Source organism: Trichosurus vulpecula, chromosome 2, assembly GCF_011100635.1.
Source record: "Trichosurus vulpecula isolate mTriVul1 chromosome 2, mTriVul1.pri, whole genome shotgun sequence".
NCBI lineage: Eukaryota > Metazoa > Chordata > Mammalia > Diprotodontia > Phalangeridae > Trichosurus > Trichosurus vulpecula.
In genome coordinates, this window is record NC_050574.1 from 289,947,699 (window position 1) to 290,019,787 (window position 72,089).

Genomic DNA, 72,089 nt, shown 5'->3' on the forward strand with positions numbered 1-72,089 from the left:
GATCGGCTGAGTATTGTGGTCCTGCCTGAGACTAGATGGATGTGGTTGTGGTTGAGTGCACGGACACACCTGCTGTTTCTGTGGGAAATATGAGGAATGGGTCTGGGGGCAGTGGCTAGCTGGTGGCAGTGTCTGGGATCCCATCACATGGACACACCTATTGTTCTAGTGAGCGATGAAGCATATATGAAAAAGTTAGGATATTGGTGGGGAGGCTTAGGTGGGGCAGTGGGCCTGCTCTTCAATGGGGCCTATAAGGAAGTTAGAATATTGGGGCTGGGGGCAGCTTTATTAGGATCAGTTCTCTCTTATATTGATAACCAATTATTAATTGAGATTAAGTTTTTCCTTTCTATTTCCTCATTCAGAAATAAACTCCTGTAGGTTATTCAGCCAGTCTCTGAAGAACACTGCTGATAGATGAAATTGACCAAATCCTCGAGATACATGCTTTTTGAACTTGGATGGGATTCCACCCAAGTAGGAGATCTCACAAACAGAATCCAGTCTAACAGAGATCTTGCCCTTAGGAAATAAGTCCATCTGTCCTTGGAACCTTCCATTAGAATTTAGGGTGGCCCAGTTTATGAAGGGTAAAACCAGTGATTGCGGTCTGGGTAGAGATGGATTTTTTTTGCCCAGATTGCTGGAGGCAGCTGAGTGTCATCATTAGATCATATTCTCTACAGGAGGAGCTAAAGAGTTTTTGCCCACCTCCTCATTAACATGTCCACCCTCTCCTTGATTGTTAACCAATCAGAGTTGATTTCCTTCCTCAGGGACACACTTCTTCAGGAAGGGTCTTCAGTTTATGGGAAGAAGCAACCATGATTAGCAGCCATCACGTGAATTCATTTACCCTGGACAGCTGTTTACTAGTCCTTGTGACTGATACTATCAAAGTGAATACAATAGAATAAATCCAGGTCCAGTAGGTTGATCTATTAAACATTAAACAGGTTTGCTCTATTCCTTGTCATGGCCATCATTTTATTAATTATCTGCTAGTTATAATTAATAAAACTGATTATTAATTGCCCAGAAATTATGCCTCTTGAACTTTTCGTATGTCACACTAGGCCTTAGTTTTCTCATGTATAAAAAAGCAGTTTGGACTCGATGACCTGTGAGATCTCTACATCCATGATTGACTAGATGACATCTAAGGTTCTTTCTTTAAATCTATGATCCTGTGATCCTCCTTCACAAACCTTAGGCCATTTGCTCTTGGTAGAATTTAAAAAGGCAATTCTATCTTCACTAGGAGAAAACAGGAGAGACAAGTAGTCAGTGAAACTGGGTTTCAGCTAATATACTGCCTGATGTGTTTGAGTTGATGGGAATAGAGGAGACCTGGCCTTCCACTGCCCCCAAAATAGTAACACTGGAGGCCATTCCATTCTTTGGGTCCTAGCTGAAGAACCACAGCAATCAAAGTGAACTGCTAGAAAGGGAGGAAAAAAAACTGTCTCATCCCTTCTTGCCTTTAGAATTGAGGAAAAACAGACTGGGAAAAAGAGTAGAGGGCCAAGTCATTTGGAAGAGGCATAATCAAAGATCCTGCCTGCCCCATCCTCAACAGATTCAATGTGTCTGAAGAGGACTTTGGTTTTTTTTATCAGTGGGGGATTTTCTGGGGGCTTAGTTTGTTTTTGTTTTGTTTGGGTGGGAAGGGAGAATGGATCCTTATTCTGGTAAATTGACAACAAGAAGAAAAACTTTACACTGCTACAAACAGGGTAGAATTAAAGCTAGAAGGAAAAATCCCCTTGGAAAAGTAAACCCACAGGCAGAACCCTAAACCTGAAGTGATAATTTGCTTGGCAGAGAATAAAATCCTATTTATATTCTGTCTTGATGAGCCTGATCTGAATCAGTTTAGGAAGAAAATTTAAAATGCTTGTTGGAATGCACTCCCATTTATCATCAAAGATTAAAAAAAAAACCCAACACCCTCCAGCTCTCTGGGTGTGTAAATGGAGACATGTTTATTGAAAGGATTAAACCAAGTTGTTCCAACTGTGTCTTTGGAGTCATATACTCTGCCCCCCAAAGAAGCAATAAACTATCCACAGGAAAGTAGATTTCTGAACCATAAACACAGACAAAGAAAGAAGACACTGGACCATTTATGTTCTTGAGCCCCTGGAGTAGAAAAGTAGGACTAGTTCTTAGAGGCTTTGACAAGCAGGTCCACTATGGGAAATTTGTTTGGCAAAGCAGACCACAGTAAACACAACCCAGGGATTACCCTCCAAACATCTCAAACACAGCATCAAATTAATGGATGTTCAAAACAAAGCCTGATCCCCAAACATCTCATGCTCTGTTTTTTTTTTAAATAATGCTCTTTATTTTCACTTGAATAAAAATGTGCAAACCCAAGACCATGCCTAAGGTACAAAAACCTGGGTCTATCATCCTGTAGCCCCCTAAAATCTGTTTAAAGTTTTTCACAATAGTATTGTATGTAATTGTGAGAAACTGGAAACAACCTAAAATATCCAACAATAGAATGCCATCAGGGAACTATGCGGACCACATATGAAGAAGGCCAGAGATATGGAAAGACTATTATGAAATCATACAAAGCAGAACCAGGAGAATGGAGCATTCACTAGCTAGGACCATATAAGAGGGAAAGGGAGTGAAGGTGGACAAAGGATCTTTAAGGAAATTTAAAATACTTTAGGTATTTAAGTTTTAAAAATACAAGTGTAAACAGTTACCATGAAAGTTTAGTTGGTTTGCTGACTGCATATTTTTTTAATGAAATAATCTTAAAAGAGTGTCCTAAAACCTTGGAGAGGGGAAAAGGGAAATGAGAGGGAGGACAACTGGGCCCTATTTTGACCTAGTGGCTAGACAGTGAAACAGAAGGCAGTAACAAAAAGAACTATATGTGTGTGTATCACATATATACATGCATATGTACATGTAATTTTAACCTCATTTCTCTTGTGTCAATAATTTGGCGGGAGGAGTAGATTCCTGATCTAGAGATAGATCTAGTTTCCTAAAACCCTGCTTGTACATAATGCCTAAAAGCATCAGGTTTATCCAATAATGGCATCCGAGTTGTAGTGAAACTGCATTAGACCTGGGGGAGGGGGAGTCTTGAACACTTAGGTGGTAATCCTGACAGAGGCACTTAATTATGTAAGCAAGTCCCTTAATCTCTTCCTGCCTCAGTTTCCTCATCTGTAAAATGGAAAGGAAGGCATCAACTCTATCTGCTTCACAGGGTTGTGAGTACAACCCATGGAAAACCCTAAAGTGTAAAAAGTGCCAGTCTTTAACCTCCCATCAGAAGGTGGCCCGAATTGGCTCCTGGGTTGTGATTAGGTAATGTTTTTCCTTATTTTGCTGCAGACCATACCACTTTCTGCTGTCTCCTTATCTTGCCATTCAGGGCATATGCTCCCTCACCCCTCCTCCATCACTTCTTAGCACCCCTTAATCTATTCCCAATAGAATATAACCTCCTTGCTGGCAGAGATTCTTGCGTGCTTGTATTTGCCTCTACACTGTTAAACACAGTGTTGTCTGTCTGGTACATAGTCAGTGCTTTACCTCTACTATCTATTTTTCTATCTATCTATCTACCATACCTAATTGCCAAGGATCCTTCATCTTCCCAGTTTTTCACCTTCCCAAAATCTGTTTTTCAAGGACCTACTTCCCAAAGGATAAGCACATCTAAAAAGATGATTCAGTTTAGTTCCTAGATCTTCCTCTCTGGGGATACTATACTTTCCTCTGGGGTTGGAAGAGCTCCTAACTAGAGTTAAGTGTAGTGGGAAAAATATTTAGAGTCAGAGGATAAGGTTTTGAAACCTGGCTCTCATACTTACAACCTACATGACTTAGGGCAAGTAACAATTTCTGTGGGTCTGTTTCCTCATCTATACATTGAGGTGATTGGACTAGATAAACTTCACTTATGGATTTGATTTACTTTAGGACCTGACACCTCTAAGGCTCTAGATCTATGTCCTGCTATGATTCTTTGATCCAATGAGACAAGCTTTCTTTGTACACTTAAGGAGCCCTGTGTTACTTTTCCTCTGGTACATACAATCTTTTACTGGTACAAGGAAAGAGGAATGCCCTCTCAGTCCTACCATAATGTTACTATCTGTTGCCTGTGTCTTCTCTGTGTGAAGTTTCTTTTCCCTTGCTTCAGGGGAATAAGAACCCTTAGCTGAGTAAGTTCTCTGCCACAAGCAAAGGGCTAAGCTCCCTTCCTTCGGGAAGGGAACAAACACCCCTGAGTCCATTAGTCATCCACAGACATGACTGGGAGCTGGGGGAAGGGGAGAGGGAAACTAGGGAAGTACAAGGGGGAGGGCGGATGGGAACAAAGCACAGCAGCAGGTAGGCCAATAATCCTCTTTGGGGATCCAAACACTGACCTGACAAGTAGTATGAGACTGACTAGAAGCATCCGCTACAGGAGCCTACATTTGCAAGACTAATCTCTCTCCATCGAGGGACAGGCAAACTATGCAATGAATGCCCCTGAGCATCACAGGAGGCAAATGTCGTTGACACTCCACCATTGCCCTGACATATGGTCCCTTTTCTTTTTCTTTTCCCTTTCTTCCATTCCAGGCAGCCAGTACCTAGGGCCTGCCAGTGACCCCCAGGGGCATCGCCTCTCTCCGAGTTGCCCGCCAGCCCTCCCGTAGAGCCTCAAGCCTGAAGGGGCAGGGAGGGGGAGGGGACAGCATCGTAGCAGATTGCAAGCGGCTGAAAGCATCCTCCTTTGTTCCTCGGGATAATGCTGAACCGTGGCTAGTGAGCCAGAGCAGATTTCAGAACATATTTGTTTGTCCTCTTGCTGCAGCGGGTTTCTGAACCTAATGCAATGTGTTTCTGCTCGGGATGCTCTGTTCTCTTCAGAAAGCAGCTATGTATCCACCGGAGAGTACTTGTTATATAGTTTACTGAGGTCAGTGCTAATAAATTACAGGCATAGGGAAAACAATGACAAGCGTTTTCCATGGAGAACAGGATTTTTTCACTTGATTGTTTCCTAAAGTCATGCCCTTCTCCCAGCAAGATATTCTGATTTTAGACAACACCAATAGCAGCTCCGTGCATTTCACATGGTAAAGCTGGGAACACCTGTCACGTTAGCAGAGCAAACTTTCAGTGCAATTCATCCTCCTAGCAATGGAATTAGTCAAGTAATGATGATTATATTGTTAATTAAGTGGCTGCTTTGTTACTGTGGCTCAACAGGGAACACTAAATTAACTACAGTTGTTTGCTAATCCAGTTCTCCCCACCCCCACCCCCCCACCCCACACACACCCTTCTCTGTATTTGTTGGAACTTTTTGGAGCAGTTTTCTTGATTTCTGTTTTAGGTTTTACTTTTGAAATTTGTATAGGCTCAACATAGTAAGAGCCAGAATTTTATAGGGCTTTAAAGTTTGCTTCTTACAACAGCTCAGTAAGGTAGGTGTTATGATTATACCCATTATTTTCAAAGAAGGAACCAGCGCGAGAGAGATTATGTGACTTTCCTAGAGTAGAACTACCTAGTAAGTGTCTGGGACAGGACTTGAACTCAGATCATCCTGGCTCCACTTCTGATGCTCTATGCACTATGCCACTTGGCTGTTTCATTATCATATCTATATTACGTTGAAAAATTCTTGAACATAACATAACATTGCAAGAGAAGTAGTTTGCTACTGTTATTCCCATTTCATAAGGAAACTAAGGTTGTGATTTGTCCAGGATCCTATAACTAGTGAATGTTAAAGCCTGAACATTCGTGTAATTTTAACAAACTAGGACATGTTAGCAACAGGACGCGATCCAGAGATTTAGGGGTCCTCATAAGACCTGGATCTTTTGGGAGTTTTTACATGGCTGGCTAAAGAAAGGGCATAGGTCTATTTTCCAAAGTCATTTTGTTGGAGGGGAATGGGTTGACATTTCACCCCCATCACACCCATTTGGAAATGGTTGTCATTCGATAGCATTGTCTCTTTAAGATTTGTAGCCCTCTCCTAGAATTACATGCTTCTACGGAAACAGCCTCTCTTTTTTATCACTTGGAAAAACATTAACTTTGTCCCTTTGAGTACCCACTATTCCAACCAAGGAAGTTTTGATTTTTCTTCTTTGAGGGACAAAAGTGGCCATTTTTCTTTTAAAGAACAGGAGAGGGCCGAGAGAATACTGTGCCCTCCATCCCTTTCACACCAGACATTTCACTCCACCAGGGAGCCTCTTCTAAAACTTTCCCCAAGTCTGACTTCCAAGCCAACAATGCTAGGGTGGGAGAAGGGAGGGGGACGGGAAATGTTGGAAAGGAGTACAGCTTTCTATCATCCTCACACATATACACACAAATCACCCAGCTGCAGAAGGAGCAACAGGAGGTGGCAGGATGCTTGCCACCATGTCTCTGAATTTTTAAGCATCCTCTCCATGCTGTGACCAAAACCCAGCCATTCTCTGGGTTAGAGACAGCTTGAGAATTTAGAAACCCGGCCAAAGCAGCATTAACTCTAGATCTGTTACAAGAACCACACAGGATATTCATTCAATCTACCAACAAATATTTATTGAATGCCTGCCATTTGCTCAGCAATGAATTAGGTTTGGGTAGAGAATGGCTAGCCCCCCCCCCCCCGAAAAAATTTACAATCTTTGAGGAGATAAAATATACACAGAGAAAAAGTTAATAATAGAAAAGCTCTTGAAAGGAAGCATATTATCAAATGCCAAATGAGTAGTACAGTTAGTCCAGAGAAGAGATGATTTCTAAGGTCTCTTTCAATTCTAAAGCTTATGATGCTTTGAGTGGACAGATAGATAGACAGACAGACAGAGAAAAGCATTTATTAAGTGTTTACTATGTGTCAGGCACTGAGGAATACTATGAGCTTGAATAGTCAAGTAGGGCTTCTTGCAGAAGCCATGACCCAAGTTGGAACTTGAGTATGGACAAAAGGGTAAAATGCTGGGTGAGTATGGCATAAAGGTGAACAGCTAAAGCATCTATATTCTGTATTGACAGTACTTGTTCAGAGCTGCCTAAAAGGACTGCATAGACTCAAAGGTAAAGCTAAAAAAGACCTTTAGAAATCACCTAATCTAGCCATCATAGTTTATAAAGGACCTTGAAACCCAAAAAGATGAAGTGACTCATCATATGTTGAATAGAGAGTTAATAGGGAAAGTCCAAGTTTTGCCACTTATTAACTGCCTCCGAAGAGCCAGATCTGCTGTTTCCAAGTCCAGTGCTTTTTCTCGGCCCCCCTCCCATGCTTTCTTGTCTTACATACTTAAAGGAGCCGTACTTCATGTGTGAACTCAATCAACAAATATTCATTGTTTTAAATCACCCCCCTTCCTTTATTTTCCCCATCTGAGTGGGGAGCACTGAGTGGGAAGATCTCACTTCTTTGAGTTTCAGCTTCTACTGAAGTTCTGAGATCAAATGAGCAATGACCCTAGAGGGAAAAAAAATTGGAGCCGTAAGAAGAAAACAAGAAAGAGACACTGTAAGAAATATGCCTAATGCTGATAGGGCATGGTCTAGCACAGAAGGAAGACAGAGCTGGGACTTAAAAGAACTTCCTCTCCCAACTCTGCCACTACAAAGCCATGTGCCCTTAAGTCATTTCCCTCATCTGTAAAATGAGTATACTGCCCACCCTATCTACTTTATGGGACTGCAGGAAGGATCAAATGAGACAAAAAATGTGAAGACTCCTTAGAATGGTTTTAGGCAATTGCAAGAGAGAAGTATAGTGTGGTGGTGTTTCACTTTATTTTTTTTCTGGACTGTGCTTTTATCTGAGTAGGGAACTCCACGTGTCCATACATGCAACAAGTAACAATAATTAATTCTTAAGAGATTTCTAGGAGGCACTTAGAGGTTAATTGATTGGCCCAACTCATACAGCTAGTTTGTATCCAGCCAGAAATTGAACCCATGTCTGTGGGAAGCCCAAGCCAGCCCCTCCATCCATTCACCAACACTGCCCTTTGTAACTCTAGCAAACTGCACCTCTCTAAAATGTCAGCCTCTGAGACAGTTTGCTAAATTCCACCTCTCCAGTTATGTTTTCAGGGTGATGTACAAAAGAGCGCTAAATGGGAAGGAGATGGGGGGGAGACAAGGAACTTAATCAGCAGACAGAGAGGGAAATCAGATGTGGCCGGTGGACTCTCCACTTGGCAGGAAAAATGGATTTCCATCCTCTGAAGAAGCTGAGCCTCAAACTTCTATTAGAGGCTCTGAGGTTGGGGTGAAGTGTCTAGTTTGGTTTCTATATTCCTACAGAGACGATGGTAGGATGGGGTCAAGAAAAATGCCCAACCTGCTGCAGCTTGGCACGTCCTCTCTTGGTCCCGCCTCCCCACTCTTCTTAGATTGCACAGCTCCCCCTGCCTTATACAGATATAACGCCCATCCTGGTGACAGAAGGCTGAGAGGCAGCCGAAGAAAGAAGAAAGGGGACAGATGAGGTTGGCTTTCTGTTGCATATAGCCTACAGCTCTTTAGCCTAGCATCCAAATCGTGCTCGGAGTCCCCATCTCCCCAGCCTCCGCTGTCCAGGCTCCTTTCTCCTCAAGCTAACGCAAGATTTGTTTCCTTTTTCACCGCCCTTCCAAAAACTGTATCCCACTGTCGAACTTTTGTCCCTGTGTCCTCAACTGTCTCGAGAAACACCTTAATAAACGCTTGTTGATTGAAACCACCTTTCTTTTCCTGAGAGAACTAAATTAGGTTCAAACCCCACCTGCTGCAGAAAGGTACCATTCTTTTCTGCAGTTAAGTAATTCGAACTCTTATATGAAGATTATTGGCCAGGACATATAGGTATTCTGTGATTTTTTTTCTCGAATTACTTCACCCTCAACTTGCCAGACAAGTTGAAGGTAAAGTCCCTGACTCTTAAGGGTTTTGTTGTCTGCCTCTTCGCTCTCATCCCCACCCCTTTAGCATTTAAATCTTTCAGTAGGTGATTTTTGATTGATTCTTATCCTCCGCTCCTAGCCCCACTTTCCCTTGTTACTCATTAGGTGAAAAGGTCCCAAATAGATGTTCCCTTACTGAATCCCTCTTTAAAGAAAAAAAATCAAAAAAGGTTTTGACTTGCAGTAGAGCAAACTGCCCTAATTGAGACTAGAAACTGCAGGCTCTGCTAGAGAAACTTAGCTCTATGACCTTAGGCAAGTCTCTTCTGGTCCTCAGTTAGGGTAGGACAAGACGTTGCCTTCAAGCTGTATCATCCTACATTCAAAAGGATTCTAGGAGAGTCCTTTTTCATACAGAGGAGGACCTAAATAGGGGCCAATTCTATGTTCCTCCTCAGTTCTTTCCCCACCCTCCCCGCCAAAAAACAACACTACGTGACGAAGTTCATTGCGTGCATTGCACCGGGGCTTCCCTAACAGACTCAGCCAGACTAACCGCGGCACCCTTCTCCCGCCCCTTGTCTCCCCAACCTCTCCGCTCCTCCCCCACCCCCCGCCCCGTGTATTCAAAGTACTCAAAGCAAGCGTCCACCGCTCCCCGTTCCATTGGGTAGGACGCATGCGCCCTTCCGCCTCCGAGCGTGATTTATAAAAGTCCGTTCTCCGAGAAACTTCAGAGTTTGTTGGTTGTGGCTAAGGATTGTAAAGTGATTTGGAGAGTGTTGTGTTTGGGCGGAGGCTGCTGCTGCTGCTACTGCTGCTTGCTGCCTGCTGCTGCAAGCATGAGTTCGAACAGTGGAGATGATCTGGATGTAAGTTCAGTTTTGATCTCTTTATTTCTCTGCTGGCTCTTAGAGCAAGCTCTTTCCCTTGGCAAACAGAGACTGCAGCTGCCCGATTGCCTAACTTTTAGAGGATGCTCGTTTGCAGGGCTCACAGCTTTCAAAGGGGCAACTGGCAGTAGTTATTTCTAGGGGTGGCAGGATGAAATAGAAATAGGGCTTGCAGCTCCCCTCTTTTTCCTTGAGATTTGACTTTTGCTGCTGAGCTGAGCGCTAGTAACTGGGTAGGACCATGCACTGGCTTGGTTTCTAGCGCGTTGTTTGCAAACAAAAAGGTGCATTCAGTGCAGATGTGGGGAGAGCTTGGGAAGGAACTGGCTGCTGGGAGCCCCGAGGAAGAGAAGGCAGACGGCCGCACTAGCGGACCAGGGAAAGAGGAAAAGTGAACTCCTGGGTGACTTTTATAAAAGATGCGCCCGATTTTCTGTCCAGTAGGTGCGTGTGCACCTCACTCGAAGCTGTTCATGGTTCCCAGGTGCAACCTGGAAAAGGAAGGGGCAAAGAAAACATTACTTATTCTCTCTTCTGCTTCCCACCCCACATGAAGCGATCTGTTCCATGCCTGAAGATGAACTAGGTTCTTTTGTGGGGGCGGACTGGCAGAGAGAATGGAAGGTCGGACTTGGGAGTAATTCAGAAACTCTCTCTGGAGACTAAGTCTCTTATTAAGTCTTAAAAGCCTATGGTGTAGGGTAGCATTGCTCTTTCTTTGGAATTGAGATTTGCAGACCCTGTGCGTTTATGGTAGGTCAAGAAGCTCGGGCACCCCGGGATTTCTGCTTTGGCGTCGGGCGTCTCCAGGCAGTGTGCGGTTGGTTTTGCCTTCGGGCTATGCGTCCGGGTTAATTTGGGGAGCTAGACTAGGAGGCGCGCGAGGTTGGGGACGTCTTTACCCGAGACAGCACGCAATCCTCTTGTGCTGAATTGCATCCAGGGGGTAGGCGTTGGAGGGTGGGTGCAAATGTACGAATCGGTTTGGTTCAAATGCTGCTGTTTAACTGTTGGCGGTTTCCACTTGCTTTTTGAACCCCCCCCACCCCCTAGTTTTCGCTTCCTCCCACTGTGGCGCGCGATTCAAAGGCAACCAGGGTGGAGCCACCAGGCTCTGTAAAATGCGCAGCAGCACGCCCAGGTCGAGTCTTCAAGGGAGGGGTACAGGGTTGTGGAGGGTGCTTTGAGAGCTCCAGCTAACCTGGTTGCGTGGGGAGGGGTAAGGTTGGGGGATTTGGGAGCGGGGGGAAGGTGTGTAGAGAAGAGAGTGCCTTGAGGATGGTGAACATTTTATGTTCACACTGGACAGCAGGCTGATCGCCTCCCTGTGCGCGAGTTCCAGCTGCTGCCCTTTAGATCCCATTAGCCGGGCTAGTGTCGGGGTGGGGTAGGGGTGGGGGGAGTGGGTGGGTGGGAGGGAAGTGAGGAGGGGGGAACATTACTATTAGACCGTGGTTGATGTTGGAACAAGTGAGAGGGAGGAAATGAAACTTGGGGCAAGGAGGTAGAGTCCAGAACGCGTGACCCAAACAACAGCTCCTTCTCCACCCAGGGAAGCGAAGATCCGCTCAGCACATTGCAAGAATAACCTGAAGGAATAAACACTTGGGGACGGAGTTGGGGGGAGTACGTATTAACGAGCACGGTTTTCAACGTTTGCCAGACACACCTCAGGCATACTGTTTTGGCAGATATCCCTATACTGACCATGTGGCTCCAAGGATACAATAGTTTGTGCTTTAGAAGAAAAAATGTTGACCCAATAGAGAACAGTCTTGATGTGCTTAAGCTGTCCTTTCTCCGTCTTCTGTTTTTCTTGCTAATATGCTTGGACCCTGCTACGATGGATCGAATCCCCATCCTGTCAATGCCCGGAAGAATGTCTCTTCAAGTTCTTTTGTTGGACTTGGCTTAGAGATTCCGTGAGATTTTGAAATTAACAGAAAAATCTAAGTTACTATATTGCTTTAGGAGTTGTAGATGAGGAAAGGAATGGGAATTTAAAAGAAATAATGCCATCGTAAGGGTGCTCCACCCTTCCCTGGCAAAGTTGTTTCCCCTTGGAAGCATTTTTATTGGGGAGAAGATGGGAGAGTTAGATTGCTTTTGTTTAAAAAAAAAATTAAGAAGGATCTTGATTCCTATAACTTGATAGATGAGTACTGAGCTTGTAATTTCCTGTCATTTACATTTCTTCTGTTTCCTTGCAGTCCTATACAGGCTTCATCATTGAGCTTCATGATAACAGCAGTACAGATGGTTTGGGCTCAGGTGATTACGATGGCAAAGAACCGTGTTTCCCGCATGAAAACGAGGATTTCAACCGCATCTTCCTACCTACGGTGTACTCCTTCATCTTTTTGACCGGCATTGTGGGCAATGGCTTGGTTATCATTGTCATGGGTTATCAGAAGAAGTTGAGAAGCATGACTGACAAGTACCGGTTGCACCTATCAGTAGCTGATCTCCTGTTTGTTCTCACTCTGCCTTTTTGGGCCGTGGATGCAGCTGCAAGCTGGTACTTTGGAAAATTTCTGTGCAAGGCAGTGCATGTCATTTATACAGTCAACCTCTATGGAAGTGTCCTGATCCTGGCTTTTATTAGTTTAGATCGATACCTGGCCATCGTTCATGCGACCAATAGTCAGAGACCAAGAAAGCTGTTGGCAGAAAAGGTGGTGTATTTAGGTGTGTGGCTGCCCGCTGTCCTGCTCACGGTTCCTGACATCATTTTCGCCAGCACCGGTGAAGCCAACGGAAGGTACTTTTGTGACCGGGTGTACCCTCATGACAACTGGCTGATTTCTTTCCGGTTTCAGCATATCTTAGTTGGCCTTGTTTTACCTGGCCTAATTATCCTGACCTGTTACTGCATTATCATTTCCAAGCTGTCGCATTCAAAGGGTCACCAGAAACGAAAAGCCCTGAAGACAACAGTCATCCTCATCCTGGCTTTTTTTGCCTGCTGGCTGCCTTATTACATTGGGATCAGCATAGACACATTTGTTCTCCTGGGGGTGATCAAGCAGGACTGTGACTTTGACAGCGCCGTGCACAAATGGATCTCCATCACAGAGGCAGTGGCTTTTTTTCATTGCTGCCTGAATCCCATCCTTTACGCCTTCCTTGGTGCCAAATTTAAAACCTCTGCGCAGAATGCACTGACGTCAGTTAGCAGAGGCTCAAGCCTTAAGATTCTTTCAAAGGGCAAGAGGGGAGGACACTCATCTGTTTCTACTGAGTCAGAATCCTCAAGTTTCCACTCCAGCTAACACCGTCTTTCAAGATCTAAAGAATTTTTTTTATAATAAAAGAACTTTTTTTGAAAAGCTATGCTTTTTTTTTTGAGATACAAAAGACTGACCATAATGTACAGCTTATTATTTACTGTTGGAATTTGTTTGTTTTTTTTTTACTTTAGGGATGTTCTTGTTACGTTTAATTGATTTATTTATATAAATTTGTTCATGTTCTGTGTTGATAAGTGTCTAGGCAGGACCTGTGGCCAATGCTTGGTTTGCAACTGTTAATATTTGTCTGACTGTATAGCTGTAGAAAATGTGAACTTAAACCTCTTTTAGAGTGTGTGGTGAATGACTTAAAGCTAGAAAAACTCTGCTCAGCTGTTTGTACATAAGTGATCTTTCCATTCAAGTTTCAATTATTTTTCCCCTATTCCTTTAAAATTGTATGGTTTACACTAGTGTAATTCTGATGTAGACGTTGGCACTTATAACCAAAACCCTTGAGTCAAGTGTTAGATGGTGGTTTTTCAGTATTGGGTTAGTTTAAAAACCTGCAGCATACAGTCTGTGTTAAGCTGTTAATAAAAGGAAAACTATTTGGTGTTCCATTTGTATCTCTGTGGTTGACTTTGTTTAGACTTTCTGGTGCTAGTTAAAAGCTTTTTAGGCTGGAGCCAATGTGTATGAAAGATAATCCTTCTGATCCTTCTAGGCCATAGTCTTGGGGGGAGTGGGGGAGGGGAGTTAGGCAACATGAAATTGAGTACAAATTTCCTTACTTTTGGACTCTATGGAAAAGCTGTGATCACTAGTATGTTTAGGCATCGAGTCAATTAGATTTTTTTAAAGGGTATCTAAGCTTAGAATCATAACATACCATTTAGCCTGTCTAAAGGCCTTTCCTTTTTGAGTTCTCCTGTGTTGAGCTAATATGATTTTGTCCTTAGGAAGTACCATTTTCCTCCCAGGGAGAATCAGTGAAACAGTTTGAGATTTGACAGTGATGATGTCAGAGCTTAAGGATAAACTTAAAGCAGGGCCCATATTTTCTGATTTTTGCACAAGATGAGTTGTGTAATGTAACAGTGTCTTAATTACATTAGATTGTGTAAGCCTTCAGGATCTTGAGCAAATTTCAGCTGCAGTTTCCATTTTAAAGATTTACACGATTTCCAAGTGGCAACAAACACTTCTATCACCTCCCCTTACAGATAAAACAGGTTGCTCTAGACAATTTCCTCCAAGTTAAGAACTATGAAATAATTAAGACAATATTTGGACATTAGTAATTATTTCTGACACAATCCATTTTGGGGGGGAAATTCTAATGTCTTTCCTTTGTGAAATCACATTTGTTCAAGGCAAATTATAGCTTCTTTGCAAGGAAAACAGAATGGAATCCAATGCATTGTATATCTCACTGTGGTGTGTAAATGTAGAATAATTTAAAGTGGTATTCAATTTTATTTGAGAATACAATTAGAGATTATATATACTTTAGGTTTCTTGGTTTTCCCTGGGAAAAATAATCTGATAAGCATGCACTTAGGCATAGTTTTACATTTAAATCTCCCAAATACCTCTTCAGCAGGAGATTACAGATGGGTTCACTTGAACCTTTTCTATAAATATTTATTCTGTTTGAGACAATAGAAGTTCTCTGAAGGAATGCTTTTTCCTTCCTATCTGTTTAAAAACCCCTGCCCCAAATTCTTTTCCCTGCACTATGGAGTCACAACAAAAAGCAATTGAACCGAATCGAAAGGGACCCTCCTCCTTTTAATGGGTATTTCATTCAATTTTGGGACAAGGGTGGTGTAGTCTTTCTTTGAAAAAAGTATTGGGTCTCTTCCTGACCTCCTTTATCATTCCAACTCATCACAGTGCCTCCAAACATTGCCATGTCTATGCAGTGTCTGTATAAAAGCTGCCAACATCCTGGTATGTCTTGGTAACCTCACAATTCGGGGAAATCCATAGCCTGTTTGCTATGCACTGAAGTGGCTGATTGTTCCTCTCCTCCTGTCTAGCTAAATTCCATTATGAATGGGGTCCTTGGAGGTCAGTAATGGAGCTCCAATTGTATAATGTGAGCTAAATATTTGCATCTTAAGTCTGCTGCCAGAGATGGCATAAATATGTCATCCGACTAGTGAATACTAACAACACAAACTCTACATAAACTAATTTGGGAGGGGGGAGGGTGTGCTTTAAATTTTCATATTGTAAAAGACTACTGAATTAAAATGCTCCTCTAACCTATCAACTTCTTTTAAAATGTTGGATTCCCAACTGCCTTTTTCTGTGGCTGCATGAACAATTCAGGTGTACCTTTCACAAGTCTTCCTTTTTTAGGAGTGAGTACAAGTTTGATATACTACTTCCAAGCACACTGCCTTATATGACCTGTTAACAGAACTACAAAGAATGTTGTAATTCAAAATTCCAACCTCTTCGCTTAGATAGGGAATAAAATGAACACCCAAAACATTAAGCACCTGCAATGTGTCAGGCACTGAGAAAGGAGCTGGGATACTACGGAAAAAAAATTGTCCCTATGTCATTTGGCCCTGGCAAACAATCCCGACCTTCTTCCAGGGGACAATGAGATAACTTCCACTTTTGGAGGAGCAAAGTTAAGGCAACATTAACAGTGGCCAAAAACTTTTTAGAAGTTAGTTAAACATGGGTGAATTCAATCAAGCATTTAAAGAACATGACTATGAATAAATTAGTCTCAAAAATTGGGACAAATGCTCCATCAAACTCCTTTTGAGACAAATCTAGTCCTAATACCTAAACCAGGGTTTGACAATGCAAAGAAAGAAAACTATAGACGAGAATCAATGAATATTGATTCAAAAGTTTTAAAGTCCTAGTTAAAAAAGTTTACCACATATTCAAAAGAATCACTATGACCAAGTTTATTTATACCAAAAACATTAAAATGATCAATAATTTCAAACACTTAATTCATTAAATGCCTACTATGGAAAAGGTCTTAGATATAACAAGATGGGGAAAAACAGTACCCCTATCCAAGGAGTCTATAATCTGTAGGGGATAAGAAACATATAAATCATTGTCAGAAAATAGGTGGTTAGGAAAAAGTCAAAACATCGATTCTGGAGGTGAGGAGGGTAGAGGCCTTTTATCTGTAGGCATCAGGGAGGACTTCCTGCATGAAGGAGATGCCATCTGAACTGGTCCTTGAAGACCGAGAAAGCCTTCCCTAAGTAGGGAAAGGGAGAGGAAGGAAAAGGAACACATTCCTGTCACAGAGTCAGGGGTAGGTTGAAAGCAGCAGCAGCGGAATACAGAATTTGCAAAGAATCAAAAGGAGGTTGGAGGTAAGTTGTAAAGGGTCTTAAATTTTCTCTCTTTCAGCCCATACGTCTAATTATTTGGCAAGCCTTGTGGATGTCTGCCTCCACATCTCTCATTTCTCTCCTCGTTATTCCCATAGCCATCATTAACTTGCCTAGAGGCTTGTAATAACTTCCTAATTGGTTTCCTGGCCTCAAATCTTTCTCCTCTCCAATCCATCCTCCAAATGGCTGCCAATAGTGATATTTCTTAAGGCTTAGAATTGACCATGTTACTCCCCTGCTCAACAAACTTCCATGACTGTCTATTACCTCTAGGATCAAATACAAACTCCTCTGTTTAGTATTTAAAGCCCTTCGTAGGGCCTGGCATTTAGTAAGCACTTAATAAATGCTTGTTATCTGACTGACTGATTTCACAACTTGATTCCAATCTACTTTTCCAGACTCTTAACTCCTCAGAACCCCAGACAATTCTCTAAGACAGTTGTAGAGGAAGCTTCCTCACCCAGGACTTCTCTGCTGTAGTAAACTCACAAGTTTATTCCCCTAGCCCTATCCTTATTGTTGCTGTTTTTATTTTTATTATTATTCATAACTTCAATTTCCTCTATAGCATTTGGCATTTGCTGAGGCATAACTTTCTAGGGGTCCTCAAGTCCTGTATCCCTCAAACAAACTGTAAGGCCCCTGAGGACAGGGAGCCTGTCTTTTATGTTTTCCCATGTCCCCTGACAGCCCCAACACAGCCACCACACAGTAGACACTCAGCGAATGCTTGTTAACTAACATGTTGTGAACAAACAACAAAGGAAAAAAAAGAACAGAAGATGAAATGCTTAGAAGCATTATGAAAATTCTAAAACAGCTGAAAATTCTAAAGTTTTCCACAAAGCCCAGGCTGTCTCTAAAGACATTGATGTTTACTCACTTAATACTCACCATCAGTCATGACTCAATTTGGATCACTTCCCATTTTCTTCAGGCTTTTGTTTGGTTGTATTGTGTATGTCTATGTGTGTAATCGGGTTTTTTTGTTTTTTTCTTTTAGAAAGGGGAATGATTAGCTACCAGCTATTGTTCAGCTAGAAAATGTCTGAATTAATTAAAGTCAGTCCCATTGCTTCCAACATTAAAATCTGCTGGAAATCCTTCCTAAAACTGAAAACCCAAGCTTTTGGGCAGGCCAGAGAATATCTATAATCTAAAATTGGGAAAAAATATTTAAGGCAGAGGTTCTTAACTTTTTTGTGTCGGGGACCCCTTGGGTAGTCAGGAAAAACTAGAGACCCCTTCTCAGAATCATTTCTTTATATGCATAAATTAGAATATACAGACTTACAAAAAAATCAATTATATTGAAATACAGTTATCAAAATATTTTTGAATGAATTCATGGACTGCAGGTTAAGAACTCCTCATTTAAAGGAAAAAAATATTTCATATTAAAATATGTGAGGGTTGAGTCAGAACAGGCACTATACACTTACTAAGCAATGGGAGAGAAGTGTACAGATTGGACTATTGCCTCTGTACCTCCTCTATACCCCCACTTCATTTCTATTTCACTGCTGTTTCCTGAGTTTCCTCTCTTCCTTTCCATGTCCTTTCTTTACTCTTTTTTCTTCTTTCTTTTGGTGGGGGAGGGGAGGATTGTTTGGTTTTTGGCAGGGCAATTGGGGTTAAGTGACTTGCCCAAGATCACACAGCTAGGACATGTGTCCACTTAGCTGCCCTGGTTCTTTTTTCTTCTTGCTTTTTACTGTTGGCATATTCTGTCCTTGTCCCTCTTATCTTTCTGTGTTCTCTCCTTTGGGAACCAAATTTGCCCTTGCAATTCTGTGATTCACCTTCTAGAGTTTCTGCATATTTAGCCCAACTTCCTACTTTTCACATCTCCCATCTCTAGTTGTGTACAGCAATTATCAGTGTTCAGAACAAGGACCCTGCACTCCCCAAAGATTTTAAGTTTGAGATTCAACATATTAATTCCTAAGACAAGCAAATAAACCCAGGCGTTGTAGAAAGATTTTCAGTCTCTATGGTGGAGAAACAGGATGAAGGGTTGGCGTTATACAGGTAGCACTTCAAAGCGTGCAAGGCATTATACATCCATCATCTCATTTGGTTTCATTATTGTCCTTGTTTTACTAAGGAGAAAATCAAATGTCAGAGACATTAAGTGACTCGGCTATGGTCACCTGGCTAGTAAGAACTGGAGCCAAAATGAGAGGCCAGGTCTTCTGACTCCAAATTTAATGCTCTCTCAGCTAATGCCTCGTTGCCTCTCTGATAACCAGCTCTCTATTCACAGCAATCACTTCATAAGAATCATCTATTTCTTAAACATTCTGGTGGATCACAGTTTTACTTTAGTCTAAGTTAAAAGTGGTGGACATTTCCTAGGTAGTACTGAAGATGTAGGGTGCCCTATCAAATGAGAAATTGTATTCTCATCACTTTAAGTTAGGTAGAGGAAGTAGAAAATTTGCTGTTTGGCAGAGTTGTTAGGAAGTTATCCTAACTGCAGCAAATACCTTGGCCCAGGTTCCTTTCAGTCAGAGGCTCTTAATCTTTTTGTATCATGGACCCACTTTGGTAGCGTGGTGAAACCTATGGACTCCTCAATAATGTTTTTAAATGCATAAAATAAAATACATAGAATAACAAAAGAAGCCAATTATGTTGAAATAGTTTTTTGTTTTTTTTAAAGTTCACAGACTCCAGTTCAAGAACCCCTGTTTCAGGTTAGGTCTGGGGGTTTTAACTGTAAAAGAATTATCCACATGAAATATTTCATATATTTATTCACTACTTTAATTCATAACTTAATACTCCCCCCTTCCCTGCCACTTGCTGGAAAGCTGTGACTCAAATGCTAATGATGATAATAATGATGATGATCTATCATTTGGCATTAAGATTGCCATCTCTGTCAGTCAAAAGCAATATACATTCACCATTTAGGTTAGAGACATTTACATAAAGTAGATAATAAAACATAGTATTGAGACTCTCCAAATAGCTGCTCAGGTGAAAGAATTGGCTATCTCCTCAACAGCCCCTAAACCACCAGACCCATTTATTTCCCACCTGGCTGCACTCCTAGGGACTTCATCATGCAACCAGGAACCTCTTCAAGATCACATCAACCCAACCCAGAAACTCATACCAAGTCAGTACCTTTTGCCCTTGGGGTTCCTCCCTCCCTCTGATTAGAGAGGGTAGAGAGTGGACATTGAAGAGATCCTCCCAGATTCTCCATTTAAGGAGTGTGTCCAGGGCAGCTAGCTCTTCAGTTCCCGCTCAGCTATACTCCTCTTGATTTCATCATTCCCCACCTCTTTTTAAACTTCTTTTTATGTATTATCTTCTCCCATAGGGCAGCTAGGTAGCTCAGTATCCATTCTAACCAGTGCTGGGCCTGGAATCAGGAAGACCTGAGTTCAAATCCCAGCTTCAGACATTTACTAGCTGTGTGACCCTGGGCAAGTCACTTAACCCTGTTTGCCTCAGTTTACTCATATGTAAAATGAGCTGGAAAAAGAAAATGGCAAATGACTCCAGTATCTTTGCCAATAAAACCCCAAAATGGGGTCACAAAGAGTCAGATATGACCAAACAACTCCCATTAGAATGTGAGCTCCTTGAAGGCAGGAACTGGCTTTCACCTTTTTTTTAATGCATCCCCAGCAGTTTAGTGCATGGCACATAGTGGGCATTTAATAAATGTTTTTTTGACTGATTGACACCACCATGGCTTCAGTTCACAAATTTCCTCTTCCCAAAAGAAGCATACATGTAGCAAGGCCCGCACTTCTTCCTCCCTTCTCAAGCCTATTCAGTATCTATAATCAGGTGAATGCTTTCTTATGGCAACATTCCTCACGTCCACAGCCAACATCTCAAAGAGTGAAGGACTTTTTTAGTCCTGGTAGCTTCTTGTCAGCTCTCTGGTTCCACTCTTAGAGTGAAAAATTCTGGGCAGAAACCACAGAAATGGAAAGTTATGAGTATCTAGGCAGGTGTTAAAGCAAATTACCACGAATGGTGTTTTTGCTAGATGCTACATAAGGGCTATAACTAACTTCCCACCTGTGAGTCAAGAAAAATCAAACCATCTAAACACAAGAACAGTTGTTTCATTTTCATTTTCACCTTCTTTTAAAATATACACCAAGTTCTCATCTCATTGATTTATCAAATTAATGGAGAAGAGTCTGTTATAAGTCTATCCAAACAGCAGAGGAAGCTTCCCTCCCACTCTGCCGCCATTTGCAATAGGTCAAGCATGACTATCACCAGAAGGTTGAATGACAGTGGAAACTGGACCACAACAAAGGATACAGAGAAAAGGGCAGGAGGCAGATTTTCTGCCTTCTGACCACTAGAAAACATTTTGTCAGGTTCATAGAAGAGAATTAAGCCCATCATTTTGCTACCAGCCAGTCCTAATTCCTCCACAGAGCTCTCTCTGACTACTTATCCCATAAAAACTTAACCTTCCATTAACTCCTATAGCAACTGTATTCTCTATCATGCAATTAAAACTGAGTTATAAATAATATTAGATAATAGATATGAAAGTTGTGAAGAGTTTGAAGTATTATAGTAAGGTATTATTACTACCATTTATTATTATTTTGCCTTTTATTATTTTCTGATTGTTTCACACTTATAAATATTACTTCTTAACTGATTGGGTGACATCAAGTCCACATGTGGCCCTCTAGGTCCTTGAGTGCAGGCCTTTGACTGAATCCAAACTTCACACAACAAATCCCCTTAATAAAAGGATTTGTTTTGTAAAATTTGGACTCAGTCAAAAAGCCACACTCAAGGACCTAGAAGGTTACATATGACCTTGAGGCCACAGGTTCCCCTGGTTTAGCTCTTTGGGCTGGAGCTATACCTTCTAATTTTTCCATGTTTTCTATGGCAGCCACAGTGCAAGCAAGGCACACAAAATAGACAAAATAGTTCACTAGACTAATCAACAAGGACTCGACCAGTGCCTTTGATGTGTCAGACAGAAAATGCAAATTCATTCAACATGTACTCAAAGAAAAAGCCCATTTATTGAATTCACAATGCTAGTAACTAGGAAGGACACATAAATAAATAAAACATGCCCTCAAAGAGCTTGAAATAGAGTAGGGTTTATAACACATGAACACTGATATACAAACTATAATATAGATTCCATATACATATATAGATGACATACTGCCCATATGTTTATATTATATATAACATTTGCCATTGCAAAGATAACTTTTAAAAATTTGCATTCTACACTGTTTAATCATTTCAGTTTTGTCCTACTCATTGTGACTCCATCTGGGATTTTCTTGGCAAAGATACTAAAGTAGTTTGCCATTTCCTTTTCCAGCTCATTTTACAGATGAAGAAACTAAGGCAAACAGTGACTTACTCAGGGTCACATAGCTACTGTCTGAGGCCAGATTTGAACTCAGGAAGATGAGTGTTTTTTTAATTTATTTTTTATTTTTAGTTTACAACACTCAGTTCCACAAGTTTTTGAGTTTCAAATTTTCTCTCCCTCCTTCTCCTCTCCCTGCCAAGATGGCATATAATCCTATATAGGTTCTACATATACCTTTGCATTAAACTTATTTTCACAACAGTCAAGTTGTAAAGAAGAATTATTACAAATGAAATGAATAGTGAGAGAGAACAAAACCAAAAGAGAAGAAAAAAAAAGAAAAGAAAAAAAAAGAGAGCAAATAGTTTGCTTCAATCTGCTTCATTCAGATTCCATAATGCTTTCTCTGGATGTGGATAGCTTTTTCCATGATGAGTCTTTTGGAGCTCTCTTTGAACCTAGTATTGCTGAGAAGAGCCACGTCTACCAAAGTCAGTCATCACAGATACTGTGTGTCTGTAATTGTGTACAATGTTCTCCTGGTTCTGCTCCCCTCACTCAGCATCAGATCACATAGGTCTTTCCAGGTTGTAATGAAGTCCATCTGTTCTTCATTTTATAGCACAATAGTATTCCATTACATTCATATGCCACAGTTTGTTTAGCCATTTTCCAATTGATGGGCATCCCCTTGATTTCCAATTCTTTGCCACCACAAAAATGCTGCTATAAATATTTTTGTACATACGGGTCCCTTTCCAACTTCTTTGATCTCTTTGGGATACAGCCCTAGAAGTGGTATTGCTGGGTCAAAGGGTATGGTGTTTTATTTACTTCAGGCCTGGCACTCTATCCACTGTACCACCTAGCTGCCCTACCTCCCACACTACCTATCTGTTATTAAAATCTCTCTAAGTGCATTTCACTGCATCAAAATATTATCACTTCAGATCTTATTTTCAAAGTAGAAGAATCAAGGGCAAGAGGGTTTCTCTCAGTACTGGAATAAACAGGGGTATAAAAAAGAGACAGATCACTGGTGACTTACCCTGGATCAGTAATAGCTATGGCTGGATTTTTATAGGTTCAAATCAATTAAAACTTTTTTCCCTTTATTTATTTTTTTGTTACATTCTAAGTTCCAAACAGTTTCCCTCTCTCCCTCCCCACCTGTAATGGCAAAGTGGGACTTTTTGCTGTTTTTTCTTTTGGAGTGCTTCTCAGAACTAAGGTAATTAAGTGCCTTTGATTGAGCCTTGCCTTTGTTTGAATCAAGAGTCTTTGATGACCTGCTTCAGTCACAAGAAAGCCTAAGTCACATGAGTTTCAGTCACATGACTGTGATGCCTCTGTGGGCTGATCCTGAAGAAGTGTATATATACTCTGAGGTTAGCATTTTGCTTGGGGGCTCACTTATTGCAAGAGTGTTCATGTGATTTGGCCAGACGAGACTCTGAGTAGCTGTTAAGGAGCACTGCGCCTCCCCCCCCCCCCCAGCTTTGAAAACCCAGATGTTGGTGCTTCTCTCTCTGGTAACTAAATATGTATTGCTATGGACAGACAGTTAGAAGCCCTGTCTGCTGATTTGTGTTATTTGCTCTGTTTATATAATTTCTGCTTGTAATTTCTATTTGTGTTTTCTCTAAAGTTCAGGGTGCTGACTTTTTCCCCTGAACTAAGTGGATGATATACATATATATGTGCATATATATGTATATATTTATGTTTAATTAAAGTAAGATTGTAAACCCTTTAAAGTTGCTTTCCTTAGAAAATCTGATCAAAGAACCTGTGCTAGCAGCCCTCCTGTGTTATTGCCCTTATACCTCCACAGCAGCTGCAAGCAGCATTGTTGTTACACCACCTTACACTAGAAAAGGCCACTATTTGACACATATGTATAAATATACGAAAAACCATGCTATGTGTACTTCTACTTGTCGGTTCTTTCTCTGGAGGTACATAGCATCTTCCTTCATACATCCTTTATAGTTGATTTGAGTGTTTATAGTACTCAGAATAACTTGGTTGTTCACAACTATTCTTCAGATAATACTGCTGTTACTGCATACAGCATTCTCCTGCTTCTGCTCATTTCACTTTTCATTAGTTCATGCAAGTCTTTCCATATTTTTCTAAAAATCAACCAGCTCATCCATTCTTATAGCATAGTAGTTTTCCATCACAATCATGTACCACACCTTGTTTAGCCATTCCCCAGCTGATAGGCACCCCTTCAATTTCTAGTTCTTTGCCACCACAAAGAGAGCTGCTATTATAAATATTTTAGAACACATAAGTTCTTTTCCTTTTTCTCTGATCACCTTGGGAAACAGACTTAATAGTGGTATTGCTGGGTCAAAGAGTGCATACAGTTTTACAACTCTTTGAGCATAATTCCAGATTGCTCTCCAAAATGGCTGAAGCAGTTCATAGTTCCATACATCAGTGTATCAATGTTCTAATTTTTCTACATCCCCTCCAACATTTGTCATTTTCCCTTTCTATCATTTTAGCCAATCTGATAGATAGATGTGAGATGATATCTCAAAGCTCTCTATCGCTTGTTTATTCATAAATCCTTCTTCTATCCATAAGTTTGATAGGTATCATGTTCTATGTTCTAGTTTTCTCATATCTCCCTTTATATTTAGGTCATGTCTCCATCTTGATAAATGGTGTAAGTTATGAATCTATACCTTATTTCTGCCAGACTGCTTTACCATTTTCTCAACAATTTTTTACCAAATAGTATGTTCTTATTCCAAAAGCTTAAATCTTTACCTAGCATTAGATTTATATATCATAATTTGTTTTGCCATTCTCCAATAGGTGGGTACACCCTTAGTTTCTGGTTTTTTTTACTATTATTTTAAAAAAGGTTGTTTAAGACTTTTGTACATATATGTCCTTTCCTCTTTCTTTGCTCAGTTTAGGGTCATTTAGTGTTATCTCTGGGCTAAGGGGCAAGTGTGCAGTTTAGTAACTTCTGCATAATTTCAAATTGCTTTCCAGAATATCTGTACTGATTCACAACTTCACCAATAGTCCATTAGTGTGCCTGCTTTCCCACAGCCCCTCCAACATTCACCATTTTCCTCCTCTGTCATCTTTGTAATTCTGATAGAAATGAGAAGAACTTCAAAGCTGCTTTAATTTCTCTAATAATTAGTGATTTGGGGATATGTGTATATGTGTAATATGACTGTTGCTAGCTTGGATTTCTTCCTTTGAAATCTGCTTGTTCATATTCTTTGACCATTTATCTGTTAGGGAATAGCTCTTAGTCTTATTTGAAACAGCTCCCTGTAAGTCTTGGATATGAAAACTTTATCAAATAAACACTACAAATATTTTTTGAATTACCTGTTTCCCTTCTCATTTTACCTGCATTGGTTTTTGTCTATGCAAAAACCTTTTTAATTTTGTACACTATTAGGGCTTAAAACTTCACTAAGACTTTTGGGATACCCTGTAAAATCAAAATTTTTTTATCCATTTTATCTTCTGGGATGGAGAGGCATCACTTGCAAATGGAAGCAGTCAGGGAAATCTTGAAAGATGAAAGGGTATCTGGGTTGAGCCTGACGACAAAGATATTAGATTCTCTTGAAAGCAGTAACACAGAGAACATGGCTCTCAGGAGCTACTCATGGTTCTTCCATTCACTTCAACAATCAATAAACATTTATTAAGCACTTATTATAAACAGAGATATTGTTCACATTGATATGTTTCTGTTGCTCTATTGTGTTTGCTATTTTAGAAGCGAGAATGAGGAGAGAGTATTTCATTTTTTTACCTATTTTTGCTCTGTTTCTCCCCTGCTGCTGGTTCCTGGGGAGCAGGGACTGTATATCTCTTCCTTCTTTTATAAAACCCTCTAGCAGCTAGTACTGGGCTCTACCCATGAATAAAAGTTGTTGGCTGAGTGTTGACTAATACCCCTTGGACTTCAGCAGCATATGCCTGGCCCCTCCGTGGCAATAATCACCAGTCACAACTTTTGGCAACAGTCCCCCAGAAAGAGTCAATAAGTAGGACAAAAGAAAAAAAAATCATAACCCTTTACAATGAATAGTGCTTCACAGCCACACACTGTGTCACCCTCAAAGGCATAAGCCAAACAAAGGAGGCAGAAGGGATTTGGGCCAGCCCCAAGCTTGCAGGGACAGAACAATGTACCTTTCTGTAGAATAGTTATAACTTCTTTGTTTGCTTTCAATCTGCAGGCCCCCTGCTTCCGAAGGCTTGAATTATTTCCAAAGACTGTGCTAGCGACCCACCTTTTATTGAGATCTCTCAAAGTGTGTTTCACTAAACGTCAGAACATTCTTCTTCCAGTGAGGAGCCCAGACCCTAAGAATTGAGGCAGGGAGAAAGAGAGGTTAAGAGGGTTTTTTCTATTCATCTGGTACCTAACTGAACCTGCCAGCAATAGGCTTTAGTGAAAAGAGCATTGGATTTGAAGTCATTGCACCATAATGGAAACAGCACTGGGTTTGGAGTCAGAAGTCCCTGAGTTTAAGCCCTGGCTCTGCTTCTTACTGCACGTGTAAGTCACATAAGCTCTCTGGGCCTCAGTTTCCTCATATATAATGAGGGAGATGGACTGAAACATCTCAAAGAAGTGTTCTAACTCAATCTATGACCCTCCGAGGCAGAAGAACTGGAGTCAAGTGCCCTCTCGTACTCTAGCTGTGTGACACCGGGCTAGTTTCTTCTTCGAACCTCGGTTTCCTCTTCAGGAAGATGGAAATAATAGTATTTTGCCCTGCTTACTCCCCAGAATTGCTGTCAGAAAAATATCTTGTAAACGTCTAAGTACTATAGAAAGTGAGTTAATACTTCTGGAAAGGTATCCTTTCTCAGGAAGGGGGGAATCCCGCATAAAAAGCCTGACCAGTCAAAAACACCACCAGAATAAATTAGAGAGGGTAGGCACAATGCGAGTAGAGAGGAAGGTAGCCATGTGTGTCTAGGATAATGTTCCTAGTGGAACCTTAGAAAGGCGTGTAGCAGCAAGCACCCAGGATGGCCTGCTAGCATGGGTTCTTTGATTTGCTCTTCTAGGAATGGCTGCTCAAAAAGGAGTTCACAATCCTACTTTTAATTACATTCACTAGTTCAGGGGAAAAGTCAGCACCCTGAATGTCAGAGAAAATATAAGCAGAGAAATTAGCATAAAGACCAACAGGCGGGGCTCTTAACTTCCTGAACCAAAGCAATATTGCTATACACTTGACATACGCCACTGGATCGAGAGAGCCTATACATCTGAGCAGTCAGTGGGGTCTGAACATATATGGCTATTCAGAGTCTCTACCGGGGAATCACAAAGTCCTTCTCATAAGTGAGCCCCCAAAGCAAATTTATATATTTATATATATATATATACTTCTCAGAGCCAGAAGGCATCACAACCCCTGTGATTCAGTGCCTAATTAGAAATAAGCAAAAGGTGAGAAAGCCTTCCCACAAGCAAAGCAAACTTTCCTCCCCCAATGGTCTCTGACTCAGGATGTATCAAAGCTGTGAGCTGGGCCAGAGCTGAAAAGCAGGTCACATAGGCCTTATAATGGATGGGGAATACCTTCCTAGTTCATTAACATTACAAGGGGATATGGGGCTGGGTACACATCATAGAAGAATTCCTCATGGATCAGTGCCTTGAGATTTTAGAGCAGTCATATCAAACTCAAATAGAAATGGGGGAACACTAATATCTTCAGGCTAAGTATTGACTTCAATTTAAAATGTAATATTATCTATATTTTATTGTTTTTTATTTCATTAAATATTTCCCAGTCACATTTTAATTTAGTACCTATAGCAGCCCATGTTTAACACCTCTTCTCCTTAGTCTACCCTATAGAGTATAAAAAATTGGACTATATGACTGGAATGATCCAGTCCTGGAGTTAGGATGCTGTGTAGAGAAGGACCAAGAGCTAGCATTCCCAGTAACTATTTGCCACTGGCCACATCTGTTAGAGTATACTGGAGAAGCGATATAAGGCGTGGGGTCCTTCATAGATATCGTCCTCCAGTTGTTGAGTCTTTTGAAATACACAGGAAAGTAAATACACTCAAAGGCATAAAGGAAATCTCTGAAGAAGCTATGCCATTCACAGAAACACTGGGAGATTGAGTTATGACGTTGTAAGACCTACAATCAGACAATGCACAAATGGCCAACTCTAGATATTCCATTTAAGTGACCATTTTTGCATTGTCTTAGATAGGAAATGGTGTGTTGGGGAAGCACTTCCTTCATTTAGCTAAGCCTGTAAGTCCCATAACAATTGCACATATGACAAAATGTCAAAAGTGGGGAAAATAGTACCACCACCCCCCGCTAAGAACCCATTTGCTTTTGGGGAAAGGATAGTAATCAATTACTGTTGATAACTTTGATGGTGGAGGAAAGACTCTGGACAGAAGTCAGGTAAAGGGGCAGGGGGGAAGTTAATTTTCCTGAGATTAAAATACAAATAATCTGGGTGTTTTATAAAATTGTTTTTTATTACTTTTTTTAAAATAGCCATCTTCATAATATAAAATCTTTGCTCTAGATAAATTAACTGTGCTCCCATGAATATCAAGCTTCTTTGGATATGTCTATACTTTAAAAATTAAAGTATCAATATTGGGTTCCCTATCTTTCCATATGCCCTCCAACATTTATTCCAATCTTTTGCCATCTTTGTCAGTTTTCTGGATATGAGGTAAAATGAAACCTGGGTTCTTTGATGCAATCTTTCATATAGTTCTAAATAGCTTTAACAAAAACATATTAAGTTCACACTAGGGCATAGAATTATGCCACGAACTGGGAATACAAAGAAAAAAGAAAGAGTCTCAGTCTTCAAGAAGTTTGCATGGGGAGTAGGGGTGGGGAGAAAACACAATAGAAATACAAGTAATACAAAGTGTGACTTCAAAGGTACCTTCCTTCTCTAAACCTGTTAATCCTATGCAAAGTGGTGAAAAATAGTTCTGAGAGGGATCAAAGGATCACATATTTAGAACTGGAACGGACCTCAGAATTTTTCTTATTTTACAAATGAGGAAACTAAGGCTCAAATGTTAAGTGACTTGTTATACAAACAGTAAATATTTCATGGTAATTAATATCAGAGGCAGGATTTGAACTCAAGTCAATCCACCACAGGGAGGTAGTGTTAACAATTGGGAATATCAAGAAAGGCAGCCTGTAGAAGGTAGCACTTGATTTGTGCTTTGCAGGAAGCTAGAGATTCTAGTGAGTAGGGGTGAAAAGGGGACGCATTCCAGACTTGGAGGACCATTTGTGCAAAGACATGGGAGATGGAATATCCACAATATCCATCAATAGAACTTCAAGTGCATGAAGGGGAGTAATATAAATAAGCCTAGAAAAAAAAGTAGGAGTCAGATTGTTGAGGGTTTTAAACGCCAGACTAGGGGATTTGGACCGTATCCTAGAAGCAATGGGGTATCATTAAAAATGGCTGACATGGTCAAGTCTGTGTTTGAGCAGTGCCAATTTGGCAGCTTTGTGGAAGATGGATTGGGCAGGGAACAGACTGAAACGAGGGAGACCAAGAAGACTAGTGAAATGATCTTGACAAAAGGTGGCTAAGTCCAGAATTAGAGTAGAGGCTATGTGAACTGAAAGAAGAAAACAGATGCAAAAGTGACTATGGAAGCAGGATTACAAATCTTAACAACTGACTAGGTGGGGGTTTTGTTGTTGTTGTTCAGTCGTTGTCAGTTGTGTCAGACTCTTTGGGACCCCATTTTGGAGTTTTCTTGGCAAAGATACTGGAGTGGTTTGCTGTTCCCTTCTCCAGCTCATTTTACAGATGAGGAAACTGAGGCAAACAGGGTTTATACAGCTAGTAAGTGTCTGAGGCCATATTTGAACTTGGGAAGATGAGTCTTCCTGACTCCAAGCCCAGCACTCTATCTACTGTGCCACCTAGCTGCCCAGGGGGCATTTGAGAGACAGAGAAATGTCAAGGATGACTCCAAAACTGCAAATGGGAGGCAGCTTGAAGGATGGTAGCACCAGCAACAGACATGGGGAATTTAAAGGAGGGATGACTTTAGGTACAGGTGGTGGTGGTGGTGACAGGCATATAATGAGTTCTATTCCGAGCTGGAGATGCCTGTGGGATGTCTAGGCAGAGATCCACCACAGGAGTTACCCTACAATCTTGCCTTCACCCTTTGCCCAGGCTTCTTGACTTCTCACAGGGTTTAGATGAGATGGGAGTTCAACAATTCCAATCCTTCAAATGAGATGGAGAACTGCCTTATAACTGCCTCCTATGTCAAATTAACAAGCATTTATTAAGCACCTACTGCATGCCTGGCTCTGTGCTAGCCACTGGGGATACAAAAAAAGGCAAAGAAAAGAAAAAATTCCCTGCTGTCAAGGAGCCCAGAGTCTAACTGGGGAGATAACATAAAAACAACTACGTGCAAACAAGATATAGATCAGATAAATTGAAGAAAATCAACAAAGGAAAGGCACCAGCACTAAAAGGGATTGGGAAAAGCTTTTTTATAGAAGGTAGGGTTTTAGCTAGGACTTGAAAGAATCCAGGCGGCAGAGATGAGAAGGGAGAAAATTCTAGGCACAAAAAACAGCCAGATCCTAAGATCCCACAGGCCTTACCATCTGCCTTCCCTCTATTCCCTAAAGCCCCTCAGCACTGTCATCTTAACTACTTACGAAAACTAAGAACCTCTGGTCCTTGCCATCTTGGCTACTGTGGAATCTGGGGACTATCTACCCTGCAGTCCAATGTTCTTTTATGCTTTGTCTCTTTCAAATAGGGAGAGAGCTCCTTAGGAGCAGAGACTGTCTTGACTTTTCTATTTGTATCCCCAGAGCTTAGCACAGTGCTTGGCACATAGTAAGCACCAAATAAATGCTATGTCATTCATTCAGTTGTGGGATTTTACTTCAAAAGAGAGATTAGGGCTGGCTATGTGGATTGTCATCTCTATGTTTATAGAGATCAACCAAGGAAGAGGATATAGAGAAGAGGACCCAGAATAACCTAGGGGACATATCCATGCTCACTGCATGGGAAAAGGTTTCTCCAATAAAGGACACTGAAGAATCCGGAGGAGAATTGAAAGAGAGCTAGGTCATAACAATTAAGAGAGGAGGACGGTATGATCAATAGTGTCAAAAGCTGCAGAGAGGTTGACAAAAATTGACGAACAGTTAAGAGAACATTGATCAGAGTGGTTTCAGTTGAGTGGTGGAGACGGAAGTGCAAGATATCAAGATGCGAGTAGTGAGTGAGGAAATACAGGCACCAAGTCTAGATGGCCCTTTTATAGCCAAACGCCTAGAAGGAGCTATAGGATGGGAGAGGAAAGATACATAATAGTATCTTAAAAGAATGTCAGGGTCACGTAAAGTTGTTTTTTAAGAATGTGAGACCTGTGCATCATAAATGTGTCATCTGAGTAATTATAGAATTTTTTCAGCTGCCTATTCCCAATGGCCTTCAAAGAGTTAAAGTACTTCTCCTAGGAAACTAATTTATCATTATTAATAAGTAGCTTATATACACAGTAGTGTAGGATTGATCCCAAGTGTTACTTATCATCATGACAAGCAAATGGGATTTCTGAGACTGTAACTGGCATTTACAAAACACTTTGTTCTGGAAATAGCTTTACATATGTTTCCCCATTTGAGGCTCACAAAAGCTCTCTGAAATAGGAGATATTATTACCATTGTAGAGATGGGGAAACTGAGGGGTATAGCGGTGAAACAACATGCCCGTGGTCCCACAGCAAGCGAGTGTCAGAGGCAAAATCCAAGTCATTCAAATCCAAGTCTTCTTGACTCTAAAGTTAGCTACCCACTACACCAGCCTACCCAAAATTTCTCCCCATTTGGGAGATTTCCCATTTAACACTGAGCACCTCAAAATGAAATTGGAAATAATAATGAAGACCACATAAAATTTTAATTTTGTCATATTGCTAGAAAACCTCTGAAGGGCAATATAATTAATATTTATATTATAATTTATATTATAATCAGGTTATAAACATAATCTGATTCATACTTAGATCTTCCAGAAACATTTTTGAAAGAAGGTTGTGCAGATTGAGCATACTCTTTAAAATCACACAATGGAGCTACTTCCCTCATGTACAACCATTACAAAAATTTTAATTCCTTAGTAAAAAAGTGTTTCTTTGACATCTGATGCCATGTTTATTACTAATGCTCCCATCATCTATACTTTTACCCTCTATAACATGGCAGGAGGGTATAGTCATGGATAGAGGATTGGCCTTGGAGTCCAAGAGACCTAAGTTCAAATCTTACCTCTGACACATGCTAGTTGTATGGCCATGGAAAATTAGCTAACCTCTCAGTGCCTCACAGCCACTAGGACTAAAAGTTACAGAGATTTGTTAGTATCTCCCTACACTGATGAATGAATTCACAAACATTGTAGTAACTATTAGAAAGATGGTTTGAAATTAAAATCCAAACTAAAAAGTATTTTCCAGCCATCATTTGAAAAGTGTCTTCTACAGGGAGCAGCCTTAGAACTGGATGAAACTTTGTATTATAAGGGGGATCTAGAGTCCAATAAAGACTTAAAGATTTAAAATTTTGCCCTCTGTTAGTCAGTCAAGTACCAACATCTTTGAACACATACTGTATAAGCTCTGTACTGGGCACTCTTTGAGGGGATTTAAAAGGATTTTGGAGAGACCTTTGGGCTTAGAGACAATAAAGTCCTAGGTTCAAATCCTAGTTCCAAACTAGAAAGGGACATAAAAAGACTTAATCCTTTAAAAACAACAAAATAAAAGGTATACTTTCCTGCCCACTTCTCCATCGTTCCCAAATTAAACTATCATTTTCAACAATCACATTTCTGTTCATAACACCACCATGTTTTCCAAGTTAGAAACTTTGGAGGCATCTCTGACTCACCCCTGTCCTTCGCATCTTTGTCAGCCATAAAACCACACAGTTACTTATTGGCAGAATCCAGACTAAAACCCAGGTCTCCTGATTCTCAATCCAATGGTATTTCAGTTGTAGCCTGCTGCCTTTTGCACTTGTCCTCTAGAGAAAGTATCTTACCTCTGATCACCACCCAGAAGATCTTTAGTTGATTGATTAATGTGATCATAAAATCAAAGATTTAGAATTGGAAATGACCTTAAAGGGTCACTGTACTAATGAGGAAACTGAGGCCCAAAAAGATTAAGTGATTACTACTGAGGGTAGTAAGTAGAATAACTAGCTGGCGTTTTTTATAGCACTTTAAAGTTTGCCAAGTACTTTACAAATTTTATATTTTCTCATTTGATCATCACAACAATCCTGGGAAGTAAATGCTGCTGTTATCCCCATTTTATAGATAAGGGAACTGAGGCAAAAAGTAGTTAAATGACTTACCCAGGGATACATAGCTAGTAAGGGTCTAAGGCTGGATTTGAACTCAAGTCTTCCTGACTCCGAAGTTCTACACACCCTATCCACTGTACCATCTCTCTGCCTTTAGAGCTGGCATTTAAACTCTGATCTTCAGACTCCAAATCTAGTGCTTCTTCCATGGCACCAAAATGTCATTCTTTATGTTTCTCATGGGGAAGCTAGGTGGCACAGTGGATAATAGAGTGCTGGACCTGGCTAGAGTCAGAAAGATTCATCTTCCTGAGTTCAAATCTGGCCTCAGACATTTAGTAGCTGTGTGACCCTGGGCAAGTCACTTAACCCTGTTTTTATCTAAATTTCCTCATAGGTAAAATTAGCTGGAGACAGAAATGGCAAACCACTCCAATATCTTTGCCAAGAAAACCCCAAATGGGGTCATAAAAAATTGGACGTGGCAATGACAACAAAATACTTCTCATGGTTTTACAAGAACAAACATAGCTAACTTGTCATTGTTGTTTTTAATAAAGTGAATTTATCCAGATCCTACCTAGTTCAAGTTTTACTTCTTCCAGGAAAGCTTCCTGATCTGCATCAAACCCCTCTCTTCCCTCTGGCCTCCTCATGGTCTGAATTTAGCACTCGATACATACAATGTGCCAACTTTTGTTCTCTAATTGGGCCTCAATTTCCTCAGCTGTGAAAATGATGGGGTTGGATTATACAATCTTCCAGCTTTAACATTCTATGATTTTAGAAAATATCTCATTTTCCTTCTAAATGTCTCTTGGATTTGCTTTCTGTTTCCACGGCCATTATCCTGGTCTGTACCCTAATTAATTACCTCATGCCTGGATTACACAAGAGCCTTAAAGTTATTCTCACTGCTTCCAGGCTCTCCTCCTCTCCCCCTCATGCCCACTATAGTCCAGCCTACATATCTCTACCGAACTTATGTTCCTAAAACACTGCTTCCATTAATTCAATTCTATTCAGCAGGCTTATTAGCATATGAAAAGACAAGCAATATCAATGAATTCAATGCTACATGCAAATAAGCAACAATGTTATCAATAGCATGTAATTTCCAAGCAGTGTTGATTACCAGCAGCACTATGCTACTGGAGACAATAGGCATAATGCATTAATAATCAATAGTATTCACAAATACAAAATGCACTTGGTATCCTGTGGGAAACAGTGGATCAATCATGAGAGATAAAAGTCTGTCTGAGAAGGTAGGGTAGAGAGGGGAAATAAAAATCTAGACAAAAAAATTTTAGTAAAAAAAAAAAAGGAAAGCATCTTAAAAATTAAAATGAAAAGGGATTTTGTTTTTTTTTTGGGGGGGGGGGAGACATAGCTGGAAAGGAAATATAATTCAGTCCAAAATACAGAAATATAAAAAAGAAATGCATTTTCCCCAGGATGAGATCCTGAATGTGATAGAGGTCCCAGTATGGGTCTCTATGGTTGTGCGGCTTTAGTGCTGATTTCCTTAAAACAGAATGTCACTAAGTTCTATAGAAAAGGAGTTTAATTGACTAAATGCAATATGTGAATTGCCTGCCAGGTGAGCAAATTTAAGGCTTTTGCCTACATAGACCACCATCTGTAGCCTATTAAGAAGTATAACTAAAGTAGCCCTGATTAAGCCTGTCCTCACAGACTAGGTCCCAAATAAATCTAGAGAATTAAATGGAATATTGCTTCAAATATTAAAATGTAAAATTTTCTGTCAATATATAGCTCAGAGCTCCCATTCCACAGTGGCTTCCACTCTCTCGGTTGATAGAGACAGAGATTTTAGTATGCTGTGATCACATACTTTATTGTACATACAATAAAACTAAAAAGCCCTCTAGAACAGGGCTTCTTAAACTTTTTTCACTCTTGACCCCTTCAGCACTTCTCAAACTGTGGAGATACACAGTTTGAGAAGTGCTGCTCTAGAATTTGGCTTCGCCTTGCCTGTCCAATCTTATTTGCTACTCTATCCCAACTGATATCATCACCATGATGTCCATTGGTCTTCTTTGAAAAGTAAGGACCACCACCACCAACAACAATATGTTTCTGGGTAGCCTTCCTTTTCAAGGATCTTTCTAATCCCCTCCCCAATTTTTGCATTTGTTCTGTATGTACATATTTACTTAAACTTTTTAAGGATAGGAATCATTTTCCTTCTTTCTTTTTTACTAATGATATTTCCTTTTTTAAGTTTTATTGATATGTTTTGTTTTTACATTACAAACATTTATAGGTTACTCCTACTTAACAAGGTAAAACAGTTAAGTAAAATTAACAATAGATCTGAAAGTTCATATTTCACATCTGTAGCACTACTTCCCTATTTAAAAAAATTAACAAATACCTATTTTCTCTCCCACTCCACTGGAAAAGAAAGAAAGGAAAAAATCCTTGTAACAAAATATTCATAGTCAAGCAAAACAAATTCCTTCAATGGCTGTATTCAAAAATGTTTTTCTCATTTTGCACCCTAAATCCATGACCTCTCTGTATAGGATAACATGTTTCAACATGAGTCCTCTGAAATCATGAATGGCAATACTTATAAAGAGGAGAAAGACCTATGTGCAACTCTTTATATCCCCAGTGCCAGTACTTAACCCTTAAAAGGCTCTTACTAAATGTCTGGTGAATTGAATAGAATTTTAAAAGGGAAAGAAGGTGCCTACAAAGTCCCACTTCCTTCTAGTGAGTCTTCTCTAATTACTCCAGGTCTATATCTCCCACCTCCTCTGAATTCCTAGTGCACTTGTGGTTAAGGTCATGTGGTTTAGAATTTAATTGTCCTCTCTCTTATCATGTGTACTAATTTCTGTGTCTTTAACCATAGTCTAGGTTCCCTGAGGGAAGAAACCATGCCTTATAATAATAGCTGAGCTTAAAGTTTGCAAAGTCCTTGACATTATCTCATGTAGGCTTCACAACAACCCAGGAGATTAGTCCCACAAGCCTTCTTGTCCCTAATTTGTAGCTGAAGAAATTAAGGATCAGGTAGACTAAATGATATGCCCACGACACCCAGTCAGTGTCAGATTAACGTGAATACATGAATGCTATTGGATGTCGGTGCAATTCTAGGAAGAAAAAATAAAACTGGAGAAGAGAAAATCCTTTCTTCCCCTCAGTCATTGGTCCTCTCTTTAAAATGTGATTAGCCTGCATAAATGGTGCAGTAGAAATCAACTTGAGAAAATAGAAGAAATGGAACTACCTCCCATAGCTTCAGCAGCACCTTCTTAGACTTCATTCACATTGAGACACGCTGATGCAGAGCCCAGTTGTTGAGGTCTAGGTGTGTTAGGAACCCTGAAATTCAAGGGCAAATGACTCAGGTCCTGCCTCAAAGGCCAGATTGAATCTGAGAGATTTAATGGGGGGTTAGCGGGGGAGCAAGATGGACCTTATATACAGAAAGACTGTGGGAAGATCTGGATGTGATCAAGGAATGACCAGTAGCTTTGGGGTGAACAGAGAAGAGATCTAGGTGGAATTGAGGAATGGTAGTCTAGGTGGGCCACAATGAAAGGGCAGTTAAAAGGATTACTGGGATGGGCCAATGCCTCAGGCTAAAGCCAGAGGCTTGGCCATGTGGAAAAGTTCAGGGGCTGGATTGAAAGTTCAAAGCACAGGAGGGGCCCAGAGCCCATACCCCATCACAGTCACTAGTACTATGTTAGATGCTATGCAGGAGAACATAGAAAGGAGAAAACAGGGTATAGTGGATACAGTGGTGGATTTGGAATCAGGAAAACCTAGGTTCAAATTCTGCTTCCAATGCTTATTGCCTATGTGACCATTGATAAATCACAGAGGCTAAGTCATATTCCTCATCTGTAAAATAGAGAAAATAATGCCCGTGGCAACCACCACACAAAGTTGTGAGGCTCAAATGAGCTAAATGAGTAACGCATTTAGCAAACTTAAAGCATTAATGTCATCTATTTGAAGGTAATCGATTAATTAAATTGAATGACAGACAACATTTATAAATCAGCATTAGTGGACACACACTAATATAATAGAACTGATCAGCCATGGAATAAAAACCTGAAAATGATGGGTTGTTAATCAGTGGAGGCCTCCTATAGGATGTAGGCTAGATGAGAGTACAATTGAATGAATCTGGAATTGGTTGAATGGTCTGGCACAAAGAGGAATCATTAATGGTTCAATCAACTTGGAAAGATTTTTCTAGTGAAGTACCCTAGAGACATTTGCTTTTCCCGGTGTTGTTTAACATTTTTATCAATGATTTGGACAGATGGCATCCTTTGCAGGTGACACAAGCTGGGAGGGGTAGATAACAGAGAATGAAAGATCAGGTCCAAAAAGTTCCTGACAGTCTAGGACATTGGGCCAAATCACACAGGGATAAAAGTAAAGTTTTATATTTGAGTAAAAAAGAATCACAGGTACAAAGTGAGAAAGGCTCAGTTAGCAGGTTGTCTGGGGAAAAAAAAGATCTGGGGGTCTTAGTAGACTGCAAACTCAATATGAGTTAACAGCGTAATATGGCTAAAGCAATCTCAGAGGATAAAAGTTCCAGGAATAAAGTGGTGATATTTTGCCATTGTTCTAACAGAGCATGTCTAGAGTAGCGGTCAGGTACCACATTTCACTAAGGAAATTGATAAGAATGTTTAGAGAAGGGCAACCAAACAGCTATTAATTAATTTGGGGATATCTAGCTTGTGGAAGAGAAGACTTGGGGCAAGACATAATAACTGTCCTCAAGTATTTGCATGGCCTTTATGTAGAAGAGAGATTAGATTTACTCTTCTGGGCCTCAGGGGGAAAATTAGGAACAGTGGGTGGGGGTTGAGGAGAGAAGGATTTAGGCTTGAAGTATGGGGGGAAAACTTGCTAAAAATTACAGCTCTCCAAACATGGAATTGATTGGTTCAGGAGGATAGTGGATTCTCCCTCATTCAATGTCTCCAAGCTTAGTCCGAATGACCACTTTGGAGGTGTTTTGTGGTGGAGATTTTTTTCTCCAGTATGGGTTGGATTAGCTGGCCACTGAGATCCCTTCCAACTCTGAAAATGTGATTCTCTGGCTCTAAGGAAACAGAATTTTTGTATATACAAGGATCCCACATACCTTGATGAATCATGAGGAATTTAGTGGAATAGATAGATAGATATTGTGATATATTGTGATATAGAATATATATTAATTTATTTAATCATTAAAGTATTTTTAGTGCTATTGGAGACAGGTAATATTATAGTGGAATGGATGTAGATTAGATTGCAGTAAAAATAACTGTCATTTATATATTGCTTTAAGATTTACAGAGTGGTTTTTATCCTCATTAAATCCTCCCAACAACCCTATAGTGTTAATACCACAGATATTGACATCTTCATTTTCTAGATGAAGGAAACTGAGGCACAGAGAGATTAAATGAGTTACCCAGTGATACCACAACTAGTTAAGTGTCAGAAATAGAATTCCAAATCTGGCTTCTCTTAATTCCAAGTTCAGTGCCCCTTGAACAACACCAAACTACTCTCCAAAGAAATTCCTAACACTAAGGCTTATTAAACAACAGAGTAGTTGCCAAAGGTCAATGAATCTCCTTTTCCAGAAATCCTTACCATTTTGATACAGTTCATCTTTCTGAGATGGTTTAGGTAGTGGCCTTAACAAACAATCAGTCATTGTATTGATTGATTACTAGACTCAACTATGGACTCAATTGATGTCATTTGTTTACTTGTTTCCCAAATTGTAAAAATGCAAAGGCTTGAGTTCCTTTAAAATTCTAAGTGCCCAGGTCAAATTGAAGCCACATATTGGTCATAATGGTTTCTCCACTCTAAAGAGAGACCTCCAGTTGATTCCGCGCACAAAATATTGGTTTGTGGAAAATCTGTTTTTCTTTTCTTCTTTCTTTCCCTTCCCCCTCTCCACCTGCCCGATCCTCTTACCCTACCCCCATGCCCAGCAATTCCTTTTTCTTCACCCACCAGGTTTTGCAACAGACCACAAGTGGCTAGGGTGCACATACTAATGAGTTCTTCAGGCACTTAAGCATTTTAATCCCAAACCATAAAGGCCCTAAGAAGGACCTCAGCTGCCATCCATGCCTTTTTATTTGAAAAAAAAAAAAGAAAAGAAAAGGTAGAATTAATCCAGCATAAGACCAGTGAAAATAATTTTTTTAAATGCTGTCGATGTAGTATGAAATAATTTTTCCATGCCCTTCCTGAGCCAGTCATTTCTTCAGATGTTTAAGAGGTCATGTCACAGCTAATGCCTCGTCCTTCTAGCAATGGCACCATCAAGCCCTTTTAAATCAAGTTATTGTGAGTCCAAGCACTGAGGCAGCTTACCACTTCCCCTAATTGGAATGGCTAATTTGGCTATCACAGCAGCACTATCCAGATGCTCTCAGCTGATCGAGAATATGGCAATATCTAGCAAGGGGATTTATTCAAGATTCAGAACAAAAGAAATAGATAATTATCTGTAGTCAGGAGATGTTCTAATTCCTGCTAATATCCTGTGACTGAGCTATAAGCCATTCCTGTTTCTTGATTTTTATCATCAGACCCCATGGGTTCTGTAGATTGTTACTTTGTGCAAAATGCAAGAGCTATGATGGAAGGAAATATTAAACAGAGACCAGGGATGTTGAGAGAGAGAGAGAGAGAGAGAGAGAGAGAGAGCGAGAGGGAGAGAGAATTGCTTTAAAATGCTCCCCACATTGTCTTTCCAGAAAAAAGTCTATATATAAATTTACTCAATAAGTGCAAGTCTAATGTGCCCAATTTACAAAGTCATAATAATAGGTCCTAATTGAATAAAAGCATGGGAAAAATAAATGGAACAGCATCTTCAAACACTTGAATTCCCATTAAGGTTTTTCTCTGAATTAATCCTAAATGCTTGAGTGTCCAACATGGTCTGTGAGGCCTCAAAAAAAAGAATTTAAATTCCAGGGCAGATTAAGTACAAGTTGGTGTCTAATAAATCTTCTTTGATGGCAGTGTTTAAAAAAAAAAGCAGTAGCTTTTGGTGGACTTCTGAGAGGCTTTTCTCTCTTTTTAAACCCCTAGTCAGGGCCCTAATGTGATAATGTCTAAAGGATGTATTCAGAGGTCACAGAAAATATTTCTAAGGGCTGTCTTTTACCTGGAATCCTCCAAAGAAAGAAAATCTTTTTTCTGAATAGAGTCAAAGGAAATATTCTAAATGAACTTCAATTTTCTAACAAACTCAGTATACACTATCTTTTAAGAATCAAGGGATTATTTCCTGCCTCCTTTATTTTATGAAGGTATGGGACTGTGTGTGCGTGGGTGGGGAGCATGGAGTAAGCTATCAAACACTATGTTGATACGCTGGGTGGTTTAGCTGTAAGTATGCTGGGTACAAGAGGAGGGCTATTTTTAGAAGTGAGGGTGATATAAAAAGAAAGACAAATTGGAAAGAGAAACAGCTTTGGAGTCCGAGGATCTGTGTTCAAATCCTGACTGTTCCTTACTACCTGTGGAACATCGGACAAGTAAATTACTCTCTCGGTATGTCTCAGTTTCCCGATCTGTAAAATAAGTTACTTGGATAAGAGGTCTCTGGCCTCTCTTCTAGCTCCTACTCTTAGATTTCTATGAACTTGGCCGAAGACTTTGATGGCTCACATTGACTCAGGGTTAGGCATTCTGAAAGCAGTATCTTTGGATTACATATGGACAGGTGCAAACAGAAGTAGACCAAGTAGGTGGTTGCCTACATGATGTAATTTAAGAGGCCCCCTCCCATCATCTTGCCCTGACGCCCAAAATTCCACCCTTCATTCTTTGAGATGCTAAAGGCTCTTTATCCCTCAACAAGGAGGACTAGCACTGGCTAGCACAAATTCTGTCTGTATTTGACCTGCTGAGATGTATGTCCAAGCTCTGAACAGGGAGGAAATTGGATTATCATCTATCTGTCTTATAACTCTGAGTGAAGACTTCAGCCTCAGTCCATCTTATTTCCCTTCTGTCATAAAATATTAAAGACATATTTAATTCCTCACAAAGTCCAGAGAAAATCCTATTACCCTAGAGGGGCTGAATGGCTACGGGAAAGGTGGAGGGTACTTTACCCAGCTCCAGTCATTTAGCAAAAAGGTCTGGCATCCCAGGTTCCTATGAGCCAGCAGGTGAATAGATGTAATCCAGATATGGAGGCAGACTCTCGTTATTGTAGAATCTCTTCCATCTACTAGGTCCAGCATAGAAAGTGAAGTCCTCAAACACAAATAGAAGTAAATAAAGGAAATTGTGGAAATAAATACCAAAGGCCTAAGATAAATGAGTAAGGCAAGGGCAGGGGAAAAACAAGAAAGGAAGTCTCAAAAACAAAGTTTTTGTTTCTGTTTTTGTTTTGTTTTAGGGGAAAAGTCCAAACAAACTGATGCCTTTCCTACCCCAACCAAATACAATTAAGAAAATCCCTCAGCAGGGTATCTGAAGCCGGGAAGGAAAGAGCAGGAGAGTAAGAACAATCATTGCAGAAACCCAGAGTCTTTTGTTCTCACCTGCTGAGCTCTAGGGATGGTCTTTAAAAAGATAGCCCCTAAAAAGCAATAAAAGCTAGAGCTGCAAGGGTGCTGCGATGATTGTGTCCGGCTCCGGTCACTCATTACAGACCCTGGACTTCACTGAAGGCCCAGGCCACTTAATTAGCCTGCCTCACAGTAAGAAGTAGTAAGAAATCTACTCTGGTTGGCAACACCAAAATAGCATTGTCTGGGGGGAAGGTAGCCAGATGGGGTGCTGCAGATGGAGAAAACGGGAGCTAAGGAACTGCTCCAAGAGAATAGGCCCATAGAAGGAATATTTACCTGGTGTCAAGTTAATGCTGGCTTCAGTCCCTAGCATTCAGCACCTGGAACCATCCAAGGTGACTTTCAGGTCAGGCAGTCTGTTCAAAAAGAAACCATTAACACTCCCTATTGTGAAGAGAACCAATTACCACCACTGGATTGTAGCTAAGCCATTCTTGGTCTCTTTCCTATGGAGAGATCTTATTGTGCAATGGGAACATTGGCCCTCCTCAAACTCTGCCTTCATTCAGGGTAGTGTGTTCTCTAGAGTCTCCGACCCATTTGTTCATCTCCTTTCATCTGGCTCCTCCAAACTGTAATTATCTGTTCAAAAGGTGAACACCACTCCTGTAGCTCTCCCCGGACAAAAGACTACCCATCTAACATGCGGTGAAACAGAAGGGCTGGGAGTTTTTGCCAGTGTTTTCCAGCCATCTACTTTCCAGATGTCAAATCCCAGAAACACTGTCCCCAAATGTGGAGTCTTTGCAACACTGCCGGCAGGCAGCCATCTGGGAGACACAACAGGCTTGAAATTTGCCAAAGACAAGAAGCATCTTCAGTATGGCCAAGAAAATCTGAAAAGAAATTTGGCAAGGCCTAGCAGAAGGGCGAACTATAAATCTAAATGAGTTCTTTAATGCCCTATATTTCCATTTTTTTCCCTTCTGGAAAGTTAAGATTGATAACATTTGCTCTAGTCTTACCTCAGGAGAGTTTTGAGAAAAATAAGATGCTGTGATTTTTCTTGCCTGTGAGCAAAAATTTTGACCTAACCTGTACATTTCTGCCTATTAAAATCCTGCCAACACTTGAAGGCAACAACCTACTCCAAGAAATATTCCATGGATCCCCCTAGGTGGAAGTAATTTTTCACCCATGGACTTCTCCTTGTACAATGTACATTTATATATACTTATTAAATGCTAATTAGTGCATCTCCTTTTCCCAACCATACCCTTAAGTTCCTTGAGGACAGAGGTAGGTCAGGCATTCTTTGTGACTTCCAGCATCTAATATGATACCTTGCACACAGTAGGCTTTTTAAAATGTTCAATTCAGTTGCTTTCAGTGTTTTGGGACTCTCTCACTCTGTCTCCCTCTGTCTCTGTCCTTTCTATTCTTCCTATCTTCCTCTCCTCAGCTTTATCAATGGGGAGAGAGCTCCATATCAATGGTCTTTGGGGCTCAGGTTATACTTGCATAGAACCTAAGCCTCTCTCTCCCAAATTTTTACCCATTTACTTCTAGTTTTGTTGTCTGAGTCTAAGAAAAACAAGTCCAATCCCTGTTCCACATGAAGGTCCTTAAAAGCCGTAATGCCCTCACTCTTCTTCACCAGTCTAAATATCCCAACTTTCTCCAATAAATCCTCTTATAGGTAGCATGGTCTTCTGTCTTCTCATCTTCTTTTTTATACATCCTTCTCTCCGTTCACATACCCGCCATCCTGGTGCAGGCCCCCATCACCTCATGGCTGGTTTATTGCAGTAGCCTGCCTCAAGTTTCTCCCTGCTGCCTTAGTTACCAACATGATCTTCCTAAAGAACAGATCTGACCATATCACCTTCCCCCCTATTCAAAAAACTCCAGTGGCCCTCTATTACCTCCAGGATCAAAAATCAAACCTTCAGTTTGACTTTTAAAGCCCTTCACAATCTGACCCTTCCTACATTTCTGGTCTTCTCAGATTTTATTCCCCATCATGTACTTTCTGATCCAGTAATACCTGCCTTCTTGCTCTTCCTCACACAAGGCACTCCTAACGTCCCCCCATGCCTGAAATGCTCTCCTCCCTCACTTTTACTTCTTGGCTTCTTTCAAGATTTACATTAAATCCCACTTTCTGCTGGAGGCTCTTCTTCCCTCTCCTCCACCCCTTTCCCTTCTCCTCTAAGATTACCTTCCTTCCCTCTACTTTGTACAATTTGAATGTATAATTGGAGTTCAGATCTGGGCATTTGCATAAGACTCTCCTCTTTGGTGGAGAAAATAATTACACAGTGACCTGTGCTTTTCTGTGTGAGGGGCCGAGTTTTTAAGAGCTTGGGAGATTTCTACCTTCTGTAGCTTCTGGATGTGAGAGACAGGCCCTTACAGTTTCAGTCTGTCTTCAGGTAGCCATACCTGGAGAGGGAGAAAACCCTTGGGAAGAAGCTAAAATTTAGAGGAGCCAGTACCTCAAATATGCCCTTGACTTCCATCATGCCATACTGCAGACTTAAATGAATTTCACTTTGAGTGAGATAGTGGACTTTCTTAGTTGAGCTGAAATGTACTGTCTAGTCTAGTTTATTCTAATCTGTGTAACTTCTCTGATTTCTGTTTGCTACGGCTTAAATAAATGTACTTATTTCCTATTCGCTATTGTGATGGTCTTCGTATAACTGGCTTTTAGTGGGGAAGAAAGTCAAACTTTCAAATACAGCTTGGAGAAGTCCTTCCCCATTAAAGAACAATGATCAAGAAAGTAGTAATAAATTAATAGTCCTTTCACCTAGACTAACAATATGGGGGGGGAGGGTGCAGATAAATATAATTTTAGTCCAGTATCCCCTCTCTGAGGAGAGCGCAGCAGGCAAGGCTTATGACCCCAATCTCCTTTTCCTTTCTAGGTCAGAATCAGAAGTCTCCCTTGGCGAAGGGTATATGAGATCCTAAAATGTCTATTCATACTTCCTTGGGACATACATGTAAACCATATGGTACCACACACACACAGCACTCACACCTTGGAAGTGCTCAGACCTCGTAAGAAGCCTCTACCCCTGGAGCCTCCCTCTCTCTGAATAGTAGGCTCCTTCTAGTACCTCCATTTAAGGAGGACACCTGGGCCAGCCATTTCTTCATTTCCTACCTGGTTGCACTCCTCTGGACATCTCCATCATCCCCCTGTACCAGGTACTTTCTACTTCCTCATCTTTTCAGCTTCCTTTTAGGTATCATCTTTCCCATTAGAATGTAAGATCCTTGAAGGCAGAGACTCTGTTTCTGCTTTTAGCACTTAGCATAGTGCACCACAGAGTAAGGTCAAATGTTTGTCAACTGGCTGACACCCTACATATGTATGTAGTTGGCATGTTGCTCCCATCACCACCATTAGAATGTAAGCTCCTTGAAGGCAAGGGATTTTTTTTTTTTTTTGCTTTTCTTGGTATCTCAGTGTTTAGCACAGTGCCTGTCACACAGTCATTAATAAATGCTTATTGACTCGCTGACTGGTTGCCTTCCTCTCCTGGATATGCTTTGTAAAATGAGATGCTAGAATTTAATACAATGCTTCAGGTGCAGTCTGATACGGGCAAACGGAACACATGGATTCTATCATCACCTCCCAAGTCCTGATACTGTGCTTCCCTTTCCACACAGCCTAAGATAGTGTTTTTTGTCCATCATGTGATTTGTTTTGAGCTTGTAGTCTATAGTACTCCCAGATCCAGGTTATATCCACACTGTGTCTTTATATTTTATATTCCCTGCCTCAGAGAGGGGTCTAGGCTAAGTTTGTTTATAATATCTAACAAAACTCAGAGCTAGGCTCTTCCAACAGTGATGGTAGTGTGTCTCCAGGGCATGAAGTGTTTGATTTGTCTATTTGCATGCCTAGCACAGTGCCTGGCACATAGTAGGCAATTAATAAACGATTGTTAGTCGATGCTAATAACTTTGGTAGAGTGCAAAGTTGTGACTTAGAAGAAAGATCCTTTTAAAATTCCCTTACAATTTTAATTTCTCTTGCTACACCAGAACTCTTTTAGGATACTGGTTTTTAAGAAGCCAAAACCTTCATCAAAAGATGCTGGATAGGCTGAGTAGGGGAGGCCAGTAAAACATGAGGGAATAAAGTTCCCATGGCAAGAAAATGAAGAGAGTGCCTTCTGTGGATTTCATCTGCTGTATGGGAAAAAACCCATAATAAATAATCCAAAGATCTATCCACTCTGGCACCCCAGCCTCCACCCCACTGGGGAAATAACCATTTATGTCTGTGTGTGCGTGCTGAGAGCACAGCAACAGTAGAGAAATCATCAAAGACTCTGAATTGAATAATAAGAAGACAGTCTGTTTCCACAACAAATAATTCCTCCAGTGTCACTGCCTTCTTAGGTGAGCAATAACTTTCTGGCTAGATATTAAAGGACCAAACAGGCCAAAAAGGTCTCTTCGAGCGGATAACATCTGATTTGATTCTTTAGCTCTTTCTCTGAAATATATTAAATAATCATTCTTCTTCCCACCCCCAATTAATAACTTTTATTTACATCTTTTTAAAAAAATTCAAAAAGAAAGGAAGCCTGGCAGAGTGAATAGTGATCTGGACTCCTCATTCGAAAATCCTGGGTTTAAATCCTGACTCTCACATCTGGCTGTACAACTGATCAAATCACTCAAACTCCTGGTGCCCCAGGCATAGTGGTGGGCCCTAAATGTTTAACAACCAGCTTTCTGAAAAACATACTGTATGACACACTTTTAAGTTTAAGTTGCATTATTAAAATTTTCTCCACCACTTTAAGTCCGGACAATCAACAAAACAATAAACCAAGCCCTGTTTTGTAGCAATTGCTGAGGTGTAAGTGCTCACACTGAAAATTTAACAGTGGGCTCTAGCTAGACTGTGCTGGCTCCCACATGCCCTTGCCAGGTAGCTAAGATTATAATTTGTGGAGCAGTTACAGATCTGCCCCCCTGAGAAGGATACTCCTTATATCAATGAAACTAGAAGTCTAATCAAAAACAAATTTAAAAATTAAAAATCGGTATCACTTACTAATATAGCCCTTCATTGTATCCTCTCGCATAACAAAGAACTATCTGAGCAAAATCCAAATCCCAAAGTCTGACAGTATGAGCGTCGTTCCACACCTGTAGTGTCCCATCTCTCTACTGAGAGAAAGGAGATCTGTTTCCTTCTGTTTAAGACCAAGATGGGTCACTGCAATTAATCTGAGGTGGGCAGCATCTTTGGTTATTTCCTTTGCTGTGTAATCATTCTTCCCAGGCCTGGAGGCTACAACTAATGAAAGATGACCCCTGACAACAACAATGACATCTCCCCACATGAACTAAAAACCTCCCTGCAAAGCTAAAAACTGAACACCAACAAGCAATCATGGATTAATAGTTGGAAGGTCACAGAGTTCAAACACCCTCATTTTAAAGATGAGTAGTGAAGGCCCAGAGAGATTAAGCAATTTGTCCAAGGTCACAGGGAGGGCTGAGCTGAGATTTGAACTCAGGTCTTCTTACTCCTGATTTCACCACTAAGTGATACAGCCTTATTCCAAAAAGTTCCCATGCTTGTTGATATCTGAATGAGAGAGTCCCAGACCACCCAAACTCCATAACACCTAAAAAAGACAATTTGCAAATGTCCTCTAGCATCAAACCTAATTAAAGGAGGCCCTGTAAATAGTTAGTGCAACGTAGAAGATAAGGGGGTCTCCCTCAGGGTAGAATTTTGCCCCTCTATTAGCTATTATGCTGTCATTTCCTTTGAGCACACAACAAAATAGCTACTGGGCCCTGAGGGAGGAAGGAAGGAGTCTGGCTACCTCTCAGACACAAGAGGATTGTCCCATAGGCAGCCCCGGGCTTCGAGGCCTACTGGACTCATGCTTCTGTTAATCGTTAACTCTGGGCTTTTACATAGTTCCTTTTAGCACCCATTCTTCCAAGGGACAAATTCAATGAACAAGCTGCCCAAGTTTTGTTGCTTGCTTAAATTAAGGTCATAGATGAGCTAGAAATAACCTTGGATTCTAAGCACCCCTTTCTTTTTAAAAAGTCCCAGAAAGGTTGAGACTTAACTGTTAAGACACACAGGTATTAAGCGGCAGAGCTGGGATTTGAACCCAGACCCTCTGATTCCAGGTACCTTTCTACTGCACTGTGTTACCTCATCCCCTACCACTCCTCTCTATCTACCCCTTGCCAAAGACACCCAGGCAAAAGATCCAACAGTTTGCAAAGCCTAAGAAACGTGACCAAAAAGGCCTCCAGACCTGCTGCAACATGGAATCATTTGCGTTACAACTCATCCCTCCCTTCTCCTCAGCCCACCTTGTTGCTATTGTTCCGTCGTTTCAGTTTCATAGAACTCTTTGCCCAGAGTCACACACCTGGTACCTCAGCTCACCCGCAGGATACGATGCTTTGTCAGAGCTCTTCTATTCCTTTGAAATTCTGCCTCTGTTCGCTGACTGTCAGTCAAGTAATATTTACTCTCTAATCCTGAGATATTTTCATCATGGTATATAGGACAGAGGGTAGGTCTTTAAATCAAGAAGTTGCTTAGTCATTTTTCAGTTGTGACCTCATTTGTCATTTTCTTGGCCAAGACACTGGAGTGGTTCACCATTTCCTCTCCAGCTCCCTTTTATAGATGAGGAAACTGAGGCAAACAGGGTTAAGGCCTTGTCTCCCCATTAGAATGAAAGCTTATGGAGCACAGATTGTTGAATTCTTTGTACTTGAATCCCCAGAGCCTAGCACAGTGCCTGGCACAGAATAGGTGCTTAAGAATTATTTGTTGATTGATTAAGTCTTAGTTTCCTCATATATAAAATTGGGAAAATAATATTTGCCCTCATGACGATGAAAGAGACTATACGTGTAAAAGCTCTTGGTAAACTACATGGCATTATGTAAATGTGAGTTATTAAAAGTAAGTATTACTAGCTCCCAGGACATAATTCCATTTTCCAAGATGGGGATGAGGGGAGAGGGGAGCCCTGGGAAAATAAATAGAAATGAATCTACTTTTTGTCACTGAGAGTAGCAAAATGAGAGTACGAGAATACTATACTATATCTGTTATTTGGCCAGGGCTGAAACCCTTATCTATCAAGGCTGCCCACTTTAGCCCAGGAGACCTCCAGAGAGTCCAGAGACTGGCTGCCAAGGATACTGGTCATCTTTAGAGTTGAAAGTGTATGCCACAAATCCACCCACTTTCTCCACACAGAGAGTTGCAAGATAAGACTCCTCTTACTCCTGATAAATGCTTTGAAGAGCATGTTGCATGTGAACAAACAGCTTTTGACTGTGTCTAGTTTGATCTTTATTTTGTCCTGATTCACCCGATTCTTGTAAATAGGGTTCTTTCACACTCTACAGATTAGCCTAAAGGAAAGCCTAAGAGAAACAATGGACCCAATTCTCCCGCTGTGGGGGAGTGAGCTTTTAGGAGGACCCACAGGGCTCCTGAGGGGGTTGGGGGAGCAGAAAGGGTGGTGGTGGAGGTGCTGTGCTCAGGAAAGCAAAAAGGAGCGAGTGAGTGAGCAATAGTCCTTCTGTAAGCACTTAACGCTGAGGAGGGAAGTTCACCCAGAGTGGAAAATGCAAAGTTGTTGCTGTTTAGTCATTTCAGTTGTGTCTGACTCTCCACCACTCCCATGTGGGGTTTTCTTGGCAAAGATACTGGAGTGGTTTGCCCTTTCCTCCTCTGACTCATTTTACAGATGAGGATTTTACAACTGAGGCAAACAGGGTTAAGTGACTTGCCCAGGGTCACACAGTTAGTAAGTGTCTGAGGCTGGATTTAAAATCAGGAGGATGAGTCTGCCCGACACGAGGCCCAGCACTCTATCCACTGTGCCACGTAGTTGCCTGGGTGTTAGAGAGAGAAAGATTTAAGTTTAATGTAAGAAGAAGCTTCCTAAGTAATGGGAGCTAGAACAAAATGCAAAAAGCTAATCTCAGGAGACTGAGCGCTCCCCCAGACAGAAGTCTTCAAGCCAAGGCTCATATACCTAAAGCCCAAGAAAAGTCTCCTAGTCCAAACTACTGATTTTTTTTTCACACCTATGAGGCAACTAAGGGTTAGAGAAATGAATTCACTTACCCGAAGGCAAACAGGAAATGGCATTAATTGTCAAAGGTAAGATTTGAACTCAAATCCTCTCACTCCAAACCAGTTGTCTGTTCAGTCTTCCACAGGCTCCAAGAGCAAATTCTTGCTTTGAGTGCAGGTTGGACCAGGTGACCTCTGAGGTCCTGCTCAACTCTAAGATTCATCAAATTCAGCTCAGGGAGTGCGGATTTCAGGGGCTATATTGACAGAGAAGTGGAACAGTGATTGAAGTGGTCTGGACAGAGTGAGACAAGTTTGATTAGGTGTTATACGGGTGAATGAACAAGTGAATGGGTTGTTACTTCCAGGGCAAATGTGGAAATGGAGAACATCAGGTCTGCATGTTAGCCTTATCTGAGGCAGTCTGTCCAGGCAGTAAGATGGTGACTGGGCCAGAGTGCCCCTCATCCATGCAGCCATTCTAAAAATGAGTGATGACAGACTTTGTCTCATGCAATTTCTCTGAACTGGGGATTTTTAGTTCTTCCTGCTTGGTTTTGAGGAAAAGAGCGCCCTGGGGTGGGGAGGGGAGACTGTGACAGACAGTTCCCTGACAATCTAGGCCAGCAGTGGGGAACCTGTGGCCTCGAGGCTGCACGCGGCCCTCTAGGTCCTCAAGTGCAGCCCTCTGACAGAAGTTTTGGGTTCAGTCAAAGAGCCTCACTCCACCTACAGGGCCATACGTGGCTTTCATTTTTACAGATGATGAAACCAGGGTGGACACAGTTGGAGGGATTTACCCAAAGTCACACAAGTATCAGAGCCATGATTCATACTTAGGCCTCTGGCCCAAATCCTGTTTTTCTCTCTACCTCTATACCACCTCATATTTCTTCCCTTCTCTCCACCTCTTTCCCAGGGGAAGACTACCAGACTGGAGGCCTCAGGCGTGCTGCTGGGAAAGGCTTACAGGGGTAAATTGAGATAGAAGTGTCAGACAATCTCAAAATAGGGCTCATTCCTCTCTTTTTTCAAGCAAAATTGCCTTCACATTTGAGGAGGTTCAGCCAGTCTAGCATAATATTGTCAACTACTTAAAGACTCTGAACAGGTATAGAGTTTTAAAGGCTGTTGTATAATAAGTCTTAATAATTATCTCATTTAATACTAGGATAAGGGGTGTGCATGGGTGTGTGTGTGTGTATGTGTGTGTGCAGGGTCAAACCCCAAATTCAATCAGCACGTATTCACTGAGCACCAGGCTGGACACTAAGAGAAATATAAAAGAATTCTGACATAACCCTGACCTCATGGCTATTATAGTCTAGCTGTATAGATAAGGCTAACCCAGGGGACCCAAGTAGAATGCAACCTTCATGAAGGCGAACATTACGTTCATTTTGTCTTTGGCTCTCCCTGTGCCTAATACAGTTCTTGGTACATAGTAGGCACTCAATAAATGTATAGTACAAAGTAGGCACTCAGTAAATTAATGACTTGAATTGATCGAGACAGTTAGCAAATAGTCCAGTGTAGTATGTAACATAATTAAGGATTACAGTTGTAGACCACAGACTAATTGTATTGGAGTTCACAGGAGGGGGAGGACAATGTAGATTGAAGGGTCCAGGAAGCCTTTGAAGTTCTTTTTGAAGGAGGAACTTAAAGAATGGCCAGGCTTTGAAGAGGCAGATAGGAAGAGATCGTTCCATGCAGGAAGAAGGAAAGGAGAAAGATTAAGGTAATGGGACCGAATCCAGTACGTGCATGGGTTACTGACGAGGTCAGTCTAACTGGAAAGGACAGTACTGTCTAGGAAACAATAGATCAGACTGGATGGGGAACTAGGCAATACAGTGGACAGAACCCTGGACCTGGAGTAAGGCAAACCTGGGTTCAAATCTAGCCTCATATATTTACTAGCTCTGTGACCCAGGACAGATCACTTAAACCTCTGTCTGCCTCATCTATGAATTGGGAATGATAATAATAGCATCTACCTCCCAGGATTATTATGACTGTCAAATGAGATGTTTGCAAATCCTTTCACAAACCTTCAAGAGCTATATAATGCTAGATCTTGCTAGCAGTTAGGTAGGACAGAGACGAAGTATTTATGGCCTTGAAAGCCACGGCAGAGAAGTTTACACATGTTAAGACAGTAGGGAAACTATAGGTTCTTGCTCAGTGGAAAAATATGATGAAAGCAGAGTTTTAGGACTATTCATGTGGTAGTGATGTGCTGGGCTAAAGAGATTGGCTTCCTCCTGCCCTAATATAAACATGCTCCCCAAAGTGCAAATTGTCCTTCAGTGCCCATGCTGGGGATTATCACACCCTCCTCTGAAAACATAGAGCACTTGGCATCATAGAATTCACAGTGGAAAGGAACCAGAGTGACCATCTAGCCTAGTCCCCTCTTTTTACAGAGGAAACTGAAGCACAGAGAGGTTGTGACTTGCCCCACATCACACGGGAAGCAAATGGCAAAGCAAGGACTGGAACTAAGACCTTCTGACTCCATATCCAATGCCCCTTCCCTTATGTCATGGTTCTCTCTGGTAGCTCTGGTCCCTGGTGTTATTAATATGTTTGGATCAATGTCTCATCTCATCCAACTGGAGGCTGTTCCCCCTAAAGAGTGACCCTCTACTGCTTTATGTGCTCAGGCCTAGCACAGTGGCCTCTATTTTGTAAGCATCTAATAAATGTTGATGGAGGATAAAATAACTTCTGGGAAGTTACCAGGAATATGAGTAGCAAAGCCACTTTTCTTTTTATTAATAATAATACTTTATACTCATAGAGCATTTCTAACTTTCCAAACCACAGATTCTAGTACCTGATAATATTCATAACAATTCTATGGCATTATACATTACATGTCACATGCATTATATATCATATTATAGATATATGCAATATATATGATAGATGTGTGATGTATTATATGTCATTTTATAGATATGTAATGTGTGTAATACATTATATGATATGCAATATATGCACTATGTTATACATACTATATATACATACATACTATGTTATACATCACATTATAGATAGGTGCCGTATGTAAAATATCACATGTGATATATCACATAGCAAATTATGTATGTGTGTGTGTGTGTGTGTGTGTGTGTATATATATATATATATATACATATATGACAGATGGTATATAGGAAAGATATCCTAATTTTACAGAGGGGGAAAGTGAGACACAGGGAAGGAAAATCATTTGCCAAACATTGAAAAGTTCTATTATGGCACATTAGTGAGTAAGAACTAGATTTCCTACTTCCTAATCCAGTTAGCTTTCTACTACATGCCTCCCCTCCCCCACTCCACTCCCACCTTGGTCTGGCCTTGTTTATCAGTATGTTTTCATTCATTATTAATGGAAATGCTCCTCTGAGGACATTGGAGGACCAAATTCTTGAATGACTTGCCAGTCATCTAAAATAGCCACGGAGAGAGTGGTATCAGAATTCATACCATTATTAGTTCCCGGAAACCACTTAAGACTGCTGAGCTATGATTTCCCTATGGAGGACACCAACACACATAGCACACCTTTTGGTGGGAATGGTGCCTTGCTTTAAAAGGACTAGTTCCTAAATTTATAGCACAGGGAGTATTCCAACAAAATAATTTTAGGCCTCCATTTTGATTTAAGGAATCTTACCTCTATCCCCCCCTTCCCCAATAAGCATAAATAGTTATCAAGCACCCTTATTGTGGGGAGACTCATAGAAAGAACTGACCTAGTAGAAGGGATCATTTATTTTGCAGAACAAAAGGTAAGAGGCCTCTTAGTTTATGTTTGTTTTTCACTATTCACTCTCGATTTATATTTATACCACTGTTTCTTCCTCTTTTTCCCCCTGAACATAGCAAAGTAAATTTGCTGCATCTCAGTGTTGAAACTTAAAAATCACTGGATGAAAGACCACTGGATCCAGTCAGTCATCTCAAGCAGCTTTGACTCAAAAGGAGAGAAAAAAAGTGAGAGGGCAAGGTGACTTTATGCCAATTAGCACTTCCAATTTCCTTTTCACCATGACTTCACTTCCCTCAAATCTTAGCACAATGAACTAATTCTTTTTGATTGATCATGGCTTTTAAATAACTGAGTATGTTTTTTCTTTCAAATCCCCCAGCTACCATAGTGTACAACTGCGAGCGCTACCAAGATCGAAGGCCAAAATAAAAATAAAAAACTTGAAATGCATCCATCCTCAAAGTGTTCCCAAAATCCAGTTTGGAAAGTTACTTCTTTCTTTTTACATAAAAGCAAAAAACCCACTATTTTGATGCCTCTTTTTCAAAATTACCTTTAGAAAAGAATGTGATTGTTTCAAAAATAAGCATGCAAAGCACTGTTCTCACCCTCTGGAAGCTACAAAAATCTTTACATGTTCACCGGTGATAAATTTCTAAGCACATCTTTGTGTCTCCTAAATAGCCCCATTATTTGTCTGATGTTGAAAATGACATCTGCACTGTATATAATTTCCATACTAACTTGGCACCATCAGCTCCCTTTGATGACACTCAGCCCTGTTTCCTTTTTGTCTCCCTTCTCTCCAGCTGCAAGACCCAGATGTCAGGTTCGGAATGCATTTTTTTTTCTGGCAGGCTTAACTGGATTCTCTAGACAGTACCCTAAGTTGGGGACTATTGTGAAGCTGCCAACGAGATGGTACAACACCAGACTACAGACGGAATTCAGACATTTCAAAAAGAAAAAGGATCAGAATAAAAGAAAGGGTGGGGGAACCCACATTTCAGATGCCTCTAATTATAAGCCAGGCATCTTGCAGGCCAGGCCTGACCAAATTGCAGATGCCCCCATTTATCGCTGCTTGTCCATTCTCACTCCTGACAGTTTGTTATCTCTCTTCGTCCTCTCCATCTGAAATCAGCATCTGGATGGGTTAGAAGGTTTGCCTAAGTTAATCAAGCCCTCAGAAGGGGGTAGTGACGGGGTCAGAAGTAATTTAAAATATGGGTACAAAGGAGGAGGGGAGAAGGAAATAAAGGGAAACTGAAAGAATTGGTAAGATAAGAAAAAGGATGAAAGAATAGATGCACACCATTAGAGAACATTAAGATTTGTGGTGTATACTTGGATTTACACACACACACACACACACACACACACTTCTTGTGAATGATGCTAAAATTCCAGCATGCTCCCTGATTTTGACTGGTTTAAACTGAGACTCACTTCAAAAAAGAAGCAACCAAGAAACTGGACTTGGATATCCCAAAGGGCCCACAAACCCTCAAAGCATCATCTATATGCTTGACTATTTATATATCCCTTCAGTAGAATGTAATTTCTTTAAAGGGCAAGAGTGTTCTTCATTTGGTCTTTGTATTCCCTGAGGTTCTGCAAAATGCTTTGGAAGTTGTTCAGAAAATCCCATTAGGGGTTTTCTTGGCAAAGATACTATAGGGATTTGCCCTTTCCTTCTATGGTGGCTTAAGACAAACAGAGGTTAAGTGACTTGCCCAGGGTCACACAGCCAGTGTCCAAAGCAACATTTGAACTTAGGCATTTCTGACTCCAGACCAAGCCTGTACAACCTGCCACTTACGGTCCACGGGTAGCTTGCAGCAAATCGAAAGATTTCGTCTACATACAAAAGATGTTTCCCTCTACATGGGCAGGGCATGGGTTGTGCAGGCCTGCTCCAGACCCTGCACTCTATCCCTTGAGCCACCTAGCTGCCTTGTACACATTAGGCACTTAAGTGCTCATTGGATTCCATTGGATTGGCTATGCCAAACCAGGAAGTAAAGATCTCAAGAAATAAGAGACTCCTATGGGGCCTCTGTTCATCCCTTCTTTCTGCGGTGTTGGCATCATGATGAACAGTGGCAGAGCAGGGCATTCTGTTTTAGAGCTGCCCGAAGATCAACAGGGGATTCAGCAACTAACTGCCTTTGAAACTGAGGCAAATTGTTATTGTCCACAATGCCCCTGGGACACAGAAGTCTGACAGTGGACAGTAGAACTCAACATTCCCACTGACTACAGAGGCTGTTTCCTAAGCCTAAGTTCAGTTCAGTGTAAGAACTAATGAAATGCTATTCAGCTATAAGGGGGATGATGATGATGATGGTGGTGGTGGTGGTGCTGGTGCTGGTGCTGGTGCTGGTGATGATGGTGATAATAATGTTATTCTTTCAAGTTATCAAGTATCCTTAACAATTTGGGCCTTTGACAATCAAAATGTCTTTCTCTCCTCTGGTCTAGCCTCCAAATTCCTGGACAGCCTTATCTCCCACAGATCAAAGAAAGATTTTGTTCTACCTGGTCTCATTTGTTTCTCCCTCATGAGCCCATTATGTTCCTTCTCAACTCTGAAACTTGGCTGGAGCTATTTTCCTGATTCCACCCCTTTTCCTCTCAATAACGTAGAATATATCTCTCTTCCTTTCTTCCCACTTCCAATTCCTATCCATGAGTTAGCTCAAACCCCAGCTCCACAATCCATGACGTCTTCACCAACCTACTCCTACTGTACCCAGATAATAACAGCCTCAGTAAGTGCTCAATAAATATTTGTTGTATTGAACTGAAGGGTATTTATTATCTGAGTCATTCACTTGCCACTTATATATTACACCAGGTTGCTACTTAACTGGTCCATGGGGACATTTATACTATGTAGATGTAGAGACAAATGTATCTACAATTATAAAATACAACTAAATGTGACAATTTGTGACAAAAGTAATATAGAATGAAACTAAGTGCTAGGGTGTGTGGTACTGACTAAAAGTTTACTAAGAGTTTATAAAAGCAAAAAATCAATAGGCACTTAAGAAGGATCATATATTTAGAGCAGCAAGGGACCTCAGAAGCCTCAGGAAGGGGAGAGAGAAGGGAAGAAGAGAATTTGGAAATCAATTTTTTTAAATGTCAAAATTTGTTTTTACATGTAATTAGGGAAACAATAAAATATTATTTTTAAAAAGGCTCAGGGGAAGAGAGTTCCATTTTATAGGTAAGGAAAGTGAGGCATAGGGAGATTAATTGACTTTCCCAAGGTCACACAGGTAGTAAATGTCAGAGGCAGGATCTGAACCTACCTCCTCTGACTCCAGAGCCAGTGCTATTAAGTCATCAAGGAAGACTTCATAGAGGACTTGAGTAATCAAGGGAAGACTTCACAGAAGTGTAGGGACTTACTTGAAGATATTAGATAAATTGTTTTGTGATTTTAAAAACCATTATAACTCTGTCCTGGAGCACATTAATGCTAGATTATTTTCGTGTTGTAAAGGATGCACAAGTTCACTTAGTTCTTGAACCTGCTTTATACTTTCCAGACAGTTGTACTCAAAATGTACTCAGATAGAGGGACTGATGGAGAGAGGCGTAACGCTTTAATACCAAGAATGTGTCGCTCTCTCCCTATGCAGCAGGAGTAAAGCAGTCACATCTATGGTGCCGATACACCATAAAGCATATCCTAATTCCTAGTATACTATGCATCCTGTAGATACTCAGTCATTACTTGACACTCTATTTTCCAGGACCACATTAGTATACCGAAGGCCCACTCAAGCTGATTCTTAGAGAGAGATATAGCACATAAAGACTCCTCAGGGCAAAGCGCTTTTATGCTAACCCGCTCTCCCAAACTCCTGGGCTCAATTCCTTCTTAAAATGCGATTTTATTAGAAACAGGAAGACTGACCAATGAAGACTCCTACCTTAGAGAATATGCATATGCTCTGCTTGGTCTCAATCCACATGGAGGGTTGGCCAGTCTCCTTCCAGAAGTAGATGATAGAGGGGTCCTTTCCTGGCCCAATGCTATTGTTTCCTGTTCATTTACTGCCCTGTGATGGAAAGTCTTTTGATTAGTTGCTGAGCTAGAACCTATATCTAAAAATGGCTCAGAAGGGCAGGATTTCTTTCTTTTTCCTTGTGGTGATCAAGGCAAGGATAGCTGTCAGCCTCTGGGTAGGGAGAGAGAGGTAGCAGTGTCAGGAGGCAGAATTCTGCTCCCTGATCCCGGATCCCTTAACTCCCTACCTGGTCACCATGTGGCCATGAGCCCATGATACTGCTACTTTTCTGCTTCTTCCCTGATCTTAGGTGGATGAGTACCAGAGACAGAATGGACAAGGTTACAACCCTGTGACCTTTTAAAGATAACAAGAACCACCAGATGTTCAGCAGAGTTTGCCAGTAGCTATAGCAACTGAGCCCTGTAAGGAGCTAGTCCTTGGAAGCCATTTGCTTGACCCAGCAGGGATCAACTTGTCCATCAACTATGCCACACCCAGAATCAAACTTTGGGAGGGGGGAAATATTTGCTGGTAACCACTTTGCTTTTCAGTCTACTCTCTCCAGGGACCAGGATGATGAAGTAGCATGGCATAGAGAGCCAGGGTTAAAGCCTGCAAGACCTGGGTTCAGGTTGTTCAGCTCTGACACATAACTGCTGTGTGACCCTGAGCAAATCACTTAATCTCTCAGTGCTCTGACCAACTCCCTAAGACCATAAATTGCAGAAAAAGTGATGAATTGCATTGGTAGAGAGTTTCCTCATTTGGGAGTTACCTATGTAATACAGTGGAGCTTTTACAAAAAAGAATATTTACTTCAAAAGATAATCAGAATCCCCCCTATACATGGGAGCCATAGTCTCCCTTTCCCCCTGCCCCCCAACGCAGTCTCTGAGGATGGGAAGAGGAATAGGTTCATAGTTTAACTCAGTTCCCATAGAGCATAGTCCCAGGGCTCAAGTCCTGAACACCCCAGTTTCTCAGGGCTTCCATGCCAGGCTGGCTTACTACACCATCCCACTTGTAATCCTGGCTCCAAGGTCACCATGGCTTGAATTCCCAGGTCCCATGGGAACACCTCCAGTACCTGAAATAGAGGACAAACAACACAGAACCTTTCATTCCTATTTCTCAGAGCCAAGCAGGGGAAGGTGAGTCCCTCCCTTCTCACTGGTTCAGTTCATGGATGGGTACAGCAGCTAAAAGCACAGCTGACGGATGGCACCAACAAAGCAACCAGGCTGTTCTCACCAGTTTTAAAGAGGCAAGCAGCCAAGCCAAAAAGGCTGTCCCACCCATGCAGTATGGCAGGTTCTCTGTTAGGCAAACTAGGCATGCTCAAAAGTCAGGTTACACTGATACCAATAAAATGACAATTCCAGTCTCCATCTTTAGAAGGAAACAATTGCTCTAGTCCTAGGTTTGAAGGGAACATCAGAACCAGGCAGTTGGGTTGTGATTCAGGGAGGCAACCCCATGGGGGAAGGAAGTAGCTCCCAACTGGTTCTAAGAAAAGGCTTAAGGCTCATACAATTAGCCTTTAACATCCCAATCAGCGAGACAAAGCCAGAACTCAACTAGCGCTGCTGCCTGCTTTGGAGTGGACTTCAAGATACTTTGATGGATCTGTGATTCCATCCATGGGAGGGATATTCCCTGCAGCCATACAGGATTGCCCTCATCCATACTTTCTCTTCCTGAGACTCTTATCCAGGTCCTCTCTTGGAACACTGTCGTTTATCTGTTGCTATCAGACATTGACCTCCTTTTCAAGTAGTACATTTTTCTGAGAATCTAGCAGGAGCACATTTCAGAGCCTCAGCTCCAACTGCTGGATGTCCCCTCCCAGATGGACTCTGACTCTCTCCATTCCCACCCCTCCAGTAGTAACCTTGAGCTCTTGCTCAACTCTAACCTATGGGTTTACTGCCCTTTTCCAACAGACATGGGTGGAGGACATGGTCATTCACTCTGCTTGGATAAGCAAGGAGTCTCTAACTACAACCCTTCCAGGAAGGCAGTGGTCCACCAGGCCTTACCCATCTGCTCTGCTGATATCCCTCCAGGCCACCTAGGCATTGCCATTTGACCCACCAATATGCTCTAAGGCCTCCAGGGTTTAGCCATCTGGCCTACAGCTGAACCCTCCTGTGTATGATGCTTTCTCTTATTAGAACATGAGGTCTTTGAGAGCAGAACTATCTCCAATTTCTACTTGTATCCCCAGGACTTGGCACAATATTTAGCACATAGTAAGCACTTAATACATCCATTTTTCCATTAATGTGTAGCAAGGTCTAAACTCAAACTCTCAATCTCTATTTGCACTTGGGGGTAAGGTACTCAGAGGGGCAGTAGGCCACTTCCCCTTCTGGCTATAGGGCTATCCTGAGGGATTATGGCTCCAGAAACTGCCACTCCTAAACCCTAGCCCCTTCTCTCTCCTCAACCAACCAGTGGAGTCATCATCTCCCTATTGTCAATTAACCAATTATCATTGATTAGCTTTTACAAAGGGATATTTTACAGCCATATTCCTCCACACTGGGAAGTGTATTCTCCCCTCTGCACATCCACTCAGACACTGGAGAGAGTAGATTGTAGTAGATTTGAATCTACTTCAAACTAACTGGTCATTGCAAAATATTCCTCCCCAGGGTGCTCCTCAGGGCTAATGCATGGTCTTCTCACCAGACTTGGCTACTACTAACACCTTGGTGTTTATTGTCAGGCCAAAATTAGCACAAGCTCAGAGAATCAATCCATACTCTGTTGCATGTCAGCCTCCCAGGCTGAATAGAGTGCTCAATCATTTGTGAGCAAATAGCCATGCACTGACTCTCCCTCCACTGTAGTCTTGGCTTTTGGCCTTTTCAAATGAAATAATGTACTGCCAGCTGATGCTGTTTGAAGGTGTCTGATAACATCGCTGAAAACGCCATGCTAAAAAGCGTGGGAGCAAGCACACAACCCTGCTTCACTCCATTGGTGACTGGGAAAGCGTGAGAGCATAGTCCTTTATCCAGAACCCGTGCAAGCATATCTCAGTGAAACCGATGCACTTCTCCAGAGGGTCGCTTACCTAAACAGTGGACTTCCCAGGGATATCCACATAAATGATGAAGTTGAGCAGGCATTGCTAGAGCCAGCTCAGAGTTTGGGAGGCTCCAAAAGAAAGTGTGGGAGAGAAGAGGTATTAGGCCACCTACCAAACTGAAGGACTAGGGGCCATTGTGCTGACTTCATTGTTAGATGCCTGTGAAATCTGGACAGTCTACTAGCACCACGCCAGAAAATTGAACCACCTGAATTATCTTAGGAAGATTATAAAGATCACCTGGCAAGACAAGGGACTGGACACTGAGGTTCTCTCTCGAGCTGAACTGCCAAGCATTCGAACTCTACTGCAGAGAGCACGATTCTGATGGGCGGACCATGTAGTCCCAATCTCAAACGTACACTAACCTAAAAGACAGTTTTATGGAGAATTCACACAGACGTCAGAAGAAGCAGTACAAGGACATTCGAGGTCTTTCTGAGGAACTTTGGAATCCATTGTGAGACTTGGGAGGCACGGGCAAAGGATATCCCAGCATGGGGTGCCTGCATCAAAGAAGGTGCTGTGCTCTATGAGCAAATCAGAATCACAGTAGCACAAAGGAAATACACAAACCTAGAAACATCTCCATCCTAAAAGTTCAAACGGATTGTTTGTGCCTAACCTACAGCAGAGCTCGTATTGAACTGATCAGCCACAGTCAGATACACTGTTCCTTGACCCCAACGTCTTCGAATATGAAGGATAAACAACAACTGTTAACACCAGTTCCAGGACTCCAGTTAGTGGGATCCTGGATGGTTTGGCTGTGTCTCCCAGTCTCACCAACTGCCTCAATGCTCCTCTTGGTCAGTATTCCAATTTCACTAGTTACCTTAGGGGTCCCATCTCACAATACTCAGTCACCTAGAATCGAGAAGAAAGAAACACACCAAGGACAGAAGTACCTTGTATTCAGGGACACCTGGATTTGGGTGGGGAGACTTGGCAGCCAGGTAGTCACCCCATCCCCCAGCCTGAAGGCTAACCACAGTTCTTCCCCCTCCAAAGTTGCCAGAGAAGAGAGCAAGAGATTATCCGCTGGAGCCTTTTGTAATGCACACTCTGTCCCAGCTCAGCAGCCAATTAAAAGGACTTTAGCTGTTACAGAGGCTTTCTAACAGGAAACACAATACCTGCTGTGCTCTAAAGTGGGTTGGGGGGGGTGGTGCTGGAGCACTTCCATTATGCACACTGGGAAGGAGGCTCCCCCAATCCTCTGTGTGGATTGAAATCAAGCAAGGCCTATTGTATTGGGAATGCTCTAAGGCAGGGGTACTGACAAGTCTAGCCCAGCCACCTGACTGTATACCTACAAACTAAGAACGGCTTGTACATTTTTAGGTAAAGTATTACTTAATTTAAAAACATAAAAACCATTCTTAGCTTGCAGGGCTTACAAAAACAGGAGTCAGGATGTGGCCCTCAATCATAGTTTGCTGATTCTAAGGCCTGAGCCCTCATTGGACAATACCCTCATTACAGATTCATTCATAAAACAGTTTAGTGGCTTCTCTTAGCAATCCCAAAAGATCTGATTCCCAAAAACTTGTTCCAGACTGGAGTAAACAGTGTGACTTCCCCGGGCTACACCTACTCTCTAAGGAGGGCCCAGTGAGAGAAGACCTACCCTGCCCCGCTAATTCCACACACCCCAACCCGGGGCTGGGCTGCATATCTGACTCATTATGGATTATTGAGGCCATGGGATGAAAATCTGCTCAGGGTGCTTCTTTAAACACATAGTGAACTATTCGCTTCATTTTCATCACTTGGATGAGTGATATATCCACACCCTTCTCTGATTCCAGGGCTCCACAAAAAAAAAAAAAAACCAATTTAGAGATCCTTAACTACGGACCAATGATATGCAGCCCAGAAACCTGGTCTGATCCAAAGACTGATGCATAGAGTTCCCTCACAATTATCCATCTCAAATAAACCATATGTCTTATTTGAAAACTGGCCCAATACAGGTCAATAACTTATTGTTTCCATGCTCCTTTGATTGAATACAGACACTTGGGGATGGGCGGGGGCGGTGGTGGGGGAGGAGGAATGGGAACAACTGTTTTTCTGATTTCAGGGAATTGCACATTTTCATTCTCCCCCTTGCAACACGGAAAGTCTCTACTCTTCCCTCCAACTGGAAATCAGATTACCCTAATTTTGTATACTGTTACTTTCTTTTAATTGATTGGTCTTATTTAATTAATTATTTTTAGTGCATAATAGCAGGGAGATGTCTCCCTCTGTATTCAGGGCCCAGTGCCAAAGCTGAGGAGGTCTGATCCTAATTTGTTATGCAATTGGTACGAGCTTAATAAATCAATATGCTTGGAAGCTCAAAAAAAACCAGCATAAGTAAAGGCAAGCTCTAGAATCCATTTCATTTTTAGATTTTTTTTTTTTACCCATCACTCATCATACAGGTAAAATGTTTCATGCTGATAAGAATAGCATTACATAGCTCTTACCTAACATCTATCATACAACAATTTAAAGAAGTAATCTGATGGGGAAATCTTATTTGGTAACATGATGGGGGAAGATATTGAGGTTACAGAAGGTGGTCATAATACCAGCAGTCAGAGAATCGTTTGGCTTAGGTATTGTGAATTTTTGAGCAGTAAGGTCAGGAGCACCATAGGGGAGCGAAATCCAACAGTTAACAGAAAATGCAAATTCATAAAACTGACATGGGTTAAAAGAATACACTTTAGTAATTCATTCACTCAACCAGTATTTATTTGGTGCCAACTTTGTTCAAGGCACTTTAAAATTTAAGGCTAAATAAAATATAGTTTCTTGCCTGAAAGATCTTACAATATGGTAAGGAAATTCTAAGATGAACTGTCTCAAAGACAGGGAGCAAGAAAAAGAAGCAAGGATATTTGAACTAAGCAAATTTAGACTGCAAAAAGATTTATTATTCTGGAGAATCATAGAAGATATAATCATGGTGGATTCCTGAGAATTTATAGACAATAGGGTCTCCAATGCCACAAATGAGAAATATTTTGCATCTAAAGGAAGGTCTAGATTTGTCTGCAGGCAGAACTTAAAAAAATAAATTTATCACAGTAATGATGAAAAGCCACCTTCTTATTGCACTTTGTGTTTGGTGCACCTGCACGATATCAAGACTTACTTGGTACTAGACAGTCTCCTGGCCATTCCTCAAACAAGACGCTGTCTCCTGGCTCCACAGCTCTGCCTACTGATCACCTTAGCTTCTTTTGAGTCCCAACTAAAATCCTTCCTTTTAACTTTTTCCTCAGCCTCCCTTAATTCTAGTGCCATCCCTCTGTTAATTTCTTCCTATTTATCTTATGCATAGTTTGCTCTCTCTATGTGTATATTTCTTTGCATGTTGCCTTTCCCGTTAGATTGTAAGTACCTTGAGGACAGACTTCTTTTGCCTCTTTTTGCGTCCCTATGCTTAGCACAGTGTCTGGCACATAGTAGGCATTTAATAAATGTTTATTGATTGATTATTAGATTTAGACAAGTGGGAGCTCCCACTGCCATTGACATAGAGTTGTACAGACTGAGCCTACACCGCACCCAGAGGGAGAGGAAGAGGATATTTAAAGAATTAGTCCAAAGAGATGCCTATGACCATCAGGATGCTGTCTGCAGACTGTGCCCCATAAGTGAGCTGATGAGATTGGATATATGGTAAGATGGAAAGAACATGGGAATGGGAATGGATACTCCGAATTTCTCCTTAAGGTTCTTCCTTACTACACTAGCTCTTTGACTCCAAGTAAGGTATTTCACTTCTCTGAGACTATTTTCTGACATGTAAAAGGAAGGGATTAAATCTGACACCTTCATTTAACAAATGAGGAAACTGAGACTGAAGCAGGTTAAGTTACTTGCCCAGGGTCCCTGACTCCAAATATAGTATTCTTTCTATTTCATCACAATGGTGGTTTGTCCAGTCTCTTTCCTCTTCTGACTTGCTGTTTTCTGATCTGCTTTGGGGCCAGGCTTGTTTAACCATGAGGGCAATAAGGATGAGTTTTGGGTGAGGGTTTGAAAAGCTCCCCTGTGAGTTAGGTGTAGGATCTTTGACACAAGTACTTTGTCTATTCAGGTTCATTGAGGGTATGGGAGAAGGGTGCTTACTTTTTGGTGCTTAACTGGGTTTCACCTCCATAAGGCAGGTAGATAGCTGCATTGTGGATAGATGGGATGTCACTCCAGTTTATTTGTACCAGAGACGATGAGCCTAAAATAGGCTTCTATGAGGCAGAGTATAGGACAAGGGTGGGGAACCTTCGACCTTAAGGTCACACGTGGCCTTAAGGCCACAGGTTCCCCACCCCTGGCATAGGAGATAACTGTGTTCTGAAGTCACAACCACAGAATTACCACAGAATAATATTACTACACTATAATGTTGAATAAGAGGTTAGAGATAGCAGAAGGAAGAACTTTCTCATTTAGGTGGAAAGGGCCTCTGACACAGACTCTACAGGTCAGTGAAGCAGAAACTACACACTTTATCCACAACTGATATGCCCATCACATTCCCTCTAGTAAAGCAGAAATTTGGTAGAAACTCTTTTTCAAGTTTCAAACAAGCTATTAAGCATATATGATTACAAACCCTAGAAACAAACATTTAGAAGAGGGAAATTTAAACCAGCTAGCATCAAGATTGCAAAGTGGTGAAAGCGGTCCTTTAATCAGCTCTTTTGTATATGGAAGTTTAGAGAAATCTCTATTATCAAAGACTTCGAGATAAAAGGCAATACACAAAGATAACAGTTTTTTCAGCACAACCTGTATTCTTTTCTCTTGGGGAGCCCCACAGCTATTTTTGGTATCCGCTGGGAGACTGCTTCAAACTGACACTTATTGAATGCGGACAGTGTTCTGGGTATTGCCCAGCCAACAAGGTGTTGCTCTTCTGGTGAGCCAGACTCTGTTTTTATTAGTGTCCCCTCATACACTGACCTGCCCCGCTTCCCCACACACATACATTGTTCAAAGTACTACAAAGATAGGAAGAAAGAAGGGAGCTGGCAGCTAAGTTCTAACTGCAACCCTCTGGTCTGACTTTCTGGGAGTATAAGCCCTGAAAGCCACCTCTGGTACTTAGTCCTGGCCAGGCCTTTTCTTCACCCTGGCAAAGACGACAGGGGTGGGGAACCTGAAGCCTCGAAGCCACATGTGGCCCTCTAGGTCCTCAAGTGCAGTCCTTTGACTAAATCCAAACCTCACAGAACAAACCCTTTTAATAAAAAGCTGCACCCAAGGACTAGAAGGCTACATGCGGCCTCGAGGCCATGGGTTCCCCAGGCCCTCTTTGACCCACCTAATTAGAACATTTTTAGAGAAAAATCACTAACGGATCATTTTTTTTTCACAATAGCAGATCAATTACATGAAATTTCAAAACTTTTGCACACACAAAATCATTGTATCTAAGATCAAAAGGGAAAGCATGTATTGGCTATAATACTAAACTGTAAGTGGAGCTGTTAGCTGGTCTGACCATTCTGGAAAGCAGTTTGGAATTACAATGGTTGGGGGTTTTAAAAGAAATTGCATGATTTCTTGGCAAAGTTGAGGGGGCAACTGTTCAGCATGTGCTGAGGTGGGACCGTCTTGACCTGATGCCTCAACCGAAACCTGGCAGACTAAGCCTGGCTCAATGCAGCTTGCAGTTTGACACAGCCTCTGCCTGGAGTTGACAGGAAGCTGGGGAAAATATGGTCCCCTTACTCTAAGTCCCTACTCTCTTGGTGGCAGATTTCTATAATCAGAAGGTTTTATAAATCTATTAAAATAATTGATTATGGAACATCTTAGATTACTCTAGGACTGGGACTAGTGTTAAGTTAGGTTGTTTTTTTTCTTGGAAATGGTATGGAGACAATTAGGTCAAGGGCTTGTGAGAATATTTTGTTATTTGGTTAATATCATGCTTGTCTAAAGCTTTATTACAGTTAGTAATGTTAAAAGAAGAATGGCTTGTGGTTTATTTCGTACATGCCATCAAAGAAACATGGCATGACTAAAAGTTTTATATATGTACTGTGTTAAGAATTGGTTATCTAATGTATTTAGGTAGGTGCTGGAGTCTGCTGTTAATTCCTTAGTGAAATATTATCCTCCTGGTGAGGAAATGTTAATGTAAAGTATGTTGAGTAAAGTATGTAGGGAGTTAATGTAAAGTATGAGGAACTGGGTTCTGATGTAAAATTTCTTAAACATGGCAATTGGCCAAAGTTCCAATTTTGAATTGGTAAAAATGATCAGGGTATAAGGATTAGAAAATTGTGCCAAGGTGACTTTTGTAGGAGAATGGAAAGAAAGCTGGTTCCTACAAGAAGGCAAGAAGAAGATGCTGGAGATGGCTGGAACAAATACCAAGGACCAGAAGACTTCACTGATGTTCCCTGCCAGACAGCTTTATGGGAAGAGACTTTTGAATCTTAAAGGGACAATTGCATTATCGTTTTCTTTTGGGTCTCTGTATCTGTATTTACAAAGGGGACTGCCCCCTTTGATTTTTCAATGCGTCGATCAATCCTTCCCATATTTAAGGGGGTGATGATTAAGGAGAAAAATTCAGATGAGAAAGGGAGTAAGGGAATATTAAAAATGTGGAAACAAAAATTTGAATAAAAGAAGAGGGGGAAATTGTAAGAAATGGGAGGAGGAGTTTTGTTTCCACAGAACTAAAGGTGTGCTTCCCTGCCCTCCCCCACCCCAGCTTTAGCAGAGACCAGGCCTCAAGGTCGGTCAGGTGAGAGGTCAGAGGCTTGTACGCATGTGCATACTTTTTGAGAAGGCAGTCTGGGGAATTAGAGAGGCCAAACCCACTTGAACCTGTTCAAGCTTATCTAGGGTCTGGTCTTGGTCAAGAATCCAGGCCTACTGATTTGCATCATTTGCATATGTTAAAGAGGGAAAGTAGGGGAAGTAAAAGAATATAGTTTAATCCTAAACTAAGACAAGGAAAATCTAATTAACTTCACTTTTGCTTCTGTATCCTTATTATCCTATTTATATAAACTGTATAACCTAGGAAAACTATGTAAAAAACAAAGATTGTAAACTAACCATGACTCTAGCAGGAGTGGAGGGAATGGTTACCCCTGCTCCTGCAGCTGTATCAGTGTGAGTGTTCCCGCGAGCACTGCACCCGCTCTCCCGGGGAGCATAAAATGCCTTCCTCTGCAAAAAAAAAAAAAAAAAAAAAAAAAAAAAAAGAAATTGCAGTATCCATACTTTTTGATCCAGAAATAACACTGTTAGGCATATACCCCAAGGAGATGTTAAAAGCAGAAGGAAAAATTTCATATCCATTAAAAAATTCATAGCAGCATTTTTTTGTGATAGCAAAGAATTGGAAACAAAATAGATGCCCACCACTTTGTGAATGGTCACATAAATTGGTATATATAAATATAATGGGGGGGCAGTTAGGTGGTGCAGTGAGTAGAGCACCGGCCATGGAGTCAGGAGGACCTGAGTTCAAATCTGACCTCAGACACTTGACACACTTACTAGCTGTGTGACCTTGGACAAGTCACTTAACCCTGATTGCCCTGCCTTCCCCCCTCCAAAAAGAAAAAAATATAATGGAATATTACTGTTCCATAAGTAAATAACAAACAATTCAGAAAAGCAAGGGAATTGTATGACTCATATGAATTGAGGCAAAGTAAAGTAAGCAGCTTCAGGAAAACAATCTATACATTGAATAACACAGTGTAAATAGAACAAAAACCAACCAACAGCAACAACAAAGTGAGCTGTCATGACCAAGCTTGGCCTTCAGAAAAGTTGAGAAAATGGATCTCTTTCCCCTTTTTGCAGATGTATGAGTCTAGGGGTGCAGAATATTGCACATATCATCAGCCATAGTTGCTATATTAGTTTATTTTAATAAAATGATTTTTTTTTCTCTTTTTTTTCAAAACTTTGTAACAAAAATGGCATAATGGAGCAAGAAGGGATATATTCTGGAAATGAAGGCAATGTAAAAACAAAAGAGACCAGTAAAAATAAGAAAAGAAATCAGTGAAGAAATTCAACAGCTATGGAAGAGTTTTGCCATTGGACCCAATCCCTCTCATCCTAAGATCTACTGCTCCAGGGTCATTCTTTGTGAGCTCTTGTTGTCAAACCTCTTTAATGTCATGCTAGTTTATTCAGAATGGTAGAGGTCAAAGCAGCTGCTAATTAGATACACTTTTGTACTTTAATAATCCAAATTTAATTCATATGACACCTTTGTGTGGCTGTAGATTATATCATCTATTTTACAGACTGGAAAACTGAACATTGTGATTCTTTTAGCTCAGATATTACCCATAATACCTTGAAAGGGAAGTGCCCATGGATTCAGTTATCATCTCCATCCTGATAATTCTCAAACCCACTTATCCTGTCCTAACCTCTCTGCTGACCTCCAGTTTTTCATCTCCAGCTGCCTATTAGACTTCTTAAACTGGATGTTCTGTAAACATATTAAATTCAACATGTCCAAAATTGAACTCATTATTTTTCTCCCAACTCTCCCCTCTTTCTTATTTTTTTATTACTGTTAAGGGCACCACCATCCTCCCAGTCACCTAGGCTAGTAACGCAGGTGTCACCCTGTATTCTTCACCCTCTCTCACTCTCATATCCAATCTGCTGTAGAGGCCTGTCAGTTTTACCTCTGTAACGTATCTCACACATGATTCTTCTTTCCTCTGACACTGCTACCAGCCTGCTCTGGTCCCTACCACCTCACTCCTGTACTAGGGCAATAACCTGAAGGCTGGTTTCCCTGCCGCAAATCTTTCCCCACTCTGGTCCACCCTCAGCTGTCAAAGTGATCTTCCTAAAGGACGGATCTGACCATGTCACCCCCACCCTGTAATAAATTCTGTGGCTTCCTATAACTTCTATGATGAAACATAAAATCCTCTGTTTGGTGTTCAGAGCTCTTCAAAACGTGGTCCCCCCGCCTTTATCTTTCCACTCTTCTTATGTCTTATATCCCTCCATATAGTTTGCAATCCGGTTACATTCAACCTCCTTGCTGTTCCTCAACAAGACAGTACATCTCCCAAATCCAGACATTTTTACTGGTTGTCACCTATTCCTGGAATGTTCTCCCTCCTCATTTCCATCTCCTTGGCTTCCCTGGTTCCCCTCAAACCCCAGCCAAAATCCCATCTTTGTTTCTAAAAACCCTTGATTCTAGTGCCTTCCCTTTGCTGATCATCTACAATTTATCCTATATTATAGCTTCTTGGGTATATAGTTGTTTACATGTTACAGTCCATTAGACTGTGAGCTCCCTGAGACAATGAATTGTCTTTTGCCTTTTTTTTCTTAGCACAGTGCCTGGAACATAGTAGGTGCTTAATAAATGCTGACTGTTTCCCTCTCTTGCTCCCCCTCCTCCTCTCTCTTGGTCCCCCTGACTCGCTTTGGCTACGCCTCCCCACTTTAACACATCAGTCTCTGAATTTTACATCCTTCAATTTTTAGCACCCAAGTAGTCTCTGTATTTTGGGTTCTGGGGCTGAATCTGCATCTGTTTCCAAAGCCTAGCCTGTTCTTCTTTTAATGAACAGAGGGCTTTCTCTTTTATGCAGACAGCAATGGTTACCATACTGTGTAAAAGCTCCGCAGTGGAGCAACGTGACTATCAGCAGTGGTTGTGCAAAGACTAAACTGGTCTAATCTCTTATTCTTGAGCCATGTAATTACTGGCCCTCTAAGAGCCTGAGGCTTAGATCCATTCAGTGACTGTGGCAGGGCCTGCTGGTATTACAGCTACCTCCCTGGCTTTCTTTGAAGACTGTGATTCTTCTTGTAGAACACAATAGAACAAGACATCTCTCAGTGGGCCAGCTCTCCCCTTTATACACAGGCTGGCTATGAATCCTCCTGAGCCCATAGGGGAACAGGGCAGCCTTACAGACTCACTTCTCTAGGCAATGGAATATTAGAAGTAAAAGATTATACACAGCAACTGGGAAAACAGGAAAAGTAACCCCTCCCATCTTTATCCTCAAACATCCTGTGCCCTTCACCCCCACTCCCCACAAAACTTTCCAACTTGCAACATAGAATGCTCTCCCACTTATTTCAGTCTCTAACTCCTAACCATAATTTAGTGCCCAACTTAACCCTTGTGGCTTGGAGCTTGGAGCTCTCCCTGGCGTCTGCAGCCCCTTTTCCTTCTAGAAACTTCTGCAGAGCTTATAGTCAGCTCTGAGGCTAGTGAGAAGTTGTCCTCCAATTGTGTCCAGTATTTTCATTTTATCTGCCCAGCCGGACCCTAAGCAGGGCAGAGACAATGCCTTACACCAAGACTTTACCTGTAGACCCAGTAGGTAGACACATAGCAGATCTTCACTAAGTAGTTGATGGACTGATTGAGTCCATTTGCTGTGGGTATACCAGGGTACTCTGTTTACACAAGAGAAATGATATCACAGAGTTCCTAGCAGCCCAAACCATGGGGTGACCCATATCCCTAGACTACTGTAGTTTAGGGGCAGCTAGGTGGCACAGTGGACAGGGTGCCAGGCCTGGAGTCAGAAAGATTCACCTTCTTGAGTGCAAATCTGTCCTCAGACACTTATTAGCTGTGTGACCCTGGGCAAGTCACTTAACCCTGTTTGCCTCAGTTTCCTCATCTGTAAAATGAGCCAGAGAAGGAAATGGCAAACTACTATAGTATCTTTGCCAAGAAAAACCCAAATGGGGTCAAAAAGAGTTGGACACAACTGAACAACAACCCCAGTTTATGACATTTTTTGAAGGGAGAAGAGGAAGCTGCTGCAGAAATCTCTAACAAATTCATTAATGCTTCCCACTCCTATTTAGGAAGGTATGCAGGGGGCCTACATACTGAATTGTTTCTAATGACACCACTGGGCAGGTAGGTGGTACAGTGAATAGATCAGTGGTCCTGATCCACTCTTGGATACTTACTAGTTTTGTGACTCTGGGCAAGTCAACCTCGGTTTCCTCAACTATAAAAGAGGCATTATATTATTACAGTAATAGTATCAAATAAGATATTTGTCAAGTACTTAACATAGAGTCTGGCTCACAGTAGGTGCTTAATAAATGCCTGCTTTCTGCCTTGCTAATGATGGAAAATAAGCACAAGTTTCACAGTTTTTGCTAAGTTTTTGCTTAGATTCTTACACTCTCTCCTAATTGTTCAGCTTCTGCCTAAAATATGCTTTCTCCTTCAGCTTAATGATTTTGCCACTTTTCAGGAAATCTTTTGTTGGGGGGAAAGCAGATCTCCTTAATAAACAAATATATCGGTTTTGCAAAATTGACTAAGCAAGAATATGGGGGGAGGGGAACAGGAATTTTTTAAGAAGTTA

At 41.2% G+C, this 72,089-nt stretch overlaps 1 protein-coding gene across 1 annotated transcript; it reads left to right on the forward strand.

Annotated features, from left to right (window-relative positions):
• The first annotated feature begins 9,632 nt into the window (after positions 1-9,632).
• CXCR4 (C-X-C motif chemokine receptor 4) lies at positions 9,633-13,643 on the forward strand. The gene is made up of 2 exons (XM_036745306.1): positions 9,633-9,763; positions 11,995-13,643. The coding sequence occupies exons 1-2, from the start codon at positions 9,734-9,736 to the stop codon at positions 13,054-13,056; spliced, it is 1,092 nt and encodes a 363-aa protein (XP_036601201.1). The 5' UTR covers positions 9,633-9,733; the 3' UTR covers positions 13,057-13,643.
• Positions 13,644-72,089: the final 58,446 nt, after the last annotated feature.

Coding starts and splice junctions, on each gene's coding strand:
- CXCR4 (XM_036745306.1), top strand. CDS start 9,734: ATGAGTTCGAACAGTGGAGATGATCTGGAT. Junction 9,764..11,994: donor ACAGTGGAGATGATCTGGAT/GTAAGTTCAGTT, acceptor GTTTCCTTGCAG/TCCTATACAGGCTTCATCAT.